The sequence below is a fragment of the Cetorhinus maximus genome, chromosome 1 (genome assembly GCF_964194155.1).
Source record: "Cetorhinus maximus chromosome 1, sCetMax3.hap1.1, whole genome shotgun sequence".
NCBI classification, from domain to species: domain Eukaryota; kingdom Metazoa; phylum Chordata; class Chondrichthyes; order Lamniformes; family Cetorhinidae; genus Cetorhinus; species Cetorhinus maximus.
Genome location: NC_135879.1, coordinates 13,281,559 through 13,353,647, shown reverse-complemented (window position 1 = coordinate 13,353,647; position 72,089 = coordinate 13,281,559).

Here is a 72,089-nt window from a genome sequence, read left to right as displayed (position 1 = left end):
GAGGGAAGTTAAAAGTCAACCACAATATTAGGAAACAACAGCTGGTCACATGGCAGCACAGTACATTTGAATAGATAGAATATGTAAGCAGTTCTCAATTGCACAATAGTGCGTTGCTGTGAAAATAATTACTCGCTATGGAAAGCCGAGCCCAGAGCAACAAAAGTGCTTCTGGCTCTTTTTGTAATCTCTGATGATTTGTCGGTAAAATCTCAAAGCAGTTCAGTTGACATAATCTACAACACAAATGCTAGCAATCGTCATTGTCAGTGTTCGATAAGCATGCCGTTTCACCACCCTGTTGCTTCAGACTGTTAATTAAATCTAGACAATCAGGCCTATCAGAAAAGTGCAATCTTCCAGGCATTGTGTCACCTGGGGAGGAATCATGACCTGCCATCATCTCCGTTGCAAGTGAGCTGCAACAGTTTACTTCATGATGTAGTCTGCAGAAATATACAATTGTTGTGAGTCGACGAATGTAGTCTGGAATGGTACTGAATGATTGGCTTGTTTAAAACTGTTTTTATTTGTGGACACCATCAACAGCTCAGAGGGGAGGCAGGAGACTAACCCACTTGCCCCCTTTCAAAGCCACCAACAAGGAGCAATCCAAAAATGCCTTGAATTGATGCTCAGTCTGTGACAGTTCAGCCAGAATTTCCTGGACCTGCACTTCTGTTGAAATTACGCTGAGATTTACACCCATTTTCCCACTTATCTTGCCTATTCAAATTGTGTCCAAATTTTCCGAGAATTTTGTTAGCATACATTGGGCATTAAAAGCAACATAAACCAAGTGAAGAGGGCACTGAGTAGAGTTAGCTGTGCTAACTTGCCATTGTTACAATTACACAACTCTTCCTTGAGGCTTTTTCCTGCCTAGTTCATGCTCTGTAACTCTGAAGCAGAGAAAATAAACCTTTTAATTAAGAGCTTCCATCTCACTGAAGGGTTTTCAGGCCAATCTGCATCCAACAACCTACTCTGAAAACTCTGCTCACATTTTAATAGCTGTGACAAATTCCATTACAGCAGCTGAGACACAAGAACACAGGAATTAGGAACAGGAGTAGGCCATTTGGCCCCTAAAACATGCTCTGCCATTTGATAAAATCATGACTAATCTGATTGTGGCCTCAACTCCACTTTCCTGTATGTTCCCCATAACCCTTGACTCCCTTGCCTACCAAGAATCTATCTGACTCAGCCTTGAACATATTCAATGACCCAGCCTCCACTGCTCTCTAGGGAAGAGAATTCCACAGACTAACGACCCCCTGAGAGAAAGAAGTTCTCCTCATCTCAGTCTTAAATGGAAGGCCTCTTATTTTTAAACTATGTCCCTAGTTCTAGACTGCCCGACAAGGGGAAACATGCTCAGCGTATCCACCCTTTAAGTCCCCTCAGGATCATATATGTTTCAATAAGATCACGTCTCATTGTTCTAAACTCTATTGGGCATAGGCCCAACCTGCTCAGCCTTTCCTCATAAGAAAGCCCCTTCATCCCAAGAATCAGTCAAGTGAGCCTTCTCCGAACTGCTCCTTATGCAATTATATAATTTCTCGAGTAAGGAGGCCAAACTCTACACAATACTCCAGATGCGGTCTCACTAAGGCCCTGTACAGCTGTAGCAACACTTCCCTACTTTTATACTCAATTCCCCTTGCAAGAAAGGCCAAAAAGCCATTTGCCTTCCTAATTGCTTGCTGTACCTGCATGCTAACTCTTTGTGATTCATGTACCAGAATATCCAGATCCCTCTATACTGTAGTCTGCAGTCTATCTCCATTTAGGTAATATTATTTAAAGGGCTTCCCAGTCCCTTCAATTTTCCCACATTACACTTTTTCTGCCAAATTTTTGCTTACTCAGTTAACCTATCTAAATCTATTTGTAGCCCGTTTAGGTCCTCTTGACGACTTGCTTTCCTATTTAACTTTGTGTCATCAGCAAATTTAGCTACCATACATTCAACCACTTCATTCAAGTTATTAATGTAGATTGTAAATAGTTGGGGGGGCCTAGCACCGATCCCTGCGGCACTCCACTAGTTACAGCTTGCCAACCTGAAAATGACCCATTTATCCCTACTTTCTTAAAAGCAAAATACTGCAGATGCTGGAAATCTAGAACAAAAACAAAAATACCTGGAAAAACTCAGCAGGTCTGACAGCATCTGCGGAGAGGAACACAGTTAACGTTTCGAGTCCGAATGACCCTTCATCAGAACTAAGGAAGAATAGAGAAGAGGTGAAATATAAGCTGGTTTAAGGGGGAGGGGGGACAGGTAGAGCTGCTGCAGATGCTGTCAGGCCTGCTGAGTTTTTCCAGGTATTTTTGTTTTTATCCCTATTTTCTGTTAGCTAACCAGTTCTCTACCTATGCTACTGTGTTACCCACTACACCCATGAGCTCTTATCTTGCGAAGCAACATTTGATGTGGCACCTTCAGCAAATGCCTTTTAGAAATACAAGCTCACCACATCTACAAGTTCCCCTTTATCCACCTTGCATGTTACTTCCTCAGAGAACACTAATAAATTAGGCCAGCGTGATTTCCCTTACACAAAACCATGTTGACCCTGCCTGAGTGTATTATCATTTTCTAAATGTGCTGCTATTCCCTCCTTAATAGTGGATTCTAGACAACCTAGCCCATAGTTTCTTGCTTCCTGTCTCCCTCCTTTTTTGAATAGAGGTAGCACATTTGCAATTTTCCAATCCACCTTTCCAGAATTTAGGGAATTTTGGAAGATTACAACCAATGCATCTACTATCTCTGCAGCCACTTCTTTTAAAACCCTAGTTGAAGTCCATCAGGTCCGAGGGACATGTCATCATTTAGTTCTAATAGCTTTCCTAGTTCCTTCCCCTAGTGACTGTGATTGTGATCCCTTTTAGCTCTTGATTTTCAACTAGTCTCAGGATTTTTTGTGCCCTCTGCAGTGAAGACACAAATGCTTCTGCTATCTCCTTTTTTCACATTATTAATTCTTCTGTTTCAACCTCTAAGGGATCAATGCTTACTTGAGTTGCTTTTATCCTTTTAAAATACTTTTAGAAGCTCACACTAGCTATGTTTTATATATAGCTTTCTCGCGCATTCTAATTTCTTTATCCTTATTTTTTTTTTCTTTGCTGGATTCTAAAATCTGTCCAATCTTATGGCCTCTCACTAGTCTTTGCAGGATTGTATGCCTTTTCTTTCTATTTAATAATATCCTTAACTTTATTAGTTAGCCACAGATGGTGCATCCTTCTCATAGAGTCTTTCTTTCTTAATGGAATATATATTTGCTGAGTTATGAAATATCTTCTTAAATGTTTGCCTCTGCTCCTCTACTGTCCTATCTTTTAACCTATTTTCCCAATTTACTTTAGTTAACTCTTTCTACATACCTTTGTAACTGGCTTTATTTAAGTTTAAGACACTAGTCTTAGACCCACACTTCTCTTCCTCAATCTGAATGTGAAATTCCATCATGTTATGATCACTGTTACCTGGAAGCTCTTTTAATTATTTCATTCATTAATTAATTAAAGTCATTAATTAATCCTTTTTCATTGCACATTACCACGTCTAAAATAGCCTGTTCCCTGTTGACACTAGACTGTACTGCTCTTAGCAACTGTCCCAAATATATTCTATAAATTCATATTCCACCCAAGCTACCTTTGCTAATTTGATTTGCCCAATCTATATAAAGATTAAAATCACCCACGATTATTGCAGTCCCTTTCTTACAGGCTCCCAATAGTTCTTCCTGTAAAATCTGTCCTGTGGTGTAGCTACTGCTCGGGGGTCCATAAACTACTCCCACAGTTGACTTCTTACCATTGCTATTTCGTATCTCTACACAAACTGATTCTACATCTTGATCTTCTGAACTAAGGTCATCTCTCATTACTGTACTAATGTCATTCTTAATTAATAGAGCTACCCCTCCACATTTTTCTAGCTTCCTGTCCTTCCAAAATGTCGAGCACCCCTGAATATCAATGTCAGAGCCTTGGTCACCTTGTAACCACGTCTCTGATATGGCTATCAGTTCATACAAATTTATTTCTACTTGCGCTATCAATTCAATCATTTTGTTACAAATACTGTGTACATGCAGACACAGAGTCTTTAATTATGTCTTATTACCATTCTTGCAAACTCAGGTCTCATTTGCTGGTGCAATCTTAAATTTGTACCCTCTGTCCCTTCCTGCCAGAGTCTGGTTATCATTGTCCCTATTGCTACCAAGTTCAATTGCCTTGTGCATTCTCTTTAATGTATCACATCTCTCTTCCCATCATCCCTACCCCCACTATTTAGCTTAAATCCCTCTCTACCGCCTTAGTTATATGACTCGCCATGTCTGAATCTCAGATTCCAGCTAATCATCTCTGAGCTGGAGTTCCTCAAAGCTGCAGACACTTACTGCAGATGCGACTGCTGTGGGTCACTCTGGTGTCCACCAGCTATGACATGCTACATCTGCAACAAATCACTGCCATATTAATTGTGTTTCATTTAACTAATTAACTTTAGAAAAAAACAATCAATCATTACCTGTAGCTAAATAGTGGTGTAGCTAGTTAATCCATAAATTTAATGCAATACTTGTATCGCCCCAGTACCAGTTTAAACTACTGCACACCCCCCACCCCCCCCACATTTGGAGAGAAAAAATAAACTTAAAACTCATCAATTACTCACTTATCTGATCACCTAATTAACGCTCCCAGGCTTCAGCTCTCATGTCCCACTGCCTATCTCTAGTTTCCTCTCTTGTTCCACTCCTTTTAGGTAAAAGGATAGAGCAGTACCGCCTCCCTCACTGCACCAAATTCCCTCACTCGCCAAATTCCCAAGCTCACATTCTGTGTCCAAGTGCACTCACTGACAAGCAACTGTCTTTGTGCTTGCTTATTTCCTGAGATAATTAAAAACGCTCTAAAACAATCAGCAACCATCTAAATTAAACAACCCACACATTCTAAAAGAAAAAGTAAATTCCTTCCCATTTCCTAATGTAAATGGATCCTTTAAAAAAATTCCAGGATCCAGATCTGGATTCACACCTTCACCCAAAACTATTTGGTTCTTTCCTGAGCCATAACCTGTGTATCAGATTTCATTGAAATCCGTCCATTCGATCTTGAGGTATATTGTTTGCAGATAATCAGTCTAACAGACTAACAAACAAAGGCAAAACCACAAATTCCACCAACCTTCAGTGCCAGAGGCAACAAATGGAAGTCAGCTAAACAAGGCCCTGAGGAAAGGGTGGAACATACCACAATTTCCTTCATTTAGTCCCGCTTTAACTTAGTGATATTATGAAAATTTAAGCCTGAAGCCATCAAACCATCATTAACGCCGATTAAACATGGCATGTTAAAAAAATTGCACTCGTGGTGGATTTTTTTTTTTAATCTAATGGTTTCTGATGCAGAAAAGATACAGAAAACATAGCAGTGAGAAGAATAAAAAAATTGTTAAACTGAAACAATACAAAAACATTGTGACTCTGGGCCGTGACATGCCATAAAGGCACAGGCATGTTCAGAACTGGTGTAAATGCAGGGAACTTGCATTTCTCTGGTCTTCTGAATGGAGCAGGGTTATGTTCAGGAGGTAAATGTGGCAATGACGGACATAGTTCAGGAACAGTGCACAAGATCAAGGAAGTTTGCACGTAGTGATGTTTCTGCATAAAACTGGCATAGATCAGTGACGCGTGAATTTCCTCAGGCACCGTAGTTGAGCCATAGTTACACCAAAACATTCCAGGAAATTTCTGCCCAATGTCTCAAGTGCACCATCTGCCATCATATAACCCACAGCAACAGGGAGGCTTGAAAAAAACAAAAATAAAAACAAAAAACTGCGGATGCTGGAAATCCAAAACAAAAACAAATACCTGGAAAAACTCAGCAGGTCTGGCAGCATCGGCGGAGAAGAGCAAAGTTGACGTTTCGAGTCCTCATGACCCTTCAACAGAACAGGGTCATGAGGACTCGAAAGGTCAACTTTGCTCTTCTCCGCCGATGCTGCCAGACCTGCTGAGTTTTTCCAGGTATTTCTGTTTTTGAACAGGGAGGCTTGGTCTTGCCCTGGAAGAATGCAATAACCCTCAGCTATATTTTCAGAAATAACATTGTCTTCAATTTTTAAACAGGACAAAGTAAAGATGCAAGTACATGCTACGTTATTTATTAAGGCATAGCACTTCACTCAACATAATGTGGTACTTCTGAGATTTGGGCCAGGTTTTATTGGTGTTACTTGAGTCAATACTGAAACTAAGGACAAGCTGAGCACTCCAACATGAAAAAACTACTTGCCAACTTTCCAGTCAGAAAGTAGCATTAATGCAAAGATACTTCCATAGTGTAAGGCTTTGCTTTATTTTTATGGATCCGCAGTGCTTTGGTTTGTTCAGAGTTACAGGGTGAATTGATTAAAAACTATTACAAGCTCTTAAAATGCTATTTCCTCTAATCTGATCAAGAGATTTACAGTGAGGACTCTCTAAGGATCCCTCCCTCAATGTTGTTTAATCCTCATTAACCAGAGTTCTACACACTAGTTTGGAGGAGATAGTTATAAGACAATGCTAGATGTATGTATAAATTTGCACCAATGGAATTCTGCAGAATGTAAAATGCCCATTCCTGTTAATGAACTTTTCAGAGTCATGAGAAGCACTCCATATTTCACTTGTCATTCTAGTTATTAGTCCATGAGTTGTTACAGTGAGAAATGCTCAATTGTATGTGGATGCTATTTGCTTGCAGTATAATTAATAATACACTTGCTGAGCTTAGGTGGCATTGGTCACTGTGTGTTGCTGTTTGTTATTAACTGGAGTACAATCAATGAAATGTGATGTGGAATGTGTGTCATTATGACCATTGCCACCTAGAAGGACAAGGGCAGCAGATAGATGGGAACACCACCACCTGAAGGTTCCCCTCCAAGTAACTCGCCATCCTGACTTGAAAATATATCACCGTTTCTTCACTATCGCTGGGTCAAAATCCTGGAACTCCCTTCCTAACAGCACCGTGGGTGTAACTACACCACATGGACTGCAGCGGTTCAAGAAGGCAGCTCACCACCACCTTCTCAAGGGCAACTAGAGATGGGCAATAAATGCTGACCCAGCCAGTGAAGCCCACATCCTGTGAATGAATTTTTGAAACATTTGCAGGAAATGCATTCCGTACAAAGGCCAGAATCTTCGGGTCAGCGAGCTGGGGTGGACCCCGCTCGCCAATGCGTAAAATGACGCACGGTGACATCGGGTGCGTGTCCCGACGTCACCGCGCTTCATTCCGATTTTCAGTTCGGCGGGCGCGCACCAGAGTCGCCTGCGCATCTGCCGAACTGTCAAAGGCCTATTAAGGCCATTTACATAGTAATTGAAATACTTAACGGAGCTGCTGTCCAATCTTAAGGTTGGCGGGGGGCAGGCGAAGAGCCCAAGCGGCCTTCGTATTTATCATGAAACCTCATCCACAGGAGGGATGAGGTTTCATGAAGTGTTTATAAATTGAACGAAAGTTTTTATTAAAGTTCATTGATATGTCGCAGCTCATGTGACACAGTCACATGAGGGGACATGTCTTAAACATATTTTTTTTCTTTATTAACATTTTTAAAAATCAAACTAATCTCCCGGAGGCAGCTCTGTGCCTCAGGGAGATTTCTGCGTTCATTTGCGCGCGTGCGTGAAAGAGCGCAGGCCCTGACTCAGCCTACTCCCCCCCTCCCACCCCCGCCCCACCCCTGCACAGGGAGCACTCACCGCTTCCGGGTGCGCGTCACGCTGGGCAGACCTTAATTGGCCCGCCCACGTAAAATGGCGGCGCACAGCCAATCTCGGGCGGCGTTGGCCCGCCCACACCTGTGCCCGCTCCCGCCCAACCCCCCACCCCCCCACCATCGATGGGGAGAAAATCCTCCCCAAAGACTTTTGTAGATCACTATTCAGACACCATAGAGCAAAGCTGTCAGAGACCTGCTGCTCAAAGAGATCCTGGCTTGAATAAGCGAACATTTGTGCTCAATTGTGCCAGTTAATTGTTGGGACCTGCTGAAAGACATGGAATATCATCCACCTTAAAAATTCTCAAAAACAGCAATATGTTAATGATCAGATAATTTGTTTTAGACATGTGGATTCAGGGCTAAATATATGACCAAGATAAGGAGTACTGAGGACAGAAGGCAGCTGTCTCTCTATGGGGACTCCATTCTTTCACTTGACCACTTTCTCAAATTTCAGATTGCTTGCAATCTCTGCACCCTGTTCAATTCAGCTTCTGACCTCATATTCTCCATTACGAGCATGGTATTTCCACCTGACCTGCCAAAGCTTAGACCACTGCCACTGAAGCCTTCATCCACACTTCCTTCTGTCACCTCCAGACTTGACTATTCTAATGTCATCAGTCCTTCACCCTCTTAAAGTTTCAGGTCATCCCAAAACACTTCCCTAAGCTCCTCTGTCTCTCCAGCACCCTCATCTCCTTCTTAAAACTCATCATTGTGACTAAATTAACCATCTCCATTTTCAACTTCTCACATAATGAAGCAGACCAGGTCCTCAAGCAGCAAGACCTGGACATTCAGGTCTGCACTGATAAATAGCAAGTAACATTCAGACCACACAATTTCCAGATAATGACCATATCCACAGGATGTGGGCACTGCCAGCTAGGCCAGCATTTATTGCCCATCCATAATTGCCCTAGTTCAGAGGGCATTTAAGAGTCAACCACATTGCTGCAGATCTGGAGTCATATGTAGGCCAGACCAGGTAAGGACAGCAGATTTCCTTCCCTAAAGGGGCATTTGTGAACCAGATGGGTTTTTAAACAACAATCATTTCATGGTCATCATCAGACTTTTAATCCCAGATCTTTTTTTTAGTGAATTCAACTTCCGCCATTGGCCATGGTGGGATTCAAACCCAGGTCCCCAAGCATTACCCTGGGTGTTCTGGATTATTTAGTCCAGCGACAATACCACTACACCATCTCCTCCCCACAACTCTAACAGCACTCGAGAAGCTCGGCACCATCCAGGAAAAGCAACCCACTTGATCGGCACCCCATCAGAACCTTCCGATCCTACCACCTAGAAGGAAAAGCACAGCAGCACATGAGAACTCCACCCCCTCCAAGTCACACACTATCCTGACTTGGAAATATATTGCTATTCCTTCACTGTCTCTGGGTCAAAATCCTGGAACTCTCTCCTTAACAGTACTGTAGGTGTATCTACATCACAGGACTGCAATTGTTCAAGAAGACAACTCATTAATGTGCAATTAGCAATGTGCAACAAATGCTAGAGTGAGGAGAAGGTGGCCTAGTGGTAATGTCAATGAACTAGTAATCCAGCAGTCAAGCTGAATGCTCTGGGGGCATGGGTTCAAATCCCACCATATGAGATTTAATTTCAATTAATTCAAAATCTGGAATTAAAGGCTAATTATGACCATAAAAACCCAACTGGTTCATGAAGGAAATCTGGCCTATATGTGACTACAGAACCACAGTATTGTGGTTGACTCTGAAATGGCTGAAAGCCAGCTGGCCTTGTCAGTGACACCCACATCCCATAAAAGAATCCTAGTTTGGCATTCATTTATGGACTTACTTCTTCAAAGTGCTTTGGGACATTTTTCCATGTTAAAGCGCTATATAAATACAAGTTGTTGCTGACTGGGTAGTGCCCCACAGTCTGTTCATTCCATTTTTCTATGGTTTGAAGCCATCTGTTGCTGTTTGGAATTCAAGTTCCCACTATAGTGAAGGAGCTGTTCCAGAATGCATACATTCGTTACCCATAACTCATTACCAGAGGTTTCTGAGGAAGAATGTGGATGCAAATTTCCAGGTAACCAAGAGATGACCAATTAGCATGTCCATGCAGGAACCTCGACTGCATTTCTAACCATTTCCCCTTCAGCTAGATTTTGAGAGTAAGTATTTTGAATATAATAATTTCTTCTGGTATATCCTTCACTTTTAATTTGTCAAAACCCATTTGAATGGTCCACCTCTGTCACTAATTATGTGGTTATATAGAGGAAGAATCCTGCTCTATATTATTCACAAATAATATGATCACCAGGGGACCTATATTCTGTGGAACATTTTCAAAATGCCTTCTAAATATCCATGTAAATCATGTCTACTTGTTAGTCCTCACATGCCTGTGTAAGTCTAAGAATTCCAGATTTGTGAGGCATAACCAATTGCTTGGAATATCCTGATGATTCATCTCTTTATTCTTTGTGCTGTTAAGATGAACTTTGATGTCTTGTCAAATGCGCGAGCATTTTATCAAATTTTGATATTAGACTAATCGGTTCAAAATTATTTGGTTTGAGTGTGACTCCTGTTTTAAATGTTATAAAGTCAACACACTCCAAAGGCATGATGTAATAATATCCAATCAATCCTGACTCATGCATATAAGACTTCACTGTTAGTTATTCATCAAATGCCCTCAGTTTATTCCAAAATCATCTCCTTTTAAATTGTCCCTGTTTATATCTTACTTCCTCCTGCCTCCATGGGTATAATTTTCATTTTTACCACATGGTTGGTAAGCTCATAGAACATGGAAAGATCTAAAAGAGAGCGGGAAGTTCTGCTGATCTCCCGGCCAACGTCCCTCCCTTATCCAACAAAGGATAAGAAAGACTCGCAATTGAGCACCTGGCCCAACCACAATAGGTCCCAAAGCTCTTTACAGACAATAAAACACTGCTTGAGGCATAATCGCAATTGTGATTTAGGAAGTGTGGCAGCCGATGTGTGCATAGCAAGATCCTTTTGCTAGCAATGTGACAATGGGGAGAATTTTCTCCTCGTTGTGGGGAGGGGGGTTAGATGGGAGCGAGCGTGGGTGGGCGTGCAGCTGATCATTGCCCGCAATCGCCTGCACGCTGCCATTTTACGTGGCTGGGCCAATTAATTTGCTAAAATGCTCGAGCATTTGACAAGACATCAAAGTTCATCTTAACAGCACAAAGACTAAAGAGATGAATCATCAGGATATTCCATGAGCTGGGACATGTCTATGAATTTTATTAAAAATTTTTATTGAAGTTTAAAACCCTTCATGAAACCTCATCCCGCCCGTAGTTGAGGCTTCATGAAAAATACGAAGGCCGCCTGGGCTCTTCACCTGCCCCCCGCCAACCTTAAGGTTGGACGGGCAGCTCAGTTAATTATTTCAATTGGAATTTAAATAGCCTTAATAGGCCTTTGACAATTTGGCGGGCGTGCAGCCGACTCTGGTGTGTGCCCGCCGAACTGAAGACCCACCCCCGCTCACTGACCTGAAATTTCTGGCCAATGACTAGGTAGTCCGTTTTAGTGATTTTTTTTTGATGGATACACAAAGGCCAAAACGCCAGGGAGAATTCCCTATCTCTTCTTCGATTAGTGCCATGGGATTTTAACCTCCGCCTGGACTTGGTTTAACATCTCACCTGAAACAAGGCACCTCTGACAGGGGAGCACTCTTCAATACTTCACCACTAAAAACAAAATTACCTGGTCATCAATTCAGTTATTGTTTCTGGCCATTTATTGAGATAGTAACAATAACTAGCACTTTATAAGGGGAATATTAAGGGGAATAGGGGCAAAAAGAGATAAATTATTTCCATTATTTGGAGAGCTGAGGACTAGGGGACATAGTCTAAAAATTAAACTCAGGCCTTTCAAGAGTGAAACTAGGAAACTCTTTTATACTAAAGGTGGTAGAAGTTTGGAACTCTTCTTACAGAGGATTACATTGGAAATACAGCACAGAAATAGGCCACTCAGCCCAAACAGCTCATGGTAATGTATATGCTCCCCTCAAGCCTCTTCCCATCTTTCCCCATCCAAATCTACCATCTTAACCCTCTATTCCCTTCTCCCTCATACATTTGTCTAGCCTCCCCTTCCTATTGCCTTCAACCACTCCCTGTGGTAGCAAGTTGTACCTTCTCACCACTCTCTGGATAAGGAAGTTATTTCTGAATTCCGTATTGGATTTCTTGTGACTATCTTATATTGACGGCCACTAGTTATGCTCTTCCCCACAAGAGGAAACACCCTCTCGGTATCCATGCTAGCAAAACCTTTCAGAATTTTAAAGACCTTTATTAGGTCATCACTTTATCTTCTTGTTTCAAGAGAAAAGATACCCAACCTGTCAATCTTTGCCTGATATTTTTAGTGACATCTTTGTAAATCTTCTTTGTACCATCCCCAGCATTCCTGTATTATTTGCAAAATGCAGCGGTCAGAACTGCATAGAGTACTCTAGATGTTTTTTGTATACTTTCACAGGACGTGGGCGTCGCTGGCTAGGCCAGCAAATTTATTGCCCATTCCTAATTGCCCTTGAGAAGGTGGTGGTGAGCTGCCTTCTTGAACCGCTGCAGTCCATGTGGTGTAGGCACACCCACAGTGCTCTAAGGATGGGAGTTCTAGGATTTTAACCCAGAAACAGTGAAGGAACGGTGATATAGCTACGAGTCAGGATGGTGTGTGACTTGGAGTGTGGTCTAACCAAGGTTCAATACAGGTTTAGCATAACTTTTCTACATTTCAATTCTGTCCCTCTAGAAATAAAACCTAGTGCTTGTTTGCTATTTCTGTGGTCTTACTGATCTGTGGCGTAACTCTTAGTGATTTGTGTATTTGTGCTTCGAGATCCCTTTGTTCCTCTACCCTGCCTAGACTTGCACCTTCCAATTAATAAGTGACCAATCTATTCTTCCTAGCAAAATGAACTACCCCACATTTATCTGTATTGAACTTCATTTGCCAATTATGTGTCCATTCTGTAAGTTTATTGATGTCCTCCTGCAATTTGATGCAATCGTCCTCACTATTCACAGCCCGCCCAATTTGATGTCATCCGCAAATTTAGAAATAGCGGGTGGAATTTTACATTCCCGCTGGCGGTGGGCATGACAGGTGGTGTGAGCGAACTACATGGCATGATCATTTTCATGGTGGTAGGTCGCAATTGTCTGCTCAGCCCGCCAATGGCGGGCTGTGTTTCCCACCATCGGTCGTCGGGAACCTCATTGTAATATATCAGCATATCATTACCAGGCCATCCTGCCAGGCTCTTACACCCCCTGCTGGATCGTCCGTCCACGTCGGCGAGAAAGCAGGTCGACATGTTTCACAACAGCACCGAGGTGACGTGCATTTGGCGGCCTGCACTTTGGGTGAACTGGAGGTGAGTGCGCAGCAACGTCCTGCAGAGCTGACCAGGGTCGCCTGTTGCTTTGCAGGCTTCAGGGGTTAAGTGCCGCCCTGCCCGACTGGTGGCGGGGTGCTCGGGGGAGGGGGGGGGTGGGAATCAAGGGGCATGTGCAACCCTGCCTCAAAGGCGACTGGTGGCAGGTTGGGTTGGGGGGGGGTGGGTGGGAGTGAACAGTGTGGCACGACTTCAGGGAGGGTGTCTCCAGATTCCTCTTCAGAGGTTTCTTCGGGGCTTGATTGGAGGCCCTGGGTCATGGAACCTGTCGGCTGTTTGGCAGTTGTGCCGGCGAAAGCAAGGAGAGATGATTAGTGCATGGCAGTGGCCTGTGAAAGAGGACACATCACTCACGGCATGGTTATCTGATGGATGTTGCACTGCTGGATCCTCACTTGAGCACTGCCGACCTCACCGTCAGCACAGGGTCGGTCCAGGCCGTGGCTGGCCAGCTGGATGGCTCTGTTTTCAAAGTCCATGAGGCCTTGATTTTGGGCATTCCTCCACCGGTATGTGACCGCTCTGTCTTGTTATGTGCTGGCTTGTCATGCATGGATAGAGATGGAGAAAGTGTAAGCAGGACGCCTGCCAGGCCAGATGCTAAGTATGCCTGGCCTGTGTGGGTGTTGAGCGATCCCATGGACGGGATGAGGAAAATGACAGTGAGCGTAAGAGAGTGAATGGCGATGTTCTTTGAACTGGCAATGAGTCCGGGCCCTGTGGATGTGTGATAGGTTTGTGAGTGTGTGAGTTGTGTGAGGAGATGAGTGATCTACCCTGGCGGAATGGAGGAGATCATTCATCCTTTTGCGGCAGTGGGCGGCTGACTTCTTTTGCAGGGCATTGGCACAGACCACCACTGCCACTGCCTCCCAAGCCGGGTTCGTGCTGTTGCTGCCCACCCTGCAGGGAGCCTCCACGGCGTCCAAAAGTTGCTCGAGAGACGCGTCACTAAACCTGGGGGCTGTAGTCTTCTCAGTTTGGGGGCCATGTTTTCTGTGCAGCAGCGGCGAGCTAGAAGCATTGAGATGTGTGCTTGCGGCTTGACTTTAAACATGGCGCCCAGCGTGATGCAGCGGCGGGGCGATGGAAACGGCATGTTTCCTGGGAGTGCATAAATAATGAAGCGGGTTTGGAACAATATGGTGTGAAAACCCGAAACGTCATTTTACCCACCCGCTACCAGGCTTCATGCAAGTTTGAGAACATTCCGTCCAGTGTTTTTGATTCCAAACTCTGAGTTATTAATGTAAATTGTAAACAACAGTGATCCCATCACTGATCCTTGCGAAACACCACTTCCCATCTTCTGTCACACTGAATAATTACCCTTTACTCCTACTCTCTGGTTCCTGTCTTGAAACCAACTAGTGATCCATCTTCCGCTTGTCCCCTGACTCCACATTCTCTGACCTTATTCACTAGTCTATACTGGGACACCTTATCAAAGATCTTCTGAAAATCCAGATAAATGATATCGACTGCACTACCATTGTCTACTCTCTCTGTTACCACCTCAAAAAATTCAACAAGATTGGTCAACCAAATTTTCCCTTTTGAAATACATGTTGACTATTAATTATTAATTTTTTGTTTCTAGACTTTGTTCTATTCTCTCTTTCATTTGGTATTCCATTATCTTTCCTCACACTGATGTTTAGCTGACTAGTTTGTAATCCTTTGGCCTCCTCCTGTTCCTAAGGTCGTATATTCCTATGTCCTTTGTTCTTCTGTTTAAAAACTCAAAGCTTTGTTATTTGCAAAGCATTTGGGGCCACTCTGAGGCTGGTGGGAGGCAACAAGACCCTGTGAAGAATGAACCTAATGAACCTATCTCACTAAATGGCAATTGATGCTTTGATCAATTCTTAATTTTAAAACTTGGATTGATGGATTTTTGTCAGCTAAAGATATTAAGGAATATAAGGTAAAGGCAGGTATATGGAGTTAGGTCACAGATCAGCCACGATCTCCGTGAATGGTAGACCAGTCCCCAAGGGCTAAATGGCCTCCTCCTGTTCTGAGTCCATATGTTGTATGTTCCTCTGTTTCAAAGCATCAGATCTATTGCCTGGAAAGCAATTGAGGCTGGGAACCAGTAAGACTCAGTAGAGATTTATATTTTTCACTGAAGAAATCTAACTTAAGCAATAGAAGCCTTTGATAAATGTGGAATAGTCGTAATATTTACTAACAATGGGTGACTCATACAACATCACCATGCCACGAGTGCCATTCGAATAACTGACTAAGATAGATATCATTTTGATTACTTATGATTTTGGTTAAAGTGATGAACCAGAAGAGAGTGTTTTGCAGTAGTATAAACTTTTTGTTACTGCACAATATTGATAGATAAAGACAGGCCACATATATATAAATGTCGACAAAAGAGGGACCACAGCAGGTGTCGGACAGTCAGGTTAGGTGAAATGTTAACTCTGTTTCTCTCTCCACAGATGCTGCCCGAATGTTTCCAGTATTTTGTGCTGGATCAACAAATGGAAAATCTGCCTCCAGGATTATAATGCCCTGCTCTCCTTTCTTTGCAGAGTGAGGAATGGTCAGCACAACAGCAGCAGTTTTCAAACACAATTTCACCATGCACCACTTCAACTGAAAGCACCTCGTGACATTTTGTGTCTGAGAAATATACTACCTGAAACCGAGGGACTCTGGCAATGAAGAGCCAGGACATGTCAAGGGCAGTGAGGAGCAGGAGGACCACGGGCTGTATGAACCTCTTCAGTTGCCGAGGGCTGTATACCTGGGAGTGGCCTTTAAAGAACGGCAGTGAACACTGTTGAGCTGTTACATGCCTCCTTAAAACAAATACCACAGCAGTGGAACATGGTGTGGCAAATTGATGTGAGTAGCCATGCCTGACTTCAGCTTGCTTATGTACAGGAGGGGAGGTTGTACAGCTACCAATCTATGCTTAGGGAGATCTGACCTCCACAGAAGGAGCGAATTAGCATTCATGTCAGTGGCAGTTCTGTGGACTACATGAATTCACTCAAAGACTTGCATCTGAAAGGACTGAGCCCACATTGATTAAAGCAAAGGGTGGGCCCTCACACTGCTGTTATATATCAGAGGAGGTTACAGATGAACACAGCACATCCCATTGGTACCTTCAGTGAGGAAGACACCAGCGCTAACAGCTCTGGTTGCCTCTGGTCCTGTTCTGGAAGTTTCTGCTGAGGTGTAGAATCATCAAATGCTAAGAGCACAGAAGGTGGCAAGCCCATCGATGTCACATTGGCTTTCTGTGAGAGTAACTCAGACCATCCCACTCCCCCACCTTTTCTCCATAGTCCTTCAAATCTTTTCTCTTCAGATAATGATCCAATTTGCTTTTTAAAGCCGTGATTACATCCACCCCCACCAGACTGTCAGGCAGTGCATTCCAGACATTAACCACTCGCTGTGTAAAAAGGTTTTTCTTCATGTCATCTCTGATTGTTTTGCCAATCACCCTAAATCGGTGTCCTCTGCTTTTCAGCCCCTCTGCCAAGGGGGACAGTTTCTCCCTGTCTACTCTTGTCCAGACCCATCATGATTTTGAACCACTCTATCAAATCTTTTCTCAACCTTCTTTTCTCTAAGGAGAACACAGTCCCAGTGAGTGTGTGTATGTGGATGTTTGGTAAAACAGAGTTTCAGGTTCCATAGCAATGAAACAGTGAACTGTACAGCAGCCATCTCCTCAGATGTCCCCAGTGGGTGCCTGCAAGACTGTTAACCCCAGTTTCACTGTCACCAGTGGTGGAGGTTGATGGAACCTGCTAGTCCTCACAGACCAGGCAGCCTTTCTACTGAGTCCGAGCAGTGTTAGAACACATTCCCCCTTCATGACGAGGTAGGCGTATCTGACATGCGGATGGGAGAAGATCCTGGTGACACATACCACACTGAAAATCACATGAGTCGGGTAGATGAGTTGCCTTGTGCCCCAAACTCTTGGAAGTCATATTTTGCAACCTCTCATCCTTAGGCTCATTCAAACCTAGCTGGCTGACATTCTGCCCCAGTGACCTGTCAGTGTCTGTGGTTTCCCAAGTGTTGGTGATAATACTGCCAGGTTGTCAGATGGCCTATGAATTGTCTTTATAGTGTTTCATTCACCCACTTCTGACATCCGGACTGCAGCTGGCTGTGGGGGAAATCTTTAGGAATTCTATAACCAGGTGTGCCAGCATGCCCGCAACAACACACCTGGGCCTTTTCCATCATGGCTTCAGTGCCAGTCATATTGCAACGCTCCAATTAATGTAAAGCAATCTGTGTTGCCACTTGATAACAGTGATAGGCCATAGACAGTGAAAATAGATATGGTCAAGTCACTAGGCATTACCCTGGTGAAGGTCTACAACTCCAATGCATGTAGTAGAGTGGCAGCTTGATGCATAGTTTTGTTACACTCTGATAAGGCTAAATGCACAACCTAAATAAACCATCCACATCAGCCTCACTAATATAAGAAAAAGCAGGAGAGGAAGCAAAGTGTATATATATGAGAACAAATCTTTGCTGGATCAATCACGTTGCAGAAGGACAGAGGGCAGTTATGATGGGCTGACAGACTTCCTTCTGTGCCATTATTCCAGGTAGATTCAACAAGGCTAAACTGTATTCCCTAAACACATGGCTGTGTAAAGGATTCAAGCTAAGTAGGTATAGATTCCTGAAAACGGTCTTTACTTAGTGGACCTGATTACTTTAGTAACATCTGTGCAATCCACAGGTCGCAGGAGTGTTTATCTTTGAGAATGTCATCATCCTTGTTTATGCAGTTTATAGGATCCCACCCTTTAACTCCTCCGCAATGTAGGCCCTCCCAGTGATATGCGACATTATTTTTAACTTATTCAATCTTTTATTCCGTCCACAAGCTGTTGTCTTTTACTGGCTTTGCAACCATGATAGTCCTATCATTCACTACCAATCACATGGAGAGGCTAATTTTAAATCAAATTATCTCTGGGAGATACAGCAGATGCTCAATACTTCTGGCTATTGATTTTCTTTATTTTTAAACAGTCTAAAAATAGTTTCACGAATTGAGTGACAGGACACTTTGCCTGGATGTAAGGCAGTGATTCTGTGGATATATTTCAGGAAAGGATTCATTCAAAGCCTTTGGTGATGAGTCATGCACATGTTTTTTCTCTCTGTCTTTTTATTCCGGATGGTGGGGGGGGTGGGAAGGGGTCAGTGGTGGGGAAAAAAAGGAGAATTCCTCTCCTTCATCCCCAAAAGGTAAATCTCCCACCCTGCTCTTCCGCCGACAAGATGTTTTGTATTTTCTCTTCAATATCTCATATGGATTGTACGCTAGCCATAGCCAAGGTCGAATGAATGGCCCAGACTCAAACTTCCCTAAAGATACTCTGAGCTGGCTGCCAGCGTGTGATGTTCCATCAGCTTGTTCCCCTTTTCCCCATATGAAAGTGCATGAGGTCCAGTCAGAGCATCTCTACAATTGCACGCATGAGACAAGAAATACAACAGCATAAAGGTGATTAAACCAGCCAGTCATTGCATATAACCACCCACCCACTGAGCAAAAACAACTTGCATTTATGTAGTGGCTTTGACATAGTAAAATACCCCACAAGGTTTTATGGGAGCGTTACCAACAAAATTTGCCCGTGAGCCACATGAGGAAATATTAGAGCTGGTGACCAAAAGCTTGGTGAAAGAGGTAGCTTATTAAGGAGGGGAGAACGATAAAAAGATGGAAAGGTTTAGGAAGAGAGTTCCAGAGCTTATGGCCAAGTTGGCTGAAGACAGGTCCACCAATGTTGGAGTGATGAAAACTGGGGTTCAATAACAGGCCGGAATTGGAGGAGAGCAGATATCTTGCAGGATTATAGGGCTGGAGGAGGCTACAGAAAGAGGGAGGGGTGAGGCCATTTTTGGTGATTTTGAAAGCAAAGTTGAGAATTTTAAAAATCAAGGCCCATGCCCATGCCCCCTCCCAAGCCTGTAAAACAATTATGGACAGAACCTTTGGGTCAGCATAGAGGGGCAGGCCTCCCTCGCCGATGTGTAAAATGACACGTGGTGACATCGGGCTGATGTCGCCGCGTGTCATTCAGATCTTCAGTTCAGCAGGCGCGCACCAGAGTCGGCTACGCACCCGCTGAACTGTTAAAGGCCTATGAAGGCCATTTAAAAACTAATTAAAGTACTTACCTGAGCTGCCTGTCCAACCTTAAGCTCCGACAACTCGCCCTCCTCCCCCACCCCGACCGCACAGGCAGTGCTCAGCGCTACCGCTCGCGATCCACGCAGGGCGGGCCTTATAATTGTCCGGCATGGAATCGCGGTGCGGAGTTGATCGCGGGCGGCAGTCAGCTCCCCAAACACCCCTGCCCGCTCCCGCCAAGCCCGCCCGATGCGGGAAAAATTCAAGCCTCCGTGTTTTTCCGGAGAAGAGAAACAACCTTTCTGCAGGTGGCCTCACGCTATGCCTATTAACTCCACAGGAATTCAATAATATTGCGAAAAGCACCATTTCTTACATATCTAAAATCCAAAGAACACTCAGGCACGTTGCGAGCTGACTTATTAGCATAATTATTCAAATATTCCGCACATGAAGTGGGACATCAACTCCTATTATTGTTTGAGCATTGGGACCGTGTGGTGCGAATGCTGGCAACCAGCTAGGCTCACAATAGGCATCCCTGATAAAGTAATTTAATATACAAACCAATGTTTCAGAAGAGGAGCAGACTTGACAGGAGAGAAACATAGGCAAGAATTTCTCGCTTGGCGTGCGGGCGTGTGCCTGACACGCTCGGACGTAAAATGACGGGCGATGACGTCGGGCAAGCGTCCCAGCGTCTTCGCGCACTTGGGCGATATCTCGGTTGGTGGCGCTTGCTGTTGGCCCGCCAACAATTAACAGGCCTATTGAGGCCATTAAAGTAATAATTAAGTGCAATTTTTCGCTGCCCGTCCAACCTTATGGTTGGCGGGCAGGCGAATTGGCCAAGGCGGCCTTTGGAATTTTTTAATGAAACCTCATCCATCGGCGGGATGAGGTTTCCAACAGGAATGACAAATAAAATAAAAATGTTTAAATCTCGTTTATAACATGTCCCTGCTCATGTGACAGAGTCACATGAGGGGGACATGGTTACCTTATTTTCTAAACCTTATGTTATAAAGCTTCCGCACCCTGAGGCAGCTCTGTGCCACCAGGGAGCTTTCAGTGTGCCCACCTGTGTGCACACGCGCAAACTTCCGCACCTGCCCTCCTCCCGCCCCCCCCCCACCCCCACCCCGGCAGCGCTGCAGCACGTGATTCACGCTGGCCGGCCCATTGACGGAAATCACGGTTGGGAGCCTGATCGCGGGCGGTGGTCAATTTCATGGACGCTCCCGGGGCCCATCCGCGCACCCGCCCGATGAGGTGAACATCCTGCCCGCAGGTTTGCGAAAAGTGTACGGTTTGTCTTTTCAAACTGCAAAATACAGGTTGGGATTTTCCAGCTCTGCCTTTGGCGGGCATTATCGTGGGAGGGACGGGAAAATTTGGAGAGCTGTTAAAAGTCAACCGCTATCCAAATGTTTTTGTCCCGCCCGTAACGATGCCCGCCAATGGCAGAGCCGGAAAACCCTGCCCACTGTCTTTAGCTTAATTATTATTGAGAATATGAAGGAGAGAAGCAAGTGCTGGTCATCCTTACACAAGTGTGAGAAATGGATGTTATTTTATTTATATTTTGGGGGAATATCGTGTTATTCTGTGTATGTGTGCATATGCGTGTGTGTTTGCGTATACAATTTAATTAAGCTAGGCAGAGATTAATAGAAGACAGGTTGTCTGGGGGGTTTAAAACATGAAAAGGATGGAGGTGTTAGATTTGAAGTACAAGTGAATAGGTTAGGTTTAACATTTGCATTTTTAGATAAGTGGGGAGATTGTTTGACTATCAAAAAAAAGTCAGAAGTGTCAAGAAACATGTTTGCATCATGCAGGAGTTCCATAGGTGGATAAAAGGGGGGACATTATATTTCATTGACCTGAATGCAAAGACAAGATGGAAACATGAAAGATCTTATATTTGGAAGGATTTGAGCTTCAAAGGGGTGTGAGAACAATGGAACCTGAGATGAAAGGGAACAAAGGTATTTTAGAGTTACTGTGGAGAGCTGTTTGTGCTACAATGGCTGGAGCTGGAGCTAAGCTGTTGAGCCGGAGCTGTGAGATGGAGCTGCTGAGCTGTGGCTCTGGGCTGGGAGAAGATGCAGGTTTGAATCAGCCATCCAGCCAAAGCAGAAAAAGTTTGGGCTGTAAAAAGCAGTTTTATTCTGAAGTTTGGATTTTCACAGCAGAGTGGAAGAGAGTTACCGATCATATGGTATGTCTTTATTGAAGATTCAGCAGTTTGCCTTGGGTAATATTACTGGATTTTATAATTAAATATCTATAAGGGAGTGTTGCCTGGAAGGTGTTTACTTGTGGGTCTGACCAAGTAAATAGTCTTTTTGGGGGAATGTGTTGTAAAACTAATATTAATTGTGCAACTGTAATCTTGGGTACTTAAGTTTACTTTTATTCCTGGTTAATTAAACTTTTACTTTTAAATTTTTAAATCCCAAAAGTGCTCCTGGACTTCTTGCTGCTGAGATCAGTATGACTTCTTCTCATTTTCAGAATGCAAAACAATAGGGTAAGCCAAGTTTCCCTCTGGGATTTGGTTTGCTCAGCAATTAACATTGGCTGTGGTCATAACAACAAGCAAGTTTGATAATACAACCGTCAAGTGTTTTCATGTCAAGTGTTTGCATGGATTTTCATACAGGCAGAAGAATGCAGTTTTTGCCTATACAGTATAACTACCCACAATTATATCATATAATAAAGAGAACATTTAATATGAGACACAAGGTGGGAAGATTGTTTCTGGTTAAATGTACACTTGTGAAAGTGTTGTTATGACGTGACAGGTGATGTGTGCCAGGTGGACCAAATCCACGAGGGAAATCTGATCGCGTTTCACGACGGTTTTGCAATTTGTATTTATTATAAGATGCGTGCAGTGAATTCAGAAGTAATATGTCCACCAAGACCTTTAGAGATTTTAAAAAATGAAATTAAAGTATTAATTAACAAAATAAAAGATGTCATATATAAGAACACAATTATTTCTAAAATAACTCCTAAAATTCCTAATTATCCTGACTTCCAGTTGCACTCCTTTTAAGGCAATGATTGGAAATAGATTTTAGATTTAAACCAGACTCAGCAAGTCAACACAATACCCTGGATAGTGGATTTCCAAATGGCTTTTCTCCATCGTCAGTTTTGTAAGGCAGCAGTCTTATGCACAAATGCTGGAGGCTTCATTAAAAGGCTATTTCACCTACTCCTGTTAGATCAAACATCGCCTTCTCCTGACAAATAACCTTTCATTCTCCTTTATATGTGTTTCTCTCTTTTTTATATGTAAATTATGTTGTTCCATATGTCTTTGAAACTGTATCTTCCTCTTAACATAAAAACTTTCATAGTGCCAATATCGCCAGTAACCTTTGGGAAAAATAAACACATTCCTTAGCTTTGCTTATCTGGCTAGTTGTAAACAGATAAAAATTCCTTTGAAATCCAAATCTCCCTTCTTTTATCTAAAAATACAAATTCCCTTCATACCTTACATGCTAAGCCAGCATCCATGTTTACTCATGTGCATGTCAAGCACCTAGCTTTTTTTTGATGATTTAAGCTTGCAGTCTACTTGACTACAAATTGTAATTAAATCACACACAGTCAGACCCAACCATACTTACCCCCATGAACCTATTTCATAATGAACCAGAAAAATATTATGAAAATTATTATACTTTCAATTTAGTGTAAATAGCTAGAAGATCTTTTCCAATCACCAATTCTAGTGATATTATTAATCAATGTCCTTTTAGAACCCTTTTATGATTTCACTAGAAAGTGATCATAGGATATCTTCCAACATGGTCATGATATCGCTAAGACATGACCTAAAACAACTTGCCCTCAACCTAACTGTTGTATGACACGTTGCTTGACCATTGAAAATGACGGCAGAGTTGCTCTGGTAGGGAATGACAGATCATTTGCCCCTTTCTAACCCCTTGCCTTCCTGAGCTCTTTTGAAATGACATTAAATTAGCGAGCAAGTCGGTGAGATTATACTTAAATGGGCCAGAATATAACGCTCGTTGGGCGGGTGTGCGCCCGACCCGGCCGAGGGTGAAATGACGCACGATGGCATTGGGCGAGCATCCTGATGTTATCGCACACTCGCGTGATATTTCTGTCGGCGGGCATGCGCGTGGGAGTCAGCAACGCGCCCACCGACAATTGAAAGGCCTATTGAGGCCATTAAAGTTATAATTGAAAGAAATTTTTTTGCTTGGCGGGGCAGGCGAAAAGGCCAAGCGGCCTTTGCATTTTTTTTAGGAAACCTCATCCACGGGCGGGATGAAGTTTCCAACAGCAAATAAAAGTAAAATAAAAAATTTTAGCATTTCATTCGTAACAATGTCCCTGCTCTCATGTCACATGAGGGGACATATTTTATAACATTTAAAAAAAAAACCTTATTTTTAATGTTCAAAACTCTTCATCTCCCTGAGGCAGCTCTGTGCCTCAGGGAGCTTTCCCAGGGTGCACCCACGCACATGTGCAAACTTGCACTCTCGCCCTCCTCCCCACCCCCCCCCCCCCACCACACACACACACACAGGCAGCGCCGAGCGCTAACATGCACGTTTCATGCCCGCCGGTGTGAAATCGCGGTCCGACGCCAATCACGGGCTGCTTCCCGACCACCCCCGCCCGATGAGGGAAATATCCTGGCCATGATCACCTCACTCAGTGTAACTCAGAGGGAACCTCCAGGCTGAATTTTCAAACATTAATTAAAAAGAAAACGGCGACAATAAAAAACTGGGGGCTTGCAAACTTTTGCTGGACATAAACACAAGCGATATTCCCAGAGGTTTTCCCTGTTGGCTTGGTCTGCTCCAGCAGTAAGCGGTCACCAGTTCAGGGCAATACTGTTGCGGCCTCTCTCTCTGACCCACACTCTCGTCTACTGGAGCCTCACAAAATTGTTCCAATGGGAATATAAGGGGAGAAGGGAGATCATGATTTGAATTTCAGGGTCTCTACTCTTTCAATGCAAATCACTGAAAACCATTAGGGCGGGATTTTACCAGCCCCACGCGCCAAAGGGATCATCCCATCCTGCCAAAAGTCAATGGCTGGGCCATCGCATCCCTCGCGATGGGTCCCACCACAGCAGGGCTGAAAAATCCTGGCCTTAGAATTATTTTTAACCAATGCCTCAGAGGTAATAGAAATAAAAGTGTTGGGGGGTCAAACAGATAGCTATTTTAAAAACAGAATTTTGCCACTTTTGAGTTAGATTTGAGAAATTTCCAGGCAGCCCATTCAAAAACTAGATTATCTGGTAGAAAAGCAACTAGGCAGCGTCCGCGCTTGCAATATGTTTAAATCGAGGCTGTGCTGGAAAGTATTCTCCTCCAGGATACAAGATTTACAGCACCTACCATTACCTCAATAATCCTGTGTCAGAAAGGCAGGAGAATTAGGCCCAAAAAAAAAAGGATGTTTCTGGTTATGGTACGTGGTCCCAGTACCTGGTGTGGCATGGCCTGTTTGCCTGTGCCAAACAAGGTAGGCTGGGGAATGAAGTAGATGCCTTACATCAAGAGTTCTCATATCCCTCAAAGGGACACAGGATAGTGTTGCCAAGTGTAGAGTTGATGAGGCCAGGTACACTGCGCTGATCATTGGCAGATGTGGGCCCCACGTGGAAGTCCTCCTAAATTTCAGTATTTTCAGCAGAAATCTCCATTATTAACTCTCAAAAAACAGTTGCTAGGTAGTAGAGAACTTGAGTATTGCTGAAATGAGACATACAGTTGAAGATTTTCAGCTTGCGCTCATCAGGACAAATACAAGAATGCCAAATTTCAAAAGATCCCAACAATTTATACTACAGGAGGAAAGGGTGCTATTTGTTGGAATACCCAGAAGTTTGGGGAGCCTATGCTCTGCTTTCTCCATGGCAACACCTTTGTCAATCAGAGTCAACTTGTCAACAAATCAAAAGCCTTTTCTCCTGTACTTTAAATTGTTGTGATCTCTTCGAAATTTGGCACTCTTGCATTTGTCCTGATGAGTGTAGGATGTAAAGCTTCAACAATATGTCTCTTATTTTTTTTGCTATATTCTCAAAAAAATCCTTGACCACCTTCAGTTGAAGTCATAATTATATGAGTATCTTCGACCTGTAGACTTGCGGACAGATTTCTCCAGCTGCATGAACCTTTTTCAACTTTCTGTCTGAATCGGTAAAACAAGCTTTACTGTCATCCCTCAGACCCCTGTTGCACAAAAAGCAATACAGGGTCCTTAACAAATGCTCCACGGTTCTGCTCGGCAGTGATTTGCAAGATATCTGTTTTCCCTGTTAAGTACTGGAATCCCTTCTCCCCCTCACCTCCACCAGCCCCTTACACCACCACCCCCTTCAATGGGAACTTTCTCCTAACCACTGAGTGTCGGTGCCCACAGGAAAGTTGTGTTATCATTTCAGACTATGTTATATTAGGGTAAGGTAGCAGAGAGTATGGAAATACCACAATAAAATGAGGAAGCCTGGTGATGGACAGTCAGCAAACTGATGATCTTGTGAACACACTGCGATCTCTTTAGGGATCTGGGGGCAAGCTCAGAATTCATTCCATTAGACTAAACAAACTTAATTTCCATGTTATCACCGACTTAGAAGAGGAATCTACCGCTGGTGGTCCAGAGATGGTAATGAATCCTATTAACTGAGGATAAAACATTCCCAAGGACCACAGTCAAGAGATATTAATATAAGCCTTGGCTTAAGAGAAAAAGTGTAACAACACAAAATATTTGGCTAATATCCAGAACAATCACCATCCAGAAACAACTCAAAGGCCCCACAGAAGGAACCTAATCAGCACAACCAGAGTAGAAGGAAGGAACAGCACCCTATCCCAGAATTATACAGGCAAAGGCTGTTCCAGTCCAGAAAGCCCATAGATCAGCCTGTTCTCCCAATGGGGTTGCAGTTAACAACTCATTCCAGCCCTGTCTCATAGGGGGTTTGGGTGCGTTCCTAGGCCTCCCATCTCATGACTTCCTGTCTTCCTTTTGGTTGACAAGGGAGTCAAGCGGGAGTCAATGGGGAACAGGCAGGAAAGTGGAGTTAAGGGCACATCAGATCAGCCATGAGCTTATGAAATGGCAGAGTAGGCTTGACAGGCTGAATGGCCTACTTTCTGTTCCGATTTCTTATGTTCTTATGTTCTGCTGCCTCAACCCCACTACTAATCCATCAACACCTCCCTCTTCACAGCATTCTACCTTCCCACTTTAATTGCGAAGCGAAGAGATTTCTCACCAACCAATCAGAGAATTCTGAACTTCATTGCAAAAGCCCTTTCTCTCCCATTTCCAATATGCTTTAGAACTAAGAAACCAAAATTGTTCAAAGATTTTTTGAAAGTGTAATTTTTTTTTAACATCCTTATCATTTTCCTCCAGTAGTATCCTGAAGATTAATTCTTCAATTCCTGGAGATGAGTCAAACCAGAAGGGTTGGCAACTCACTCAGTGCCGTCCAATCATACAAGTCTGATAACAAACTTCATACAAGGTTGTAAGATCAGGGTAAAGTATCATGTGGAGAAGGGGTAACGTGACGATGTGAGTTTAGCATAAGAATTCAGAACTTACAAAATGATCCAGTGTTGTGAATTATCCCGTTTGCTTGCCTGCTCAACTGCTGACTGTAGAAAGGTTTACCTCCGCAGCAAAACCATTGCTGGGTGAAATCATTTTACCCTAAGTCTTAATGCTACTGACAATTGGCAACCAGCTAAGGCCAGCTACTCGAAGATTGGGGTGAAGACAAATGTGTTTTCTATAAAAGATACCAGTGGACCAGTGAAAGTAAAGCTGCCCAATACATTGGCGCTTATGAAGGTATATTATGGAAACTAGTTACTCGAGTAATTGAAACCGTTTCATTGCAACAGATGTTTCTGCACAGATTTTACTGATTCCAAGTCCTTGTCAGATGTTAGGGCATTTCAATGTTCATTGGAATTAGGACATTTATTGAAAGAGGTAAGAGGCATGATCAGTGAGAATGCAATGTTCCTCAGTTTTATCTAATGGATGCAAGGTTGGACTAAAGCAATCATTTGGGTAATGGGAGAGACATGAGGGACAGGCTGGGCAGCAGAAGGGGCAGACTGCGAGGAAGAGAGGAGATGGATTGGGAGGGACACAGGAGGCACAGGTTGGGAGGGAGTGGGGAGGCATATTGAGAGCGAGCGAGAAGGCAGATTAGGAGGAAGAGAGGAGGTCTAAGGTGGGAGGGAGAGAGGAGACAGCCTGGGAAGGCAAAATGAGAGAGGCTAGGAGTGAGAGGGGAGATACGCTGGGAGGGCGAGGAGGATAGATTGGGAGGGAGAGAAGAGGAACAGGGTTCAAGGGTAAGAGGAGTCAAATTGGGAGTGATTGATACTGGAAGGGAGAATGAAGGAGAGGTGGAAAGAAGCAAGGTGGAAAAAGAGAAGTATTGGGACAAGGCATAAAATAGTGAGTTGTCTAGGGAAAGGGCAGAAAGGAGGACAGGGTAGATGGGATGAGATGCAAGATGATAATAGTGGCCATCTAAGATGCTTGTGGTTTGGACATGAAGATATCAAAAAGGATAAATATGTTTGTTTCTCGAATTATATGAAAGTTAGTAAAAGAAAAACGAAGTGTGGATCAAGCCAGTGCTGGAAGTAAAAATTAATGTTCAAAATCCAATAACTATAGGACATACAACTACGTATCACATAAAATTTCTAAGGGCAACTCTTAATTTATAATGTGCGCTGATCTGTGGAAATCTTTTAATTCCCTTTATCTGTGCACTAACAGACAAAAGGCAGGGCAAATTGCAAAACGGTGAGTTGCCCAGAGAAAAGACAGAAAGGAGGACAGGACGGGTTAGATGAGATGCAAGGTCATCATCGTGGTTGTCTAAGATTCATCATTACTCATCCTGTCCAGCAGATGGCACAATTTCATGCAGCACCCTCCCCAAACTCTAAGGAGGAAGTATACAGGTCCAAGGGGGAGTGTGGGGGAGGGGAAGCTTTGGGAAATTTGTCTCAACTCCATGCAGGATTCATAAAGGTCCAAGAGACTATGAAGCATCATGAGGTCAATTAAAACTCAAAACACCAGTGCAGCTCTGAGGGAGAGCTGCATCGTCAGAGATGCTGTCATTCACTAAACCAGCCTGCTGTCTCCGGTGGGCATAGCAGATGCTGTGGCACAATACCAAGAGCAGAGCCGTTCTCCCAATTGTCCAGGCCAATGTGAATCTCCCTCTCCCAACATGACCAAAACAGATTAATTGGTTGTTTCACTGTTTGTGGGATCTTGCTGTGCATAATTCTGATTGCCGCATTTCCCTACATCACAACTACACTTCAGAAGTAACTTCACTGACTGTGGTGCTCCTTGGGGCCTCCTGAGGCCATGGCAGTTGCATTAATGCACCATTCTTCTTTGAGAGGCTGAGGCAATCGCAAAACACGGGTCTTCAGGGAAAAAGTGCCTGTTCTTTGACCCGAAAGCCCAAAGGTGCTGTCCCCAAAATCCCTGCTATGTATTGATGGGTGACAGCCAGGGAGAGCTGCAAATGGCCATATCCACAATGATCTGGGATGCGATCAGTGTGGTGGCTGGTAGGGGAATGAGGCACGAGGAATTTCAGACTCACCATCCTCTTAGTTTTTATACATCTTTGCTGCAGCTTTCAAGAACCTATTCAAACTTCCCTAAATGTGAATTAAGCAGACAGAAGTGCATCAAATGACCTTTCAGGAATATATAGAAATACATGAAAAGTAAGAAAGGTAATTTATTTTTCCAGTCAGTTCTTTTCTCTCTAGAAGCATTTTTACCAAGCAATGCAGATGTCATAAACATTGTTGGAATAAATGCATTGAAATAAAATAGAGAAACCAGATAATATTGGAAACACACAACCTGTAAAGAACAAAGTCAAATTCTGGCGTTTTGTGTAGACCTATTAAAAATTAATTCTGGAGGTAAGAGTGCTATTAGTAAGGCCAACATTCATTCTCTATCTCCAGTTACCCTGGAGAAAGTGCTAATGACCCTTATTCCTGAACTACTGGAGCCCATACGGCGAAGGTGCTCCTGTTGTGTTGTTAGGATGCTCCAGGATTTTGGTCCAGCGACAATGAAGGAACACAATATAGTTCCAAGTCAGAATGTTGTGTGACTTGAGGGGGAAACTTGCAGGTGGTGGTGTTCCCATACATCTACTGCCCTTGTCCTTCTCAGTGATGGAGGTTGCAGATTTAGCAGGTGTTGTCATAGGAACCTTGGCAAGTTGCTGCTATACATCTTGTAGATGGTACACACTGCAGCCACGTTCCACCAGTTGTGGAGGGTGTGGGTGTTTAAGGTGGTGGGCGGGTTCTTGATCAAGCGGGCTGCTTTGCCCTGGATGATGTCGAGCTTCTTGAGTGTTGTTGGAGCAGCTCTGATCCAGGCAAGTGGGGAGTATTCCATCACATTCCTGATTGTGCCTTGTAGATGGTGGACAGGCTTTGGCAAATCAGAAGGGAGCCACACTCTACAGAATACCCAGCTGCTAAACTGCTCTAATAGCCTTGGCTTTTACATGAGATCCAGTTTAATATTTCAATTGAGACCCTCATGATGTTGATGGTGGGGAATTTTACAGTGGTAATGCCATTGACTATCAGGGGGAGTTGGTTAGGCTCCCACCTGTTGGATATTGCTTGGTACTTATGTGGTGCAAATGGTTCTTGTCACTTATCAGTGTAAGCCTTGATGTTGTCCACATCTTGCTGCAAAAGGAGCTGTGAATGGAGCTGAATAGTCATTCGCAAGTAAGCAAACCCACTTCTGACCTTATGATGGAGGGAAGGTCATTGATGAGTTAGCTAAAGTTAGTTGGGCTTAGGACATTGCCATGAGGAACACCTGGACCAATGTCCTGGGGCTGACATGATTGGCTTTCAACAACAAGGAGCATCTTTCTTTCTACTAGCTATGACACCAACCAATGGAAAGTTCTTCCCTGATTCCAATTGACTTCAATTTTGCTAGGTTGCTTTAATGCCACACGCTACCAAATCCTACCTCAATGTCAAGGGCAGTCACTCTCATCTCATTTCTGGAATTAAACACTTTTGCCTATGTTTGGAGCAAGGCTATAATGAGTTCCACAATTGAATAGTCATCAGAACCTAAACTGAGCAAGTTATTGGGTAAGTGCCACTTTATAGTACCATTAATGACACCTTCCATCACTTTTCTGATTATTGCAAGTAGGCTGAAAGGATGTTGTTTGGCCAGATTGGATTTAACCTGCTTTTTATGTACAAGACATATCTGCTCAATTTTCCCCTAACCTGCTCCTAAACACTATAATTCTTCCTAAGCCACATCACCTCTCCACCTCTCTTCCTTTAAGATGTGAATTGAATTGAAAGGAAAAGAATTAGCTGAAGAATGGCATCTTTGATAGTGAGAATTTCAGCAGTAGACCAAGATATATCATCCACTCAGCACTTCTAGCCGAAGATGGTCACGAACACTTCTGCCATCTTGGTCATCTTTGACTAGACATTGGTTTTATGTTGATGGAGGTGTGAGGAATTTGCCAGGCCGCATGGTGACAGATTGTGATGGATTACAGTTCCACTGCTGCTGCTGATGGCCCACAGCACCTCACAATGCCTGGTTTTCAGCTACTAGATCTGTTCCCACTTAGCACGGTGGTAGTGCCATAATGGAGGCTGTCCTCAGCAAGAAGACAGGACTTGGTCTCCACAAGGACTGCACGGTTGGCACTCCTACCAATGGCCATGGGCAGAAGACAGGGCACAGCCAATGCTATCAGTGGCAGTACCACCAAGTACTACATTAAAGGCACCCACCCAAGGTACATTCTGTGCCCCTGCTACCTTCACTGGTTCCCCCAAGTTCTGTTTAATATAGAGAAGTAGATTCATCAGCTGAGGGAGGTGGTAATCAGCAGGAGGCTTCCATGTCTGTGTTTGGCCTGATATCAAGAGACTTCATGGGTTCTGGAATCAATGATCAGGATTCCCAGGACCTGAGTGTGTACCCACTGGGCCACCACCTCTGGTGGGTCTGTTTTGCTGGTTAGACAGGACAAACCTAGGAACGGTATTGGGGGGAGCCTGGGGCGTTGGCTGATTGTCGTGCTCATAGGATTATGTCCATGTTTGGCTGTTGCTGTCCCAACTTTGACACCAGTTCCCATGAGTGACTGGGCTGGATATGCAGTCGTTGCCTGATTTCCATGTCTAGGTCACAGCCAATTGGCCTGCCAGTTTTATTCTTCTCGTGGTTGGTTAAAACTGAGTGACTTGTCATAGGGCAGTTAAAAGTCAACCATATTGGTGTGGGACCGGAGTCATGTATAGACCAGACCTAAAGGACAGTAGTGAAAACCACTTCACAAATAAAACATCATCTTGGTCACATTTATTAATATCACTTTTTGAATTGCAGATTTATTTCATTTTTTTTTACAAAATTCAAATTTAAAAACGTCCTTGGTGGGATTTGAACCCACATTCTTTCAATTATTTGTCCAGGCCTCTGGATTACTACTCCAGCACCATAACTCTATTCCAAAAACACCACAACCTGTCTCCTCCCTCAACAGGCCGACTAAGTGCTTCAAGCATTTTCTGCATTTTACTTTAGTTTCCCAACATTTTCAGTTACTCTGTTTAATTTTTCCCTTTGAGTTACTGTAGCTTCTCTTTCAGGAAAGTCTTGAAGAAATCCTGTTCTACCCCTCATGAATTCTATTTGCCTCTTTTGTGCTGTACATTGCCTGTCCTTATCCTTCTTGTCCTGGGCTTGTTTTTGCTGGGATCAGCTATAGTTGGCCTGTCACCCATTTTTCTTAAAAGCAAACCGTCTCTTATGTATTTTCACAGGTGGCAGTACAAGCACGGGCAAGCAAGGGCCTTGCATTAGATTTTCTCAAATAACCATTTTGCAATCATTGCCGCGTTTTATTTAATCAGACAAACCTTTGAGAATATTGTCCAGAAAATTCAACCATGACTCCCAGCAAAAGAAAAATTTACATTTATACAGTTCCTTTCATGACATCATAAAACACTCTACAGCCAATGAAGTACTTTTGACGTGTAGTCATTTCATGAAGCCAATTTGCACACAGCAAGATCCCACAAAGCAGTGGGATGCATGACCAGATAATTATTTTTAGTTCTAATGATAGGTCCACGGCTTGAAACATGAATCCTGTGTTTGTCTCTCCAGAGATGCAGCCAGACCTGCTGAGTGTTTCCATTTCAGATTTCCAGAATCCGCAGTATCTACCATTTGGATTTGTTATCGTGATATTGGTTGAGGGGCAATTTTTAAAAAAAATTCATTTACAGGATGTGGGCATTGCTGACTAGGCCAGCATTAATTGCCCATCCTTAATTGCCCTTGAGAAGGTGGTGTTGAGCCGCCTTCTTGAACCGCTGCAGCCTCTGTGGTGTAGGTACGCCAACAGTGCTTATAGGGAGGGAGTTCCAGGATTTTGACCCAGCGACAGTGAAGGAATGGCAATATGTTTCCAAGTCAGGATGTTGAGTGGCTTGGAGGGGAACTTCCAGATGGTGGTGTTCCCATGTGTCTGCCGGCCTTGTCCATCTAGATGGTAGTGGTCGTGGGTTTGGAAGGTGCTGTCTAAGGAGCCTTGGTGAGTTGCTGCAGTGCATCTTGTAGATGGTACACACTACTGCCACTGTGCATCGGTGGTGGAGGAGCGAATGTTTGTGGATGGGGTGCCAATGAAGCGGGCTGCTTTGTCCTGGATGGTGTTAAGCTTCTTGTGTGTTGTGGGAGCTGCACTCATCCAGGCAAGTGGGGAGTATTCCATCACACTCCTGACTTGTGCCTTGTAGATGGTGGACAGGCTTTGGGGAGTCAGAAGGTGAGTTACTCACCACAGGATTCCTAGCCTCTGACCTGCTCTTGTAGCCACAGTATTTATTTGGCTAGTCCAGTTCAGTTTCTGGTCAATCGTAACCCCCAGGATGTTGATAGTGCAGGATTCAGCGATGGTAATACCATTGAATGTCAAGGGGCGATGGTTAGATTCTCTCTTGTTGGAGATGGTCATTGCCTGGCACTTGTGTGGCGCAAATGTTACTCGCCACTTGTCAGCCCAAGCCTGGATAATATCCAGGTCTTGCTGCATTTGGACATGGACTGCTTCAGTATCTGAGGAGTCGCAAAGGGTGGTGAACATTGTGCAATCATCAGCGAACATCCCCACTTCTGACCTTATAATGGAAGGAAGGTCATTGATGAAGCAGCTGAAGATGGCTGGGCCTAGATAACCACCTTGAGGAACTCCTGCAGTGATTTCCTGGAACTGAGATGATTGACCTCCAACAACCACAACCATAATATATAAAACAAAAACAGAATTACCTGGAAAAACTCAGCAGGTCTGGCAGCATCGGCGGAGAAGAAAAGAGTAGACGTTTTGAGTCTTCATGACCCTTCAGCAGAACTGAGTAAAGTTAGGAGAGGGGTGAAATATAAGCTGGTTTAAGGTGGTGGGGGGAGAGAAGTTGGGGGTGGTTGCTTGCAGGGACAAGCAAGCAGTGATAGGAACAGATAATCAAAAGATGTCACAGACAAAGGAACAAAGACATGTAAATGGTGGTGATATTATCTAAGAGAATGTGCTAATTAAGAATGGATGGCAGGACACTCAAGGTACAGCTCTAGTGGGGGTGGGGTGGAAAGACTGACAGGGCATTACAGTTATAGATTTAAAAATAATGGAAATAGGTGGGAAAAGAAAAAGCTATATAAATTATTGGAAAAAACAAAAGGGAGGGGGAAGAAACGGAAAGGGGGTGGGGATGGGGCAGGGAGTTCAAGATCTAAAGTTGTTGAATTCAATATTCAGTCCGGAAGGCTCTAAAGGGCCTAATCGGAAGATGACAACATCTTCCTTTGTGCTAGGCATGACTCCAACCAGTGGAGTCTTATCCCCCTGATTCCCATTGACCCTAGTTTTGCTAGGGCTCCTTGAAGCCACACTCAGTCAAATGCTGTCTTGATGTCGAGGGCAGTCACTCTCACACCAGCACACCAGGGAGAACTTTACTGCTCTTCTTTGAAATAGAGATAAGGGGCAGAAATTTTCACTCAGCGGGCGCGTGTCCAACCCGCCCGAGCATGAAATGACGCACATTGAGTTCAGCCGAGTGTGCCGACGTCAACGCGCAGTCGCGCAATAGTTCAGTCAGCGGGTGTGCGCCGGAGCTGGCAGTGCCCCTGCTGACAATTAAAAGGCTTATTAAGGCCATGAAGTAATCGCTTAACATACATTTTTCACTGCCTGTCCAACCGAACGGTTGGCGGGCAGGCAAAAAGGCCAAGTGGCCTTTGCATTTTTTTTTGGAAATCTCATCCATGGGCGGGATGAGGTTTACAAAAGCAAATACAACTAAAAACTTTAATTTTTTATTCGTAACGTGTCCCTGCTCATGTGACAGAGTCACCTGAGGGGACATGTTTCATTGTATTTTTATTTTCTTTATTTTTTTATATAATCTCCATGCCCCAGGGAGATTATGAAGCGTTCACTCGTGCTCATGCGCGAAGTTCATGCTCGCCCCACCCCCTCCTCCTGCACAGGCAGCGCTCAGCACCGCTGCTCGCAATTCACGCTGGGCGGGTCTTAATCGCCAGTCAGCTTCCCAATCGCACACACCCCCCCCCCCCCACCCCGCCAAAGGGCAAAATTCTGCCCTCGATCTTTTTTCTGTCCACCTCAGCAGGCAGGGAAGGACTTCGGCTTAACATCTCATCTGAAAGGGAGCACTTCCAACAATACAGCACTCCTGCAGGTACTGCACTGATGGGTCCCCGTCTCTGGAGTGGGACTTGAAAGCACAGCCCCCTGACTCAAAGTTGAACGTGCCACCACTGAGCCACTGCTGACATCTAGGTATACCACAAGCACTGACAGCATTTTCAAGCATTAAAACTCTTATTTATGAATAGCAACATTTATCCATTTAAAATGTTAATGTATTTTACATTGGGTTAGCAATGCGGTGAAGGACTCTTCTTAAAGACATACCGTGTACCCCACTTATTCTGAAGATGCAGCTTCACAGCTCTGACGTTGCACAAAATGACAATGAACAAGGTGCAGCAAATACGAATTCTGTGGCTAGATTCGCTCGGTCACCCACAGAAAAAAGCCATATCCGCATACTCTTTGGCTCAAATGTTGGCATTTGGTGCCAGCCTGCCCACCAAGGCGTTCCCGACGACTGGCCCCAGACCCTTTGGCTGTGGACGACATCAGGAAGTTTAGTGAACTACACAAAAGGGACAAAGTTGGGTCAACAGCAGAGAAAGAAAAGAGACAGTAGCTGTAAGAGCCAGGATTGGGCAGGGAGAGCGTGCAGCAGTGGGCACCAGGACTGGACAGAACATGAGTGAGCACAGCATTGTGCGCCAGGATTGGGCAGGGAGAGCGTGCAGCAGTGGGTACCAGGACTGGACAGAACATGAGTGAGCACAGCATTGTGCGCCAGGATTGGGCAGGGTGAGAGTTCGGCACTCCCTGGAGTTGGGAAGATGAAGAATGGCATTGGAAGCAGGATTGGACACTTGAGCGCAACAGCAGATGCTATATTTTCTTCAAAGCCAGAACTCCACTCTGGATCATTCCGGTTCACTTTCATGAACCATGCTTCCTAAGATATACTTCGGCTGGGATTTCCCAGCCCTGGCGTGGTGGGCCTGCCATGGGCAATTCAGTGGCCCAGCCAAAAGCCCATTGACCTTCGGTGGGACCGGACGATCCCGGCGGTGGGTGGGGCCAGAAAATCCCACCCTTAAACTTTCAACAAGCATCACATAAAAGACTGAATCAAACACTAATCTCATGGAGAAGTTAATGCATCTTATTAACTAAAGAGGATTAAACCTGAGTAGTGAATAGAATCCATGCTTCTATTTCTACAGTCAGGCTATAGGTTTCGGCTCATTCCATACTGCTTCTGGATAATCTTCAAGGCATCATTTATTTATATGATTATCTATTCAGCTGCTGAGCTTTGTTCCCTTGTCCTTCATGCTTATTAGGCATAAAAGGAAACTAGAGTTTGATAGCAACAACAAGTAGGTTCCTCAGCCTATCCCATTATTGGGGGCCATTTGCCTTGGCCTAATGTTCCCGAGTTCCCTCTCCTCTAAAGCCCTCCTTAAAGCCAACCTCTTTGCCCAACCCTTTCTAAACCTCCTAATATCTCCATTTTTTTCCCCTTTATCCCACAGTGAGGCATCTGGAGACATTTTGTTTTCTTCCAAATTAAAGGTTATTTGAATGCAAGTTAGTGTTGTATGGAGAAAAATAAACTTATAGCTTATCTTTCCAGGCAACGTACAATGAGAGGGAGACGACTTACAAGCACCCATAAGATTGTGACTGCTTCGTGAGGAACTGGCCCCTTACGAATGCACCAAGGAAGTGCTGAAAGAATGTGTGTTTACATCGCGATGAATTCAGCTTCACTTGTTTGATCATTTTAATTTGGGGTTTCCGCCTTAATCAAGGAGAGGCATAAATATTTCATCCAAGTTTTAATGGCTAAAAGGCCCTTGTGTCCAAGTGTTGCTCATTTAATGATTTAAAGTAACGGGTTTTGTAATCGCTTTGCCACAACAACACTGTCTCAGCACATTCTGAAAGACCAGACAAGGAAACTTCAATTTCATTGCATTCAGGGAATTACTAAAGCTCCAGTTCTGTATAAATATTTAAATAGAGGCAATCCTGTTCAAAGCTTTGGAATCAAAGCCCAGGGAGAAGGCCTAGGTTATGGAACTGGCGATTAGACTTATCTTATGCTGCTGGGTGATAAAAATCAAAGCGATATCAGAAGCTATTATCATCATGCTTTTATGAAGTACCAGCATATTTCCCCACAGTAAATATCAACCAAACCTCAGGAAAATGCAATCTTTCCTACAAAGCCTCCTAATATGAAAACAAACAAGATGGTGCTGTCCCACGTGTCATTGCGACGGGTCCAGAATATAACCTGCTTCATTTTTTAAAAAAAATACAGCCTTGATCAATGTTGAGAAACACGAATGCTAAGAAGGGAAGCTTCTTCTGCTTATTAGGAGGCGAAATTGGACTCGGTTGCACAACTTGCCCTGGGCAGAAAAAAAAAGAACGGGTGTGAAGAGGATTCATTTAGGGAGCCAACCTCTCATGCACATCCAACGCCATATGGAATCATGGAATTGTTACAAGCGTTAGGAGGAGGCCATTCAGCCCATCGCGTCCATGCTGGCTCTCTGCAAGAGCAACTCACCTAGTCCCATTACCCTCCAGTTATCCGTAGCCCTGAAATTCTTTTTTCCCTCATATAATTGTCCAATTCTCATTTGAAAGCTGCCCTCAGGCTGCGCATTCCAGATTGTCACCGCTTACTGTGTATAAAGGCTTTTCGACCACTGTGGAGGCATCTCCATTGGCCCCCTAAAACTAGTGTTAAGCCACTATAGTATGCTAATAAGGGACCTAATGCCTGCTTTAGGATCCAAAACTGAAGTCAGTTTACCCTGTAGGTCATTAGGGTTGAGCTTTCGTTCTTAGCATTTGTTTCTCAACATTGATCAAAGCTGTATTTTTTTTTTAAATGAAGCAGGTTATATTCTGGACCCGGCGCAATGACATGTGGGTCACTACCATCTTGTTTGTTTTCATATTAGGAGGCTCTGTAGGAAAGATTGCATTTTCCTGAGGTTTGGTTGATATTTACTGTGGGGAAATATGCTGGTACTTCATAAAAGCATGATGATAATAGCTTCTGATATCGCTTTGATTTTTATCACCCAGCAGCATAAGATAAGTCTAATCGCCAGTTCCATAACCTAGGCCTTCTCCCTGGATTCCCAGGCCTACACGGATCATTAAAGAGACTCCAAACAGGTTAGCTTTTATAAAGAAAAACACTCATCTCAATGTGCAGTTTGGAGGAGCATTTCTGAACACTGCCAAGCTTTGCGTGCATTGCCCCATTCACCTTCTGATTTCCCACTCCTCCCTCAGGAATCACCTGAGGCCATCAGCTAGTTTCTCACCTAGAAAATTACCCTGACATCACCTATTCGCCTCCGCATCGCACACCCCCCCAGCCCCATCACTTCACAGTGACCGGAGAATCAACTCTGGGGCTGCATCCAGGCCCACAGCTTGCCAGTACTACCTTGCCATGGGCCATGTCATCAGCTCCATTCGGCACGTGCACGATGTGTTGTGTAATCTCACTTCCGAGCTTTGATGTAGATGCCTGGCCTTGCAGCCTCTAATTCCACCCATAGGGCAGAATTTTCTGCCTGTCGGGCGGGCGGGCCCGATCCAATCTCCAGAGGGCGGGAAACAATCCCTGCCGGAGAAGCGGGCCCCGTCGCCATTTTACTTGGGCCCGCCCAGCGTGACGTCCGCTGGGAAGCGCTATACATTTACTGTGTGGGCAGGGTGGGGGGAGATTCCCCAAAAGCGAGAGTGCGCTCTTTCACGCATGCACATGAAGGAGCCCACATCTCCCTGAGGCTAAGTGCTGCCTCAGGGAGATCGCTGACACTTTTAAAAATGTTAAAAATAGAGCAAAAAAAAATTCCCTAACATGTCCCATCTCATGTGATAATGTCACATGAGATGGGACATGTTCATAATTTACATTAAAACTTTATTAAACTTTTTAAAGCCCTGCATGAAACCTCATCCCGCCGGTGGATGAGGTTTCATGTTTTCTCTATTTGCCGCCGGGGCTCCTGGCCGACCCGCCAACCTTTAATTGTTTAAATGACTCCGTCAATGGGCCTCAATCGGCTGATTTTGCTGCGCCCCCGCCTTCCTGAAAATTGAAATGGGTCAGGATGACGTCGGGGATTCCGCCCAGTGTGACGTCCGGTGGGAAGCGCTATGTATTTCCTGTGCGGGCGGGGGGGGTGATTCCCCGAAAGCGAGAGTGCGCTCTTTCGCGCATGCGCACATCTCCCTAAGGCTAAGTGCTGCCTCAGGGATATCGCTGACACTTTGAAAAATATTAAAAATAGGAAAAAAAATTCCCCGCCCCCTGCTCGCCGACGGCAAAATTCTGCCCATAGACTGGGAATTACTGGCAGTGATATTATTGAATGAATGCTCAGCACTCATGTCAAATTAGCCTTGTTAGCATTTTGATTGGGGTTAGTCCACTTAAAGCCAATGCGTAAACACGTGGAGACGAGCAGTCTCAGTGAATGCGATTTTAGTAACACTCTCGAAAAACACTCATGAAAAACTGGCAATGCAGCTGCAACAATGATCCATTAATACCTGTCAAGCAGTTCCTCAAATGACAACACGCAGCAATAGGAGGGTGCAACAGCTTTGCCGAATGGCTACCTGGCTAATTTCAGAAAGTTTGCCCATCCTGAGGGACCCTGACAATGTCCTTGGCAACTTCATTATGCAAAGTACAGGGGGACCTGTTCAGTGAAGGATGGGCAGCTCCCACATCCTGTGTAGCCAACAACCGTGGAAAGACATCCCAGTGAGTGTGAACTCTGTCTCTGCCGCACTGAAGACCCCTGAAGAGTTTTAGATGGATAACTTAAAAGAGAACTAGTAAAGTGGCAGCACAGCATAGGTGCAGGGATCAATAAAAGCCACAGTTGTTAACTATTTTTGCTTTCTAAAAGTTCTTTGATCACCCTTGTCACAGGTTATATAACCAGCCTTACCAAGACATCTATTGATTAATCACTTATTCTTCAACTGTCTCCCAATTGAGGCACACTACTTGTCCTGGCCGGTTTAGTTTTAAAAACAATACCCTGCTTTATGTATTAGAATCATAGAATGATACTGCTTTACAGCAATGAAAGAGGCCATTTGGCCCATCAGATCTGTGCAGGCTATTTGCCAGCGCAATCCAAAATTTTTGTCATTGCTCCGCTCTCTCCTTACAGCCCTTTTATCTTTCTCTGCTTCAAGTGTTTAATCTATTCCTGGGCGATAGTTATGCATTCTGTCAGCCTCTCTCCCAGGCTTAAACACTGAGCGGGTTGTTCAACATTTAATAATTTGTCGAGGAATACCTTCCACAATTTCTCTTTCAAGCCATCTTTCCAAGAAGGAGGACAAGACTCCTTGTTTGCTGAAAGAAATAAGTTTAAAGGGACTTCTTAAAGGAGGAGAGGGAACAAGAGAGACAAAGAAGTTTAGGAATTCTAGAACTTCGGATGTAGACTGCTTCAGGACGGCCGCCAATGGAGTGCCGTAGGAAACCGGGGACACTCAATAACCCAAAACAGGGAATAAATCGATACTTTCCCTGTACCGTTATTCATGGGAGTCAAACTTCTCCAGTTTGGAAGACAGTCACTTTGTACGTCACAGATTCAGGAGTGTAAGTTATTGAGCTGGGCTTAAACCTTTGACAGTCCAATTCAATACGGTTCAATACTCGACCGTGGCTCTCGCTGCGATTCTTCAATTCACTGGATTTTTAATAATTACTTAATAAAAATTAGCTTCCTGCTGGCAATCCTTTAGTGGTTAAATGCCCATTGAAGTCCATTGATTTAGCAGAAATCTTTCATCTTCTAAAAGTTTGTGAGTGATACTTGGCAAGAATAAAATGCTGAATAATATAAAGCATGATTAGAATTAAAAATAATACTTCTGCAGGGTAGAAGGCAAGCTAGATTACTATCTTTCACTTCTAGTTCTTAAGTTGAAATCCAACCCAGTTTGTCAGAAACCACTGACTTCTAGGCCCCAATATTGGTGGCCATATTTTCAGCCAACTAGGCCCTAAGCCCTGGAGCTTCCTCTCTAAACTTCTATGGGTTGAATTTTATGCCCACTCTCACTGCCCTAGGAGTGGGCTGGCAGGCGGAGGGCATAAAATGGGTGCTATGGTGACGGCGCCTATCCAGGCTGTCTGGTGTTTTACCAACTGTTGGATGTGCTTCTGGTGGTTGCCTACCAGCTGCACCTTCAGTGAGTGGAAGCCCTTGTGGCTGATGTAGCCCTACGGGCATAGTGACACAGACCTGAGCGCCACATGGGTACAGTCGACTGCATCCTGCACCTGTGGGAATACCGAGATCAGGGCGAGTCCAATGGCTCTTGCATCCTGGCTGTCCCGGCTCCAGTCAAAATGCACAAAGTTGGGTGCCCTCAAGAAAATGGCATCCGTGACCTCATGGATGCATTTGTGGGTGTCGACTTGTGAGATCCCACAGAGGTCACCTGTGGAGCCCTGAAAGGAGCCACTAGCATAGAAATTGAGCGCCGCAGCCACTTTCACAGCCAGTGGCAGTGGATGCCCGCCATGTCCCCTTGGCGCCAAGTCCTGCAGTAAGTGGCAGATATGAGCAGCCAGGTCCCTAGAAATGCGCAGTCTTTGGCGACACTGGTTCTTAGTCGTCTGCAGGAATGACAGGCGGCATCTATTGACCTTGGGTGTCGCTCGGCACCGACCAGCCACGGCTCACTGTCGCTCCTGGACAGCGTGTGTGGAAACCCCAGCAGCCCCTTCTTCCTGAGGTTGCTGGTCCTGCCTTTGTGCAGCCAGGAGCCTCAGTCGCTCTCTCTTCTGTCTTCTTCGCTCTCTGTAGGCCATCAGGTGTACAGCTAGGTCACCAGGATCTATGATCCTGACGTGGTCCTCCTGTAGCATGAAAGAGAGAGAGAGACGTGGTTAGCATGGGTGGACTTAGCATCCTTTCCTGACCCTGTGTGACCGCTCCTTAATGCTTCCCAGGAAGTACTGGCCACCCCTCGGATGGCCACAGATAAGTGCGTTGCATGGCTGCCCTGTCAGCCTGCGACATGGGGGAGGCTGCTCCTAACCGGGACGCTGAGATTGCAAGGGGCTGTGAGTACCTGCAGCAGTGACTGCTACATGGCCAGTGTTGGCGAGGAGATTGTACAACGTGTGCAGTCCAAACTGCTGCCCGGTTCAGTAAAGTGGTCGCAGACTTGCAGTCTGTGCCGGAGTGGTGGGGTGTAAGGTCGGGAGGGCTTGGTGGCACATTGGTGCTTGCACGTTGTTTGCCTGAGTGGGCAGGCTAGGAGCCCGACCCCCAGTCATATCACTGTGGCTGCGCCTGAACTGTCTCAGTTGCAGCGGGATGGTCAGTTTATACAGGCGTCCCGAATGTGTGGCCACTGCCCTCGCCTACCCTGCCCCCCACCCCTCGATTGCTTGTGCGCGGGATCCAACACCAGAGCAGCAGTTGCCCCCGGACACCACCCCGCCCCAAAAACAGTGGCCCCCGAGGCAGGGCGGCACTTCACCCAGGGCCCCCCCGGCGCCCCTGAAGCCTGCAGAGCAAACCCGGCGACCCTGGTGAGCTGTGGAGAACGCTGCTGCTCACTCACCTCAGTTCCTCCAAAGCGAAGGCCGCTAAGTGCACGTCGCCTGTGTGCTTCTGTGAAGCGCGTCGACGTGCTTTCCCATCGATGTGGACGGACGATCCGGTGAGGGTCCAGAGCCTGCGGGTTGGCCTTTTTAATGAGATGCTGATGTATTACAACGGGCTCCCCGCCGGAAACTCAGCCCCACCGTCGGTGAGCTGAGCGTAGTAACGGGACCTGCCTTCCCACCATCGCTAACCAGATCGCGCCCTATTGTCCGCGCCCGCCACCTATCACGCCTGCTGCCAGTGGGCACGGAAAATTCCGCCCAGTGTTTCCACCCAAGAAGCATCTGCTGATCAATTCTATCAGCAACAGTACAACTCGGCCACCCTACAACAGGTACTGTCTTCACTAGTGCAGAATCTCAAAGATTCATGAGCTTAAATGGAATCAAACATATTAAAACAGCGTCATATCATCCCTCATCCAATGGGTTAGCTGAAAGAGCAGTGCCAACTTTCAAATCAGGAATGAAGAAGTTATCCGAAGGTTCTCTAGAAACTCAACTTTCCTGTTTTCTTCTCAATTATCATACCGCTCCTCGTGCAACTAAGGGTTCAACACCGTCTGAATTACTGATGAAATGCTGCCTATGTACAAGGTTGAGTCTGGTGCCTCCAAATTGAGAGGGGAAGGTAGAGAAGAATCAGAGTAATCAAAAATTGAATCACGACATTCATAGCAAAGTTCGGAGATTTACTGTGGGAGATACGGTTTTCGGGCAGAATTTTGGAAATAGGCCTAGTTGGGGGTTCCAGGTATAACTGTCTCAGAAACTGGCCCCTTGTCATTCCAAGTGGAAGTGGAGGACCGGATTGTTCGAAAACATGTGGATTATCTTACGAGTAGAGAGACATTCCAACAACCAGCTACTCCGCCTGTAGTTAATGTCAAACCATCAATCCCTGAGGTGCCAGATCGACCTGGAATAGACATATCTGATGTCTCTGTTGAATTTGTCTAACCCTCAACTGCCACTGTATAAGGATGTACCCGATGTTGCATTTCCTGATCACGTCGATCCAGTGGGAGAACCACAAGTGGTAGAGCTACACCGCTCCAACCAAATAAGGAAACCACCTCAGAGACTTATTCTTTAATCGCCTGACCTGTACATAGGTATAAGTTGTGGATTAAAATGTTCTTTGTAAATAGGAAATGTGAAAAAAAACTAAAGGGGGAGGAAATGTAGTGACTGAAGGTATAACCTTTCCTACTGCCTATTAGGGGTCACGTGATTGTAGTGATGAACCAGCCCTAAGCGTGGGCAATCCAGGGGGCGGAGCTTTCTAGTTGCAGACCTTGTAGCTTCTAAAAGAGCTCTGGAGTAAAGTTACCTCTTTCAAGTAGAAACCTGTCCGGTACGTCAAGTCATTACAGCGCGTGACCCAGGTGGTGAAGTCCCAGATTTGAACCTTCCATGGAAAATCTGGGCAACCCTTAACTGCTTGAGGACAGCCCAAGGAAGATGTGGCCATGTGCTCCACAATTAGAACGTGAGGGAAAGCTCAAATTGTGCCTATATGGCCATGAAAGTCAGATCATTGCCCACAAACTGTGCTTCTGCCCGAGGAGATCCATTCCTGGTTGGCATCTCATCAGCCATTCACACTGTGTCAGCTGAAGCCATTGAATGGATTGTTAACCTCGATATCAAACTATTACAGATCCCTCAGCCAGAAGAATTTTCAAAAAAAGGGGATAAGAGGAACTCTGGTTCAGAAAAGTCAGTAGCACTAAATGAATATGTTGCTGTGCCCGACAAACAGCCCACAGGAAAACTAATGTGTGTCTTATTTACTGCCACCGATCAGTTTTTGTGAGCTATTAACTGCCATTGAAACAAGAAATAGACCTGAGACTCCTAGCACAGAATTCCGATTAAAAACAGGGGGATTTAGATCTACACCGTGACTGGATATCACCACATGGTAAAACTCCTTACACCCACACTGAATGCTAATTCTTACATTTGTCATTCAATATGCCTTTACACAAAGTCTCTGTTCACGGGGGAATAGGTTAGGAATAACTGCCATTGTGAACTGAACCTCTGCTATCTATATATTTGGTATACGATTTGCATTAACATAAAACCAAGGAGGCGAAAAGTGTGTGGGCTTTTCAGAGAAAAGAAACCGAGAGGATTCTTATCTTTTCCTTCCACAATTTACAGCTCACGAATTAGATCTTGGAAGCTTGCAGTATTGAAAAGTGCCGATTTCTGGGAAGGTAATTTTGTCGACTACTTTGTCTATTCTGTAGGTGTGTAAATGGGAAGAGATCAATGAAAGTAAACATGAGCCCATTTAGAGGTAAAGACAGGTGAGGTTATAATTGGGAATAAGAAAATGGCAGAGACATTAAAGAAATACTTTGGAGAACCAAGGGTCTAGCGAGAATTAGGAACTTAAAAGAAATCAGTATTAGTAAAGAAATGGTAAAGAAATTAATGGGAAATCATGGTGATAAATCCCCTGGGCATGATGACCAACATCCTAGGGTCTTAAAAGAGGCAGCTGCAGAGATAGTGGACGCATTGGTTTTGATCTTCCAGTATTTCTTAGGTTCTAGAACAGTTCCCAAGGATTGGAAGGTAGCCACATAATCCTATTCAAGAAAGGAGGAAAAAAGAAAATTGGGAACTATAGACCAGTTAGCCCAACATTAGTAGTAGGGAAAATGCTGAAATCTCTTCTGAGGTATGTGGTAAATGGGCAGTTAGAACGTCATAATGATTAATCAGTGTCAACATGGCTTCATAAAAGGGAAATCATGTTTGACAATTTTTTTGGAGTTTTTTGAGGATGTAACTAGTAGGATGGATAAGGGGAAATAAGTGGATGTGGTGTATTTGGGCTTTCAAAATACATTTGATAAAGTGCCACACAAGAGGTTATTACTCAAGACTGATAGATTCAGGGATAATATATTATCATGGAGTGGGGATTAATTAAAGGACAGAAAACAGAGTATGAATAAATGGTAAGATAAAAGCAAAAAACCGTGGATGCTGGAAATCCAAAACGGAATATTTTTACAGTTGGCAGGCTGTAACCAGTTGTACTTGGCCCCGGCTATTTACAATATATCGGAATGACTCAGGTGAGGGGACTGAGTGTAATGTGTCCAAGTTTGCTGATGATACAAGGTTTGGTGGGAAAGTAAGCGGTGAGCAGGGCACAAAGAAGCTCCAAAGGGATACAGACAGGTTGGGTGAGTGGCAAAAACATGGTAGATGGAATATAATAAGGTAAAGTATTAAGTTATAGGGAAAATAAAAAAAAAGCAGCATCTTTTCTAATGGTAAGAGACTGGGAAACATTTGCACTCAGGGGGACCTGGGCATCCTTGACCATGAATCACACAAAGCTAACATACAGGTACAGCAAGCAATTAGGAAGGCAAAATATATGTCAGCTTTTTTTACAAAGGGATTGGAGTATAAGAGTAAAGAAGTTATACTACAATTATGTAGGGCACTGGTGAGGCTATACCTGGAACACTGTGCCTAGTCATGGTCTAATTATCTAAGGAGCGATATACTTGTCCTAGAGAGAGTGCAACAAAGGTTGACAAGACTGCTTCCTGCGATGAGGGGATTATCCTCTGAGGTGAGATTGAGTAGACAATATTCTATTGAGTTCAGAAGAATGAGAAGCGAGGTAATTGAAGCATAAATTTCTTAACGGGCTTGGCAGAATGAATGCTGAGAAAATGATTCTCCTGTCTGTGAAACCTAGAATTAGTCTTAGAATAAGGGTTTAGCCATCTAGGACTGAGGTAAGGAAAAATGTCTTCACTTAATGAGTTGTGAGTGTTGTGACAGAAGTCGATTCAGAGTGTGGTGACAGTGCGGGAAGGTGGAGTTGAGTTAGAAGGTAAGCCATAATCTTGTTGGATGGCAGAGCGTTCTCTCAAAGGGCCAGATAACTGACTCCGGCTCCTATTTCTTATGTTCTTATGTTCTATTCCATTTTGAGAATGAATTGTGCTGATATTGGCTGTTGTGATAAGCAGTAAAATGGGCCAAAACTAGGAAATAAATATCACAACATTACAACTTATTGTAACACTAAAAAGGCATTAATGCATCTGCCGCCTTTTTTTTAAATTCATTCACAGGGCCAGCATCCACTGCCCTTGAGAAGGTGGTGGTGAGCTGCCTTCTTGAGCCGCTGCAGTCCCTGTGGTAGGTACACCCACAGTGCTGTTAGGGAGGGAGTTCCAGGATTTTGACCCAGCGACAGTGAAAGAACAGCGATATATTTCCAAGTCAGGATGCTGTGTGACTTGGAGGGGAACTTCCTGGTGGTGGTGCTCCCATCTATCTGCTGCCCTTGTCCTTCTAGATGGTAGTGGTTGTGGGTTTGGAAGGTGCTGTCTAAGGGGCCTTGGTGAATTCCTAAATTGCCTGCTGCATGCCCTCCACGATGCAATTCGATTGAAGTCAATGGCACTGAATATTGGATGGGTATTTAACAGGCAGCCAATGTGATACCGATTATCAGTTACATAATCACCCAAGAAAGAGGTCTACCCCATTGTTCTAGATATGAGTGTGGGGTGGGTAAATTTGTCAGTTATAGGTGCAATATATGATGTCCTGCCTCACCACAGGATATAGCAAGCAGAACAAAAGTAAATGACCAAGAATACTCATCCACACCATCTATCATCAGGGCCATGTGTATAGGCAAAGGCACAGGCTTTTTGTCCATAATTGCTAAGCTTTGGGGCTATCTAGGGCAACTTGTCTTGATGAACAAGGAGAGGAGAGAGGTGTGGCAGAGACATCTGAATGAACATAGGAACACAGGAGCATGAGTAGGTCATCTGGTCCCTTGAGCATGCTCTGCCATTCAACCAGATCATGGCTGATGTTCTACCCCAGTGCCATCTTCTGGGACTATCCCACCCTTGATGATATTGGCATCTAGAATCTATCAACCTCTGCTTCGAACACACTCAATTACTGAGTCTCCACAAACCTCCGGGGTAGAGAATTATGAAGAATTACCACTCTCTGATTGAAGAAATTCCTCCTCATCCCAGTCCTAAATGGCCTGCCTCTTATTCTGAGACTATGTGCCATAGTGCTAGACCTCCCAACCTGGGGAAACATCGTTCCTGCATCTACCTTGTCAAGCCCTGTAAGAATTTTGCACACTTTAATGAGGTCACCTCTCATTCTTCTAAACTCTAGAGAATAAAGGCCTAGTTTCCTCAATCTCTCATTATTTGACAATCCCAACATCCCAGGGATTTGTTTGGTGAGCCTTCATTGTATGGCCAGTATATCGTTCCTTAGGTAAGGAGACCAAAACTGTACAAAATACTCCAGGCGAGGTCTCACCAAGGCTCTATACAATTGCAGCAAGACTTCCTTACTCCTGTACTCAAATCCCCTTGCAACAAAGGCTAATACACCATTTACCTTCCTAATTGCTTGTTGTACCCGTATGTTAGCTTTCAGTGACTCATGAACAAGAATACCCAGGTCCCTTTGGGCATCAACGCATCTCAATCTCTCCCTATTTAATAAATACTCTGCATTTCTGTTTTTCCTACCAAAGTGGGTACCTTCACATTTTTCCACATTATATTCCATCAGCCATGTTTCGCCCACTCACTTAGGCTGTCTAAATGCCCCTGAAGCCTCTTTGCCTCCTCCTCACAACTCAAATTCCCATCAAGTTTTATGTCATCAGCAAACTTACAATATTACATTTGGTCCCCACATCTGAATCATTTGATATAGATTGTGAATAGCTAAGGCCCTAACACTGGTCCTTGTGGCACCCACTAATCACAGCCTGCCTAACCTGAGAGTGATCCATTTATCCCTATTCTCCGTTTTCTGTTCGTTAACTAATCCTCAATCCATGTCAGTATATTTCACCCAATCCCATGAGCTCTAATTTTGCTTCCTAACCTATCGTGTGGGACCTCGTCAAAAGCATCTGAAAATCCAAATACACCACATCCACTGGTTCTCCCTTATCTATCCGGCTAGTAACATCCTCAAAAAGCTCCAACAGGTTTGTCAAACATGATTTCCCTTTCATAAATCCATGTTTACTTTGTCCAATCCTACCATTATTTTCTAAGTGCCCAGTTAATACATTCTTTACAGCAGATTCTAGCATTTTCAGGCTAACAGAGCTATAACTCCCTGTTTTCTCTCTTCCTCCTTTCTTAAACAGTGGGGTTACATTTGCTACATTTCAATCCACAGGCACCATTCTAGAATCTATAGAATTCTGAAAGACTATCACCAGTGCATCCATTATCTCTACAGCCACCTGTTTCAACATTCTGGGAGGTCCAGGGATTTATCAACTTTCAGTCCCATTAATTTCTCCAGCATTACTTTTTTACAAATACCAATTTCTTTCAGGTCCTTAACCTCACTAGTCCCATGGCTCCCCAATATTTCTGGGAGGTTTCTTGTATCTTCCTCTGTGAAGACAGACACAAAGTATTTGTTTAGTTTCTCTGCCATTTCCTTATTACCCATTATAAATTTTCCATTCTCTGTCTGTAATGGGCCCACGTTTGTCTTTCCTTCTTAAATACCTATAGAAACTTATACAGCCCCTTTTTCTGTTCCTCGCTTGTTTACTTTCATATCCTATTTTCTCTTTCTTCATCAATTTCTTGGTTCTCATTTGCTGAATTTTGAAATGCTCCCAATACTCAGGTTTGTTTTTTTTTTTGGCAAATTTATTTGCCTCTTTCTTTGATGTAATAGAATCTTGAACTTTTCTTAAGATAAAAGCAAAATACTGCGGATGCTCTGAAATCTGAAATAAAAACAGAAAATGCTGAGGCCTGACGGCATCTGTGGAGAGGAGGAGCAAGTTGCTGTGAAGATGAGTCACACGGACTCGAAACGTTAACTCTGTTTCTCTCTCCACAGATGCTGCCAGACCTGCTGAGTTTTTCCAGCATTTTCTGTTTTTACTTTAACTTCTCTTGTTAACCATGTTTGGACCACTTTTCTTGCTGGATTTTTGTATCTTAAAGGGACATAAATTTGTTGCAAATCACGTGTTAATTCTTTTCATGCTAATCATTGCCTGGCTAACACCATACATTCTAATGTAGTTCCCCAATCTACCTCAGCCAACTTGCCACTCATGCCTTCATAGTTTCCTTTGTTTAGATTAAAGACCCTAGTTTTGGATTGAGCTGCATCACTTTCCAACTTCATGTAAAGTTCTATCTCAATCTTAGTGTCAAAAAAGTTCTTGAACTCCTCACAGGTTGTTGGAAGTGAGGGTAGATTAAGAAGGGGCATTAAGAAACTGGTTGGTAGCGGCAAAATGATGCAGTGGGTTACCTTTGCATTCCAGCATGATCATGGAGCAGATCTGGCAATGCACACAGTGCTGCACATGGTCCAGCTAGCTCAGGTAATGAATGGCTAAACCAGTTGTGTGCTGTATACATTCAAGTTTGTCCCTTGGACTTGGGGTGCAAAGTTGCTGGACATACCAAGGTGAACAACCAGGTTATGAGAGAATAAAGGCTTTACTAAGGTAAGGGCATCAAAGGCAGTTAAGCAGATTGATGGCTGCAAAAATGTTGTGGCAAGTGGAAGGCCAAAGGGTAAATAGATACAAGGTTGGAAGTGTTGTAAGTGATTTGAGAAGCACATTTTTCCAGGGTTACATGCAGAAGGAAGAAGGCTTGGAAGTTGGATACAAGTGGTGAGTGATTGGAGATGGTCTTGTCTGTGATTAAGATGATGGGAATAGAGGGGTCATATGAGATGGCAAGGGTGACAGGATGGGCCTGACTGTGGGTACAGTGGGAAAGACCTTAAGTCCGACATAACTACTATATACAATGCCTAGTAAACGTTACCAGGTGTTAAATATACCAGTCAACATTACCATCTATTGTATATACTAGCAACGTGGCTGTTAAGCTGCTTCTGACATGTCACACCAGCCTGTTCAGAGGTAATTTGGGACTGGTCAACATGTGGTGAAAAATGGCTACCAGCTGACAATATGAAGATTTTACACAAAGGCTGTTGGCCCTTCACTGTCGCTGGGTCAAATTCCTGGAACTCCCTCCCTAACAGCATTGTGGATGTACCTACACCACATGGACTGCAGCGGTTCAAGAAGGCAGCTCACCACCACCTTCTCAAGGTCAATTAGGGATGGGCAATAAATGCTGGCCTGGCCAGTGACACCTACATCCCATGAATGAATAAAAGAAAATTAAAAATGTGAAAAGTGAAGATACTGAACTAAATTTTATGGTTAAACATTCCCACAGCTACTTTTGTGCAACAGATGTGCTTATTGGAAGATCATGAGAGCTGTGGAGTAACTCTCTAATTCCTATTGTGCAGACACTTTGCACAAAGTGGCAAAACAATGAGATTTAACCAGTTAAAACCTCAACAGCAAAAGACACACCTGCCAGTCTCTCATCAACAAGTTACAGTATTTGATCCTCCCAAGAAGAACTTCTCACATCGGGGTTTTCACCATGCCAGATATTGTTTTAACCCTCAGCTTTGCCTCATACGTGGGTATAAGAAATAGGAGCAGAAGTAGACCACATGGCCCATTGATCCTGCTCCGCCATTCAATATGATCATGGCTGATCTTGGGCTTCAACTCCATTTCCCCACCTGCTCCCCGTATCCCCTAATTCCCTGAGAGATCAAAAATCTGTCTATCCCAGTCTTAAATATATTCAACGATGGAGCATTCACAGCCTTCTGGGGTAGAGGATTCCAAAGATTCACAATCCTTTGAGTGAATAAATTTCTCCTCATCTCCGTCCTAAATGATTGACCCCCTTATCCTAAGGCTGTGCCCCTGTGTTTTAGATGCCCCGACCAATGGAAACAATCTCTCAGCGTCCATTCTACCAAGCACCTTCAGAATTTTGTAGGTTTCAATGAGATCGCCCCTCATTCTTCTCAACCCCAGAGAACATAAGTCCAATTTACGCAGCCTCTCATCATCGGACAAGCCCCTTATCTCAGGAATCAATTTAGGTGAGCCTTCATTGTACCATCGCCAATGCAAGTATATCCTTTCCTAAATGTGGAGACCAAAACTGTTCACAATACTCCAGATGTGGTCTCACCAACGCTCTGTACAACTGTAGCAAGACTTCTTTATTCTTGTACTCCAAACCCCCTGCAATAAGGACCAACATGTCATTTGCCTTCCTAATTGTTTGTTGCACTTGCATGCTAACTTCCTGCATTCTTTGTCCAAGCACACTCAAGTCTCTTTGAACATCAGCACTTACAAGTTTCTCTCCTTTTGAAAAATATTCTGCTTTTTATTCCTACGATCAAAGTGAATAACTTCACACTTCCTTATAATATACTTCATCTGCCATCTTGTTGCCCACTCACTTAATTTGTCCATAGCCTCTCTGTGTCCTCCCCACAGCTTATCTTTCTACTTAGCTTGGCGTCATCAGCAAACTTACATACAATACTCTGTCTCTTCCTCTAAATCATTAATACAGATTGTTAATAGCCGAGGTCCCAGCACTGATCCTTGCCAACTTGAAGAAGCCCTGTTTATGCCCACTCTTTGGTTTTCTTTTTACAAAGGTCACAATGATTTCTTTATGATATTTCACCTTATATCAGCAAATAATGCCATATACTGCAAATCATTTCATACCATGAACCAGGTGCTATTGTCTTCTCTGTGCCTCCTATCCCCCAGTCACTATGGTGTCTATTGAACCTTCTGCAATGTGCCCCAATCTTTACAACAAACATGCACAAAAGTAAGCTAACCATGGAAAAACATACCTTATGGTCATAAACGGCTCAATAAAGTCCTTCAGTCCTCTCTAAGGGAGCATGCAGTTCTGGAGTCAGTGGCTGTTCCTCACTTCAAAAACCCAGTTATTTAGAGGGACAAGTCCTCATTTTGGCAGGTAATTTTTCAGGCAAGCTGAGCTCTCTCAATCCATACCGCATCGATACGTATTAGTATACAGGCATGATGCTCCAATCTGAAAAGCTGTGAGAGATCCAGAGCAAAGAGAATGATGCAAACAGAAAGCAGAGCTGGCAGCAACACTTTGAGCGAGATGAACTGGCGTGTCATTCTATTAATTGTTCTAATACTTTCAGGTTTTGGAAATATTTTGTGTGATGTGATTTACAGACACAGCTACAACCTTTCACTGTTAGATCCTGGCTCTACTGGGAATAAAGAGCTACCAGTCAATCCGATTGGCCAGCACCTCCCTGGGGCATGAGTTCCTTCCATATGGGGGCGGAAGTCCCACTCTGAATCATTTAAGGCTGCTCCCAGCATAATATCGCTGCAGGGCAGCCTGGTTTTGGATGGGCGTGTTGACAGCCAACTTCTCTGTCAGGGTTGGTGGGGAATATGGTGCCCAGTAAAATCATCCAGCCCAATGATTATACTGAGAGTAAGATTTAGTTGTTGGGTTATTATGTTGTCTCACCCCACCCTTTTCGCCCTGTTCATGTACAGTCAATCAGGATGGGTTTACTTAAGTGTTGGGGTTTCAGCTTTTGAGGGAATCAACTTCCAATGAATTACAAGAGCTCCAAGTAAACCATCACTAATAACTCAGCGTAAGAACATAGGAACAGGAAGAGGCCATTTAGGCCCTCACTCCTGTTCCTCCATTCAATGAGAACGTGGCTGATCTTGGACCGAACTTGAGATATCAATCTTTGCCCCATATTCTGTGATATCATTTGCTAATAACAATATATCAGTCTCAGTTTTATAATCTTGATCGATGGAGCATCAATTGCCATTTGCGGAAATGAGTTCCAACTTCTGCCGCCCTTTTTGTGTAAAAGTAGCAGCAATGAAGTATTAACTTTCCCAAGCTATTTCCAACAGCAACTTGCATTTATATAGCACCTTTCATGTAGAAAAATGTCCCAAGACATTTCATGAAAACATAATCAGACAAAATTTGGCACTTATTAGAACAAGTCACCTAAAGTTTGGTCAACGAGGCAGATTTTACGCAACCTCTTAAAGGAGGAGGGAGAGATAAAGAGAGAAAAGTTTGGGATGGAATTCCAGAGGTTAGAGCCTAGATCTCGGATAGTGCTTCTCTTGTGAAAAGATCAACAGTATATTTAGGTAGCTGACCCAATACAAACTCAGGAAAATTGCTAAATGGTCATAGTTAGGGAGGCTGATCGTACTGGTCCAATTTCACAGAAGCCGGAATCAGTCTTGCCCCTGCTGATGAATATGACTGATTAAAGGCAATGTGCAGGGAGGGTTAAGTCATTTCATCCACAATATTATCACACTGTGATGAATTTTGCATCGCACTGTGCCTTGATAGTGCTGTATCCTTCAGGATTTGCCAAATTGTAAGTACTTAGCCTGATCATGCATGAGATGTAGAGGAAGGAAAGATAATTTTGGGCATAAACAATGCAGTTTCCTCTACATTGGAGAGACCAAACGCAGACCGGGCGACCGCTTTGCGGAACACCTTCGGTCTGTCCGCAAGCATGACCCAGATCTCCCTGTCGCTTGCCATTTCAACATATCATCCTGCTCTCATGCCCACATGTCCATCCTTGGCCTGCTGCAATGTTCCAGTGATGCCCAACGCAAACTGGAGGAACAGCACCTCATCTTCCGACTAGGCACTTTACAGCCTTCTGGACTTAACACTGTGTTCAACAGCTTCAGGCCATGAACTCTCTGCTCGATCCTTATCCCTCTTTTATCCCCTTTTTCTCAATATTCATTTTTAATTTTTAATTTTTATTTTATCCACATTTTTATTTTTATTTATTTTCATTTTTATTCATTGTTTTATCCCTACATTTTCTCCTATTTTCGATCTTTTTTCCCACCACTGTCCCCTCTTCCCCCCCCCCCCCCACTCCATCCCACAAGGGCCATCTGTCACTTGTTCATGTTGTTCTTTCCAGAGTGCTTGCCCTTGTCCTGCTATTATCACATTCTGCTTTCTTACCTCAATGCCACCATCAGCAGCTCCTTTAGCCAGTACCACTACCATTAACACCCCTTTCTCCTCTCGTTCATGACATCTTTGACAATCTCTCCTTTAGTCGTAGTCATAGTCATAGAAGTCTACATCACAGAAAAAGTCCCTTCAGCCCATCAAGTCAGCGCTGGCCAAACAAGTTCCTAACTATTCTAATCCCATTTTCCAGCACTAGGCCCATAGCCTTGTATACCAAGGGATCGCAAGTGCACATCCAAATACTTCTTAAATGTTATGAGGGTTTCTGCTTCTACCACCCTTTCAGGCAGTGAGTTCCAGATTCCCACCACCCTCTGGGTGAAAACATTCTTCCTCACATCCCCTCTAAATCTCCTGCCCCTTATCTTAAAACTATGACCTCTGGTTATTGATTCCTCCACCAAGGGGAAAAGTTCCTTCCTGTCTACCCTATCTCTGCCCCTCATAATTTTATACACCTCAGTCATGTCACCCCTCAATCTCCTCTGCTCCAAGGAAAATAACCCCAGTCCATCCAATCTCTCCTCACAACTAAAACTCTCCAGCCCAGGCAACATCCTGGTAAATCTCCTCTGCACTCTCTCTAGTGCAATCACATCCTTTCTATAATGTGGATTCCAGAACTGCACGCAATGCTCTAGCTGTGGCCTAACCAGTGTTTTACACAGTTCCAGCATAACCTCCTTGCTCTTATATTCTATGCCTCGGCTAATAAAGGCAAGTTTCCCATATGCCTTCTTAACCACCTTATCTACCTGTCCCGCTACCTTAAGGGACCGGTGTACATGCACCAAGGTCCCTCTGATCCTTGGTACTTCCCAGAGTCCTACCATTCATCGTGTATTCCACCGCCTTGTTTGTCCTGCCCAAGTGCATCACCTCACACTTATCCGGATTAAATTCCATTTGCCACTGATCAGCCCATCTGACCAGCCCGTCTATATCATCCTGTAACCTAAAGCTATCCTCCTCACTATTTACCACCCCACCAATTTTGATGTCATCTGCGAACTTACTGATCAACCCTCCTACATTCAAGTCTAAGTCATTTATATGTACCACAAACAGCAAGGGACCCAACACCGATCTCTGTGGAACCCCACTGGACACAGACATCCAGTCACAAAAACACCCCTCGACCATCACCCTCTGCTTCCTGCCACTCAGCCAATTCTGGATCCAATTTGCCAAATTGGCTTGAATCCCATGGGCTCTTACTTTCGTTATCAGTCTCCCATGCGGGATCTGATCAAAAGCCTTGCTGAAGTCCAAGTAGGCTACGTCAAATGCATTGCCCTCATCTACACACATGATCACCTCTTCGAAAAATTCAATCAAATTGGTCAGACATGACCTCCCCTTAACAAAACCATGTTGGCTGTCCTTGATTAATCCCTGCCTCTCCAAGTTTAGATTAATTCTGTCCTTCAGAATTGCTTCCAATATTTTCCCCATCACTGAGGTTAGACTGACTAGGCTGTAGTTCCCTAGTTTATCCCCTTCTTGAATAACGGTACCATATTGGCTGTCCTCCAGTCCTCTGGCACCTCTCCTGTGGCCAGAGAGGTATTGAAAATTATTGCCGGTGCCCCTGCTATCTCGTCCCTTGCCTCACTCAACAGCCTGGGATACATTTCATTCGGGCCTGGAGATTTATCTACTTTTAAGCCTGCCAGACCACTTAAAACCTCCTCCCTTTCTATGCTAATTTCTTTAATTATATCACAATCCTTCTGCCTGATTTCCATACCCACGTCGTCCCTCTCACTTATGAACACTGACACAAAGTATTCATTTAGAACCCTACCTACGTCTTCCCGCTCCACACACAAATTACCACTATGGTCCTTAATGGGCCCTACTCTTTCCCTAGTTATCATCTTACTCTTAACGTACTTGTAAAATGACTTTGGGTTTTCCTTTATTTTACCTGCCAATTTTTTCTCATGCCCCCTTTTTGCTCTCCTAATTTCCTTTTTAAGTTCCCCCCTACACATTCTATACTTCTCTAGGGCTTCCGCTGTTTTGAGCCCTCGGTATCTGCCATAAGCCTCCCTTTTTCTCTTTATCCAATCCTGTATATCCCTCAACATCCAGGGTTCCCTGGATTTGTTGGTCCCACCCTTTCTCTTCACTGGAATATGTTGGTCCTGTACTCTCCCTATTTCCTTCTTGAATCAGTCCCACTGCTCTGATGCAGATTTACTTAAAAATAGCTCCTCCCAGTCCACTCTGGCCAAATCATATCTGACCTTATTAAAAATGGCCTTTCCCCAGTTTAGAACCCCGATTTCTGGCCCATCCTTGTCCTTTTCCATAACAACCTTGAATCTAACGGAGTTATGATCACTAGCAGCAAAATGCTCCCCCACTGATACCTCTACCACTTGCCCGGCTTCATTCCCTACAATTAAGTCCAGGACTGTCCCCTCTCTTGTAGGACTTTCTATGTACTGGCTTAAAAAGCTCTCTGGATGTATTTTAAGAATTCCACTCCCTCTAAACCTATCATGACTAACCCAGTTAATGTTGGGGAAGTTGAAATCCCCCACTATTACTACCCTATTATTTTAACACTTCTCTGAAATTTGCCTACATATCTGCTCTTCTATTTCTCTCTGACTGTTTGGGGGGCTATAGTACACTCCCAGCAATGTGATTGCTCCTTTTTTGTTTTTCAGTTCTATCCATATGGCTTCACTTGAGGAGCCTTCTAAGATGTCATCCCTCCTTACTGCTGTAATTGATTCCTTGATCAATATTGCGATACCCCCTCCTCTTTTACCTCCTTCCCTGTCTTGCCTGAAGACCCTATTTCCTGGAATATTGAGCTGCCAATCCTGCCCCTCCCTCAACCATGTCTCTGTGACAGCAATGACATACTTCCATGTGTTAATTTGTGCCCTCAATTCATCTGCCTTATTCATCAGACTCCTTGCATTAAAATAAATACAATCCAACCTTGCCAAACTCCCTTGTGCCTTAACTGGCCTATAATTTCTATGCCTTCCAGACTCACTTGCTCTGTCTTCTACTTTTGGCTGTGCATCTCCCCTTGCTGAACCTCCTCCACCCTGCCAAGTTAGTTTAAACCCTCTCCAACAGCACTAGCAAGGAATTTGGTCCCATTCCGGTTCAGGTGCAACCCATCCACCTTGTACAGGTCCCGCCACCCCCAGAAATGATCCCAATGTCCCAGAAATCTAAAGCCCTCCCTCCTGCACCATCTCTCCAGCCACATATTCATCTGGACTAGCCTCCCACACACTCACTAGCGCGTGGCACCAGAGGTAATCCAGAGATTACAACCTTTGAGGTCCTGCTTTTTAATCTGTTTCCTAGCTCCCAAAATTCTGCTTGCAGGACCTCATCCCTCTTTCTACCTATGTCGTTGGTACCAATATGTACCACAATCTCTGTATGTTTGCCCTCCCCCTTTAGAAGGCCCTGCAGCCATTCAGTGACATCCTGGACCCTGGCACCAGGGAGGCTACATGCCATCCTGGAGTCAAGTCTACGGCCGCAGAAACGCCTGTCTGTTCCCCTTACTATTGACTCTCCTACCACTATTGCTCTTCCCCTCTTTTTCCTCCCCCACTGTGCAGCTGAGCCACTCAGTGCCATGAGCATGGCTGCACTCCCCAGAGGAACCGTCACTCTCACCGTTTTCCAACACAGAAAACAGTTCTCGAGTGAGATGCACCCTGGGGATTTCCTGACTAGCTGCCTGATACCTTTCTTCTGACTGATGGTCACCCATTCCTTCTCTGTCTGCACTTCCGTAAGCTGTGGGGTGACCACATCTAAAAACATACTATCCACGAAACTCTCAGCTTCGTGAGTGCTCCTCAGTGCCTCCAGCTGCTGCTCAAGCTCCGAAACTTGGAGCTTAAGTAGCTGCAGCTGGTGGCACTTCCTGCACACGTGGTCGGTCAGAGCGCAAGGAGCATCTAGGACTTCCCACATGTTACAGGCGGTACATAACACGGGACTGAGCTTCCCTGCCGTGCCTCCAGTTGAAAAAAAACCCTTACTTTAAGTTAAATACAGTAAAAAAAACTGTTAAGTTATTTATGTATTTTAAATAAAAACTAGAACTCTTGCCTTTCCTTAGCTTAATCTATTTTAAACTGGGAAAAAAAATGGAGAGAAACACTTACCCTCTACTCACCAATCAGTTCTCACCTTTGTGCTGACATCACTTCTTGAAGCTTCCCCGCACTGGCGCTGGTTCTGATCTCCCCGCCGCTCTCTTGTGCTGTCTCGTGATTTCACTCTTGTTATTTTCAACAAGAACTAACTGCAGGACACTCTTCCCAGACTGCTTCACCACGATGCTGACCGCAGGACACTCTTCCCAGACTGCTTCACCATGATGCTGAATGCAGGACACTCTTCCCAGACTGCTTCACCGCAATGCTGACTGCAGGACACTCATCCCAGGCTGTTTCACCATGATGCTGACTGCAGGTCACACTTCCCAGACTGCTTCACCATGATGCTGACCGCAGGACACTCTTCCCAGACTGCTTCACCATGATGCTGACTGCAGGACACTCTTCCCAGACTGCTTCACCGCGATGCTGACTGCAGGACACTCATCCCAGGCTGTTTCACCATGATGCTGACTGCAGGACACACTTCCCAGACTGCTTCACCATGGTGCTGACTGCAGGACACTCTTCCCAGACTGCTTCACCACGATGCTGACTGCAGGACACTCTTCCCAGCCACCCTCTTTGCCCCCACCTATCGCTGGCCTTCTATCCAGCTTCCCCTGCTCCACCCCACTTAAACAGTATTAATTTCATCACATTTTTACTTCTCTTTAGCTCTGAAGAACAGTCATACGGACTCAAAACGTTAACTCTGTTTTTCTCTCCACAGATGCTGTCAGACCTGCTGAGTTTTTCCAGCATTTTCTGCTTTTGTTTCAGGATTCCAGCATCCAAAGTGTTTTGCTTTTATAATTCTGGGCATGATCAGGACAATGTCCTGCTGGTCAAGTAAGTGGAACTGAGTTTTACTGCACAGGCACAGAGTTTTCATGCTGTGGAAGTCACAGTTATGTCTAATATGTTTCCTTTTCGAACTTCATACAGTTCTGCTATCCTGACTTGCAATCTAAAATGGTGGAATCTATAGTACAAGCAGCAAGAAATGTTATCCTCATACAATGCCACTTCTTTGTATAGATGTCATAAAGGAACAGAAGTTACACTCCGTTTTATGTATAATTTACATGGGGGGTTAGTGTAATATGACTGTTCCCCACTTCAACGCAGTTAACTGATTGACAGAGCAACATTTGATGCGAGCTACCAGGTCAGGCCATTTGTGAAATTCATTAAATATATCCTCCCGCTTAGCTCTGTGCACTCTCTCTCTCTTCAGTAGACATGAGCAGATTGATACAAGTTCAAAGATTAAGTTTGGACAGTAATAATTGGTTAAAAAGTAGAGAATGAGTGATCAACATGTAATGAAGGTCCATGTTTAGTAGAGACAACATTTCTTATATCTTTCAAGGGGTGGGGAAGTAGTGGGGGTTGAGGAGTGTGGTAGGGGGATTGTTTCTGGATGACTAACAACAATTTATATAGCATCGTCAATGTAATAGAACATCCCAAGGCACTTCACAGGAGCATTAATTTAGTAATTGTAGCTTTAAGGAATGCAGTGACTGTAGATTTAAGACTTATTGTGTTGTATGTGACAGTGTGAACAAATTAGTTCTAAGCATGGGGAACCTTAGAGTGGGAGTTCTTCTTCTAGCTGTGGGGCTTGATGGAAGCATGTAACTGCTGCTGCAGCCTGTAAATAAAGTTTGATGTTTCTAATGATGAACCCGTCTGGAAAATCAAGTCCATAACAATTATAAACCAAAATATGACACTAAGCTACAAAAGGAGATGAGATGACTAAAAGCTTGGTCAAAGAGGTAGGTTTAAAGGAATTTCTTACAAGATGAAAGTGAAGTAAAGAGACGGAGAGGTGTAGGCAAGATATTCCAGAACTTGGAGCCTAGGCAACGGAAGGCGCAGTCACCAATGGTGGAACTATTTGTTTTTATTCATTCCTGGGGTGTGAGCGTCGCTGGCTAGGCCAGCATTTATTGCCCATTCCTAATTGCCCTTGAGAAGGCGGCGGTGAGCTGCCTTCTTGAACCGCTGCGGTCCATGTGGTGTAGGTACACCCACAGTGCTGTTAGGGAGGGAGATCCAGGATTTTGACCCAGCGACAGTGAAGCAGCTGTCGGGGATGCACAAGGGGCCAGAATTAGAGGAGTGTGGGTATTTCAATCGGTTGTGGGGAGGTTACAGAGATAGGGAAGGGCGAGGCCATGGAGGGATTTGAAAACAAGGATGCAAATTTTAAAAATCTAGGCATTGCTGGGCCAGGAGCCAATGTAGGTCAGCAACCACACAGTACTTGAATGGGAGAGTTTTGAATGACTTTAAGTTTTGAGTAGAAAATGGGAGGTTGGCCTGGAGGTATGTTGAAATATTCAAGTCTAGAGGTATCAGCAGTAGTGAGACAATACCAGTAAAATGGATGCATGGTGATTCATTGCATTACATTATTCTTTACAGGATTCGTATTTACAAAATGCTGCTATATCTTTGCTAAGTGAATGTTTTGATGTGTCTGAGACAGGAGTTGAATTTTCGGGTACCTCAAAGTTGGGGACTGAGTGGCGAGGGTGGGTGCGGTGGGGTTGATGGGGCTCCAAATGCAGTCACTGTGCATTTTGAAAGAGGAGTGTTCAAGGCCCAGAGGGGCTGCCCACCACCACAAAATGGGTAGGCAATGACTCTCAGTGAAAGCCTTGTTAAAGCAGCAGAGTGGGCTGCTGATGCTCTTGCAAGCCTGCAAGCTCTCCTTGCCTCCCTGGGCTGGGAGTACAGCCAAAGACCACTGGGTAGAGGGTCTCCCCGACCCTCAGTGGCGGCCTGGCTGCTTTTCTGTTTTTAAATTCACGTTTTTAAAGAGTGAAATAAAAACAGAAAGCGCTGGAAAAGATCAGCAGGACTGGCAGCAGCTGTGGAGAAAAAAACAGAGTCAAATATTACTTCAGAACTTAGCTTTAAATTTGAGCTCCAAATCAGATGGGCAAAGGTCACGTACATGAGGAGGTCGTGGAACGTTTTTGGGATAGTTTCATAGAACAGCACGTTCTGGAGCCAACCAATGAGCAGCTATACTAGACCTGGTATTGAGCAACGAGATAGGATTAATTGATAACCATTACAAGCCTACCGACTCCCACAGCTACCTCGACTACAGCTCCTCACACCCCGCTTCCTGTAAGGACTCCATCCCATTCTCTCAGTTCCTTCGTCTCTGTCGCATCTGTTCTGGTGATGCTACCCTCAAAAACAGTTCCTCTGATATGTCCTCCTTCTTCCTTAACCGAGGTTTTCCACCCACGGTCGTTGACAGGGCCCTCAACCGTGTCCGGCCCATCTCCCGCGCATCCGCCCTCACGCCTTCTCCTCCCTCCCAGAAACATGATAGGGACCCCTTGTCCTCACTTATCACCCCACCAGCCTCCGCATTCAAAGGATCATCCTCCGCCATTTCCGCCAACTCCAGCATGATGCCACCACCAAACACATCTTCCCTTCACCCCCCTTGGTGGCATTCCGTAGGGATCGTTCCCTCCGGGACACCCTGGTCCACTCCTCCATCACCCCCTACTCCTCAACCCCCACCTATGGCACCTCCCCATGCCCACGCAGAAGATGCAACACCTGCCCCTTCATTTCCTCTCTCCTCACCGTCCAAGGGCCCAAACACTCCTTTCAAGTGAAGCAACATTTCACTTGCATTTCTCCTAACTTAGTCTACTGCATTCGTTGCTCCCAATGCGGTCTCCTCTACATTAGAGAGACCAAACATAAACTGGGCGACCGCTTTGCAGAACACCTGCGGTCTGTCCGCAAGAAAGACCCAAACCTTCCTGTCGCTTGCCATTTCAACACTACACCCTGCTCTCTTGCCCACATGCCTGTCCTTGGCTTGCTGCATTGTTCCAGTGAAGCCCAACGCAAACTGGAGGAACAGCACCTCATCTTCCGACTAGGCACTTTACAGCCTTCCGGGCTGAATATTGAATTCAACAACTTTAGATCTTGAACTCCCTCGTCCATCCCCACCCCCTTTCCGTTTCTTCCCCCTCCCTTTTGTTTTTTCCAATAATTTATATAGATTTTTCTTTTCCCACCTATTTCCAATATTTTTAAATCTATACCTGTAATGCCCTGTCAGTCTTTCCACCCCACCCCCACTAGAGCTGTACCTTGAGTGTCCTGCCATCCATTTTTAATTAGCACATTCTCTTAGATAATATCACCACCTTCAACACCTCTTTGTTCCTTTATCTGTGACATCTTTTGATTATCTGCTCCTATCACTGCTTGCTTGTCCCTACAACCACCCCCTCCCCCCAACTTCTCTCTCCCCCCACTCTCCCCCCACCCACCCCCCACCTTAAACCAGCTTATATTTCACCCCTCTCCTATTTTTACTTAGTTCTGTTGAAGGGTCATGAGGACTCGAAACGTCAACTTTGTTCTTCTCCGCCGATGCTGCCAGACCTGCTGAGTTTTTCCAGGTAATTCTGTTTCTGTTTTGGATTTCCAGCATCTGCAGTAGTTTTTTGTTTTTAATTGATAATCTTCTAGTGAAGGCAACCCTGCAGTAATCATAATATGATTGAATTTTACATTCATTTTGAGGGAGATAAGAGTGCCTCCAAGACTAGTATTTTAAACTTAAATAAGGGCAATTATGAGGGCATAAAAGCAGAGCTAGTTAAAATGAGCTGGTTAAGGTATATGTCAATAGGAATTCAGTGGCAGACATTTAAAGGGAGATTTCAGAATACACAGAATATATACATTCCAATGAGAGAAAAATTCCACCATCCGTGATGAACTAAAAAAATTAACGATAGTATCGAGCTTAAAGAAAAAGCATATAATTATACAAAGACAGGTGGCAGGTCAGAAGATTGGAAGGAATATAAAGAACAACAAAGAATGACAAAAAGATTAATAAGGAGGGAAAAATTAGAGTATGAGAGAAGGCTAGCTAGTAATATAAAGATGGATAGTAAGAGTTTCTATAGATATTTAAATAAGGAAAGTTAACAAAGTGAGCGTTGGTCCTAAAGAGTGCGTCTGGAGAATTGATAATGGAAAGTAGGGAGATGGTGGACAAATTAAACAGGTATTTTGCTTCGGTCTGCCCTATAGAGGACACAAGTAACATCCCGGAAATAGTTTTAAATCAGGAAATGGAAGGGAGGGAGGAGCTCAGGAAAATTACAATCACCAGGGAAGTGGTAATGAGCAAATTGTTGGGGCTGCAGGCTGACAAACTCCCAGGTTCAGATGGACTTCACGCTAAGGTTTTGAAAGAAGAGGCTAGTGAGATAGTTGATGCATTGGTTTTAATTTTCCAAAATTCCCTAGATTCGGGGAAGGTGGCATTAGATTGGAAAATAGCAAATATAGCCCCTTTATTCAAAAAGGGAGGGGGACAGAAAGCAGGAAACTATAGGCCAGTTAGCCTAACATCTGTCATAGGGAAAATATTAGAAGATATTATTAAAGATGTTATGGCTGGGCACTTAGAAAAATTCAAGGCAATCAGGCAGAGTCAACATGGTGTTGTGAAAGGGGAATCATGTTTAACCAATTTATTGGAGTTCTTTGAAGAAGTCACATGTGGTGTGGATAAAGGAGAACCGGTCAACGTACTATACTTAGATTAGATTACCAGGAGGCATTTGATAAAGTGCCACATCAAATGTTATTGCAGAAAAAAAAGCTCATGGTGTAGGGGGTAACATATTGGCATGGATAGAAGGTTGGTTAGCAAACAGGAAGCAGAGAGTTGGCATCAATGGTTCCTCTTCTGGTTAGCAGGATGTGACATGTGGTGTGCCGCAGGGATCAGTGCTGAGGCCCCAACTTTTTACAATTTATATAAATGACTTGGATGAAGGGACCGAAGGAAGATGGTTACATTTGCTGACGATGTAAGGCTAAGAAGGAAAGTGAATTGTGAAGAGGAATTAAGGAGGCTACAAAGTGACATAGATAGGTTAAGTGAGTGGGCAAAGATCTGGCAAATGGAGTGCAATGTGGGCAAATGTGGGCTTATTATCTAAATGGTGAGTGATTGCAGAGCTCTGAGGTTCAGAGGGATCTGGGTGTCCTGGGGCACGAATCACAAAAGGTTAGTGTGCAGGTCCAGCGGGTAATTAGGAAAGTTAATAGAATGTTAGCATTTATTGTGAGGGGAATTAATTACAAAAGTAGGGAGGTTATGCTTCAGTTGTACAGGGCACTGGTGAGACCACATCTGGAGTGTTGTTTACAGTGCTGGTCAGTTTATTTAAAGAAAGATGTAAATGCATTAGAAGCAGTTCAGAGAAGGTTTACTAGACTGATATGTTGTGTTTATATAGCTGCTTATTCCCTGGGCTGAACTTTCAGCCCGGAGGCGGGAAACTGGAGCTGGGCTTGTTCTCGGGTCAGGAACCTGTCTCTGCGGAGAAACTGATTAAAGTTGAGATTTTCATATGGGTGAGCCCTTAATTGTCACGGAGACGGGTTTCCTGTCCAAATAAGGGTGACCGGCAGGCTGTCAAAGCCGGAGGACCAATCAGAGGCCTTCTAGCTAGAGAAGCCCCTGCTGCAATTAAAGGTAAATCACTGGGAGGACAACTCAACAAGAAAGTGCCCTCTCACGCAGCCACTTGTTAAAAAATAATTAAAGCAAAATACTGCAGATACTGGAGATCTAAAATTAAAAACAGAATGTGCTAGAAAAAAACCTCAGTAGGTCTGGCAGCATCTGTGGAGAGAGGAACGGAATTAACATTTTGAGTCCAATATGACTCTTCTTTGGAACCAAAGTCCCTGAGAAGAAGAGTGATACATTGGGAGCAGGAGGAGGCCACTCGGCCCCTCGAGCCTGCTCTGCCATTCAATAAGATCATGGCTGATCTGAGCGTAACTTCAACCCCATATTCCTGCCTATCCCCTGATAACCTTTCACCCCCCTTGTTAATCAAGAATCTATCTAGCTCTGCCTTAAAAATATTCAAAGACTCTGCTTCCACCACCTTTTTGAGGAAGAATTCCAAAAACTCACAACCCTCTGGGAGAAAAAATTTCTCCTCATCTCTGTCTTAAATAAGCGATCCCTTATTTTTAAAGAGCGATTCCTAGTTCTAGATTCTCCCTCAAGAGGAAACATCCTCTCCACATCCACCCTATCAAGACCCCTCAGGATCTTAAAGGTTTCAATTAAGACACCTCATATGCTTCTAAATTCCAGTGGATACAAGACTAACCTGTCCAGCCTTTCCTCATAGGACAACCCGCCCATTCCTGGTATTAGTCTAGTAAACCTTCTCTGAGCTGTTTCTAACAAATTTTCGTCTTCCTTTTAAATAAGGAGATCAGTACTGTGCACAATACTCCAGATGTGGTCTCACTAACGCCCTGTACAACTGAAGCATAACCTCCCTATTCTTGCAATCAATTCCCTTCACAATAAATGATAACATTCTATTAGCTTTTCTAATTACCTGCTGTGCATGCCTACAAACATTATGTGTGGACTACTACCTGATGAACTTCTGGTCAATGGCGTCTTTCTGCACAAAGCTTTCCATGAGGGACAGGTGGTACGGCACAATCCAAGTGCTTGGAGCATTCCGCGGCAACATGGCCAGACCCATCCTTCGCAACACCAGGGACAGGTAAAACCTTAGCATGTAGTGACACTTGATGTTTGCATACCATGGGTCTGTACACAGCTTGATGTCTTCACACAAGAAGCTGGCCATCAGGGTGAGGGCGATGTTGGATACATTTTCCCCCCCATCTATCCAGAGTTTTGTTCATGGTGTCCCTGTGGACACAGGATGGATAAGAAATGTGCGCTTTCCCAGCAATGCCCACATCCCATGAACAAATAATTTGAAAAATGTAAAGCAGGTACCAATTGATAGCACCCCTTTTTCACTATATTACAAAGTCAAGTTCCAGCCCAATGAGTTCAAAAATACCCTCAATTGAACATTTTTCGATGCTGGAGTCAAAAGTACATCGTAAATAAATAAAAGGCTAAGAATACATAAGCACACAGACAACCACAGGATAAATGAAAAGGTTAGCAAGGGGAGATGATGCCCAACCAGCTATTTTACTACTGGTATCTCATTGCAAAAAACTCAAAGGTGTGATCAGTTACAACCCTTTTTGACACGCTTTGATTGATGGGCAATTATTCTTGAAGCCTGAAGTTGTGGCTAAATCTTATAATGAGGCATTTGGTATGTTTGTGCAAAGGTATCGAAAAACTAACCCAATGGAAAGTTTTCCACCAGCAATTTTGTGGCAGCCTCTTTGCCACCTCCCCCGCCAAAGGCTGAGACAATGGCTGTTTCAAACTAGAATACCAATAACCTCGTCCTCCCTGCCCTACACTTCAACACTCTGGCAAATGTTTAATCCCTTCATTTAAACCATGCAAGTTTACAGGTTGATTTCCTGGGGGGTGACACAATTGGAATATTGCTGATGACGGTTGTGGTGTTGGCAAAGCACAGGCACCCTCTGGCTGGGGCGGGGAGCCAAAACAAAGCAACAGTGGTCAACCAACTATACCCAGTGTGGTCGATTCAATACTCAAAGCAGAAAATGCTGGGAAACACTAAAGCTAGTCGAGAAGCGCCTGTGGGGAGAGAGAGAGAGAAACAGGTAATGGCCAGAATTGTACGTCCTGCGGGCGCACGCCTGACCTCAACAGACGTGAAATAGCGTGAGGTGATGTCGGGTGAGCATCCTGACATCATCACGCGATATTTCAGACGGTGGTTGCGCGTGGCAGTAAAGAGTGCGCCTGCCAACAATTAAGCGGGCAACTAAGCCCATTCATGATGCAATTAACAGCGATTTTACGGGGCCCGTCCACATTTATAGTTGGTGGACAGGCCATTCTCCCAGGCGGCATTCACATTCTTGTTCAAGACTCGGCCCAGGGCAGACTGAAATCTCCCTGGGAAAATGAAATAAAAAGAGATATCTGGGGGATGTTTGTTTATGAAGTGTGCTTTCAGGGGCTTGATTGTGCTGCATGGACCATATTTTGCAGCATTTTTGTTGTTTCCTTTTATTCTGTGGAAGTCTGCAGCTCCCTGGGTGCAACTGTCTGCCTTCAGGGAGCTCACCGGAAGCGCTCACCCGCGCCCCTCAGGTAGGTTGGCACCCGCCCTCTTCCTGCCCCCACCACCCCGGCAACGCTGAGCATTTCTCAGCCCGCGTTTCAGGCCCACCAGCGTGAAATCGCGGTAGGGGGGGCCGATCGTGGCCGGAGGCTCATTTCCCTTCCGCTTCCAGACGCGCCGATCGCGTGAATGAAAAATTCAGGCCAATGTTTCAGGCCGACGATCTTTCACCAGAACTACAACCTGAAACATTAACTCTGTTTCCCAGGCACTTGCTGATTTCCAGCATTTTCTGTTTTCAGTCTTGAATCTACGAGGCTGGTTAGATGTTGGCTGATCACAGATGTATTTTCCCTCTCTTTCAAGTTTGCACTTGGTTCGAGGTTCGTGTCTCAGAATCTACAACGATGGGTTGTATAAATAAAGTCAACTTGCAAACTCTCCCACGCCAAGTTTTCAGAATCATTTCAAAGCTTGCGTCTATCATTACTGTGCAGATTTACTTGGAACCTGGCTGCAAACTTCAGGAATTTCAGCCTAGTCTCCAAAGAAACTCAAGACCTTGGCACTTCCAAGATTTTTTACAGCTGTTTTTCTGGATCTTTGAGATTCTTTTCTCAACCACGGCTCCTTAAAGCCTTTCATTTCTCATGGTGAGCTTGGTACACTTTGAGCTGGGAGATGAATCCTGTAGCATACGAATATACTAATTAAGAGCAGGAGTAGGCCATTCAGCCCCTCGAGCCTGCTCTGCCATTCTGATCCACGTTGCACATTCCACCTTCCCCCGATAACCTTTGACTCCCTTGTCAGTCAAGAATCTATCTACCTCTGCCTTAAATATATTCATTGACTCTGCCTCCACTGCTCTCTGGGGAAGAAAGTTCCAAAGATTCAGGACCCTCTGAGAGAAAAAAAAAAATCTGTCTTAAATGGGAGACCCCCTTATTTTTAAACTGTGTCCCCTAGTTCTAGTATCTAAGGGTAAACGTCCTCTCAGCATCCACCCTGACAAGTCCCCTCAGGGTCTTTTGTGTTTCAATAAGATCATGTCTCAATCTTCTAAACTCCATTGGATACAGGCCCAGCCTGTGCAACCTTTCCTCATACGATAACACACCCATCCCAGGTATCAGTCAAGTGAACCTCCTAGCGTGGGCACTGCTTTAATATTTCCTTTTCAAAAGGGAAGAGCAGGTTCATATTGGAAGGTGGAGGGGAATGAATAGGGGGTCAAACAAGAATTCCAAACGTGGTGTCACTTTTAACATTCGCTTCCTGTCTGAAAAGTCCAAAGACTTCAGGGCAAGGCAGAGCGGGAAAGCACCTACACAGAATTCATGTAAATCTTTATTCCAATTACTTTCCAGACAGGTGTCTTAATAACAGGTCATTTCATCTCCACACTCAAGCGCTTGACTTACTGTCACCAGTAAAGCAATCAGTGTCACCTTTATCCAAAACTGCCGCTTTAAATCTGCTCATTGCTATCAGTCGAAAGCAGCTTCAGGTTTAATTTAAATATCATTACTGTATCACTATCATACTCTTGGTAAAGCTCATGAGGCCAGAAGCTGACTTTTATTGGCTACAGACATCCTTAGTATTAGACATATTGAGGTCCATTTCTCCATAGTTAGTTATTAACAACACATCATGTGATCAAATGAGCACCGACTCTATTGGACTTACTATGAGCTGGAAGAATGCCACATTCCGCATTCATGCACAGGAATGTCACACCAGTGGTAAGCTTAAACATCCAAACTGACATAATTAGCAATTGGTGCTGACTCCCACATGAAACTGATATTCTCGGCCCCTAACAAGCTCCTGAGCAAGAATACTGAGAGTGTAGACTGTGGAAAGTAACCTCCTTACTCGTATTTACCAGGAAGATCTAAGAACTGAAAGTGGAATTCATAAAATGACGACCTTAAGAAGCATTTTGATATCGATTGATAAAGAGGTTTCCTCTTAGCTCAATGTAGTGAAACACGGGTGTATGACTGCTGATGGGTTGAGTGCAATCTATTGCAACAGATACACATGACGGGAAGAAATTATTAGTGAAGTGATCAAAGCTCAGGGAAATATTTATATTCAGTCACCAGCCAGTACCCACATTGGAGACAGAGAGTCCAGAATGACTTCACATCTTTGAAGGGTGTTTGAAGTTGTGATCCTGATTTTTAAAAAAAACCCTAACTGCCGCTATTGAAAGAAGAGAAGGGAAGCAATATCAAAGATCTGGCCAGTATTTATCCCTGACCTAACATTAACCAAATGATTATCTGTTCATTAACATCATTGCTGTTTGTGGGATCTTACTGTGTGCAAATTAACTGCCACCTTTCCTTGAATAATGTGCTAATTAACTTTTAAGTTATTTGTACATCATTAAAAATGATTCGTCAACAGATGGAGTAAATTTAACAGAGGACAAGCTTTCCATCAGAATACCACCGAGGGGTGAAGACACAACAATCAGTAACAAACTACACAGCCCAAATCAGACAAAGGACAGGATTTAAAACTCCTGATTTGTAGTTTGACCCGGGATGGATAGAATGAACTTCTGCCTCCAATTCCAAGTCCACCTGGATGACAGGGTGATGATCCAACATGCAAGTTACTGAGGACACTTTAAATCCAATGGCCATAAGTATTCTGAAGGAAATGACATTTGCATGTGATGCGGGAATGTGGAACTCTTGATGGGAGGGGCAATGAAGTAAGAGGTAAAGGAACTTCTGGAACATAAACACTAGCCTAGATGAGTTGGGTCAAATGGTTAGTTTCTATGCTGTCATATTCTATATAAATCTATGTGACCACCTTGCTTAAGGGGTGTGAGAGTAGGGTTCCGCCAGGGTCGCTCAGCTTCTGACCTCATTACAGCCTTGGTTCAAACATGGACAAAAGAACTGAACTCCCAAGGTGAGGTGAGAGTGACTGCCCTTGACATCAAGGCAGCATTTGACCGGATGTGGTATCAAGGAGCCCTAGCAAAACTGGAGTCAATGCGAATCAACAGGAAATCTCTCCGCTGGTTGGAGTCACACCTAGCACAAAGGAAGATGGTTGTGGTTGTTGGGGGTCAATCATCTCAGTTCCAGGACATCACTGCAGGAGTTCCTCAGGGTAGTGTCCCAGGCTCAGCCATATTCAGCTGCTTCATCAATGACCCTCCTTCCATTATAAGATCAGAAGTGGGGCTGTTTACTGATGATTGCACAATGTTCAGTACCATCTCGATCCCTCAGATACTGAAGCAGCAAGACCTGGACAATATCCGGGCTTAGGCTGGCAACTGGCAAGTAACATTCGTGACACACAAGTGTCAGGCAATGACCATCTCCAACAAGAGAGAATCGAAAAATCACCCTTTGACATTCAATGGCATTACCATCGCTGAATCTCCCACTATCAACATCCTGGGGGTTACCATTGACCAGAAACTGAACTGGGCTAGCCATACAAATACTGTGGCTACAAGAGCAGGTCAGAGGCTAGGAATCCTGTGGTGAGTAACTCACCTCCTGATTCCCCAAAGCCTGTCCACCATCTACAAGGCACAGGTGAGGAGTGTGATGGAATGCTTTCCACTTGCCTGGATGAGTGCAGCTCCAACAACACTCAAGAAGCTTAACACTGTCCAGGACAAAGCAGCCCTTTGATTGGCACCCCTTCAACTGACATTCAGTCCCTCCACCACCGTCGCACAATGGCAGCAGTGTGTACCATCTGCAAGATGCACTGCAGAAGCTCACAAAAGCTCCTTAGGCATACGAACATAATACATATATGAACATACAAACAAGGAGCAGGAGTAGGCCATTCAGCCCCTCGAGCCTGCACCGCCATTTATTAAGATCATGGCTGATCTGATACT